Here is a 72,089-nt window from a genome sequence, read left to right as displayed (position 1 = left end):
CAGATGCAATCCTGTATTTACTTTACCGGTTCCTGCTGGAGCATAATCTGGAAAATTCTGACAGACCTTCTGGGAGAATAAGGCATCAGCTTCGTTAACTTCAAGGAGCCTAGAGATAGGATCTTTCACCATACCATTCCTATTCCTCTCGGCGGCTTGTAGTTCCTCTTTCATTCCAGTTGCAATACTTTTGAAGAAGCAACGACCAACCTCCCTGTGTATATTTCGGCATTCACAATATAGCCATTCTCACTGTAAGAAAGCAGGTACATGTATGTTTTGATGCCCCATTTTGAAAATATGCTGGGAAATGTGACCAGGTGTTGCTGCTTGTATTGAGTAGACTGCAGTGTGGAGATCAAGCATGTGTGCATATGATTTGGGCTCTAGAACATTAAAGGGCCCCTCAAATCCAAATGCATGTTGATTTGTGTTGATTTATGATACCCTCAACATCACTTTTGCAGTGAAACAAATATCAAGAAACATTCCATATATTTTAAACGATTATTTTTCTTCTATTTTTCTTCAGATTAATTGGGAACACCCACAAAAAATCCTTCCAAACCAATATTCCTCAGATGACCTCATCTGTCAATCATTGCTATATTACTGAAATGTTTAACGAAAGACATTGGAATGCACCTTCCCCTCGACTCGGTATAACTTGCATGTTCCCTCACCATGTCTTTTGTTAGTAACATTAATATCACAGAAACATGAAATGTTTCACTGCAAAAGTGATGTTGAGGGTATCATAAATCAACACAAATCAACATGCTTTTGGATTTCAGGGGCCCTTTAACAGTTGTTACACCTGTGAATGTACAGGTGTTCAGACCTACATGTATACCACTGATTCAAATGATGGAGGAGAGATGAGAGTTACATAACTTCCCTCAAGGTGTGGTCTCCATTTCTTCAGAGCTCACACTACAGCAAAACATTCTTTTTCGGTCCTTCTGTAATCTTGTTTTGCTTTGGAAAGAGCACAGCTGCTATAGGTGACGTTGTATGTATAGCAAAGGCAATGGTCCATGTCCCTGATGGCGTGTTCTGGGTGAGAATGGCGCCAGCCCCACCTCACGGGAATCTGTATGAACAGTATTGCAGTCTCATGAGGATAGCCTAGGATAAGCTCAGTCATGAGGGTATTCTTCAGGATGTAGAAGGCATGTGAACAATGGTCATCCCAGGTCCATTTCTCTCCTTTCTTTTATAGAGCAAAGAGAGGTGCAGCCACATCTGCATAATGTGGGATGAGCTTTGGATGCCATCCCATCATCCTCAGAAACCATTCTAGTTCTTCGAGGTTCTTTGGGGATGGGAAGCTTTGATGGTTGAGAGCTTCTCTGGATCAGACCACAGCCATTTTCTCTCATTCTGTCGCTGACCTTTCGGTATATCAAAGCGTTGTGTACAGTTCCATCCATTTGTCGCTGGATATTGTCATCTTTCCAAATGGCAAGCAAGCACATACATGTAGTGTCGTTGTCATCCCATAGTCAACCACGTGAAGACATGTTTTAGTCACTGATAAGTCATAGGTCGAGGTTCAATACAAAATACTGTACATACTCCTAGACTGCCTTTAATTATTTAGCATTGCCACTTCCCACCTTATCAGACAGTGAAAGCAGTGAATAAATGCTTACATGTACGCTAGAAAGATTTTTCTAGCATTATTTCATATCACGCGATGTGTAGAATCTACAAGGAAAATTACATGTAGTGAGTGGGCTACTGAAAACTACCGGGTATTGCGTGTATGGACATCACTGCTGACATGAAAATTATTAAAGTAATGCACTGAAAACATATATTAGCATTCACTTACAAAATCATAGATAAAATTTTGTAGTTGGCATCAACTCATTGCCAATGCGAATCTCAAAATGTTTCATAACAGTTATCACTCTCTATGGTCAACTTCACATCACTCGAAACACTGTAGCAAAACACATAGAATAGCCAAAGTTGAGTGATATTTAAGTCCTGATTACGCTTACCAAACACGTTTTTCATTATGTTTGAAATGGAAAGCATAGAAGTCCCTCTGACTTTCTTCAAATGTTTGTTCTCATGATTCACATGAAATCCCTCGATTCAGCCTTACAGTACTTCAGTGCTTTAAAGCACTGAAGTAAGGCTGAATGGAGGGATTTCAAGTAATCAACGTTGTTATGTAAATTCATTCTGCTAGTAAAAGTTGTTTCTTAGAATTCGTGCACCCTCGCTCTTTTTCCGAGCGGATCCCCCAACCTCGCTCGCTCGCTCGCTGGAAAAGTATCACCTGAAGAAGTGTGTCAATATCCCTTTTACCTGGGAGACGATTTAGGGAAATGTGGTCCTCGAAACCCCTCAGAACTATCCTCTTTTCATCCTTGCTCCAGGGGCGTCTTTTCTGCGTAGTTCTGCTCTTCGACTGTGAAGACTTGCACTCTGCATGCTTGGTCTTTGCAGGCTTAGAACTTCCAGCATCAAAGGAGTCTGAAGAGAAGGGAGAGTCAAAAAGCCTCACTGACATGAATCGCAATATAGGTTATAGCCAATTTTAATCAAACTGAAATGCAAATAATGGATGAGTTATCCACCAAAGATTCTGCTAACAGCCAAATGGAAGGATGAATGGAGAGATGGACTGATCGCAGATGACATGCACCATATCATAATAGGACCCTTCGTGCGTACCGGTATACTAAAATGCTATCGCAGCTGTCATTAAAATAAAAATGTATGAAAACTGTTGGGAAGTTAATATTCACTGGGGCAATCTTCAGGCATACTGACTCTCACCGTGTTGTGTTTATGTGGCACCGTGGTTCAGCAAAAATGCTTTGGTGGTTTGCCTGTTGTGGTGTCTACATTTTGAGTTTTATTGTTATGGACCTTTTGTTAAGTGCGATTATGACCTTCTGTCAGTCTGTAGCAGACACAATCATATGCCTTTTTATGCATTTGTTGTACTTCAGAACTTCTCCATTTCAAAGTCCCATCCTTCTTTGGCCTTTATTCTGTTGGCATGATAGTTTGTGTCAAGAACAACAAGTTTTACCAGTGCTACATATCCTAACTGGTTGAAATATGTCCTCTTGGGAGCATACATCAGCAGCTTGCCTGAAAATGCCTCTAAGCATCCAGTATGGCGGAAGTCCGCGTAACATGACAAGGCTTTCATGTCTCATTTGTCATGTAGTATGTCATACAACTTCTCATGCATGATGATCCTGGTTCCAGCCATGTTGTGTCCCTCTGTTCTTTGAGCTCCTCATATTTGTACTTCCCAGGCCTGTCATTTGTAATGAACAGCCACTCGTGCTCATTCACAATATGATGAAGCATGCCATTCAGGTTTAAACAGCGAGTTTGGGATCATTGTTCCTTGCATGTCTGAGTACCAGAAGTGGTTGGAAATCTTTGGGATCCATTGCTGGATCAAGCTATTCGCATCCCTTCTCAGTTCTGTTTTGATGCATCAAATGCTAAGTAACCTTTTTCACCAGGTTCTTGCTGCCATGCTATACGTCCCATTGATGAATGATTGCCTTATATATCGTTTTTATTTTGTCAACCATCTGTATCTATGGTGATTGCATTGACCTTACTCCTCACAAAATCCAGACTTTGCTCCAAACCAATACGTTTCATGTTGGAGGATTTCCCATCGTCCTCCTAGACCACTGTTTGAAGGTCTCCTTAGCTGTAACATTAGTCATCAAGGCGGCATTATCAGTATATATGTCACAGACTAGCAAACAATGTATAATTATGCAAGTGCACTAAATCTAATCTTTTATGGTCATTGCCGTTCCCCCTTGAATGCTGTGAAATTTCTGCTTCTGTGCTGAGTTGAAGCATGAGCTTTTACATGCAAGTGTACGAATCTTGTAATCGTTTATGGTCACTGCAGTTCCCCCTTGAACTGCCGTGAAACTTCTGCTTCTGCTCTGAGTTGAAGCATGAGCTTTTACATGCAAGTGTACTAATCTAGTAATCGTTTATGGTCACTGCAGTTCCCCCTTGAACTGCTGTGAAATTTCCGCTTCTGCTCTGAGTTGAAGCATGAACAGCTCCTCTGCTTCTTCCCAGTTCTTTCCTCTTGAGCCACTAGTCGTATCTTTATACCATGTTTATTAACAATCTACCAAATTAACAGTGAACAATATGAACCAAATAGGCATGGAATATGTGTCAAAGAGCTTGTTATTATGAGTAAAGTTAATGAGAAAAGTCTTGTGTACTATGTATATGTATTATTGCTTGCTGTGCAACGCGACATAGTGCATAATACACAACTGCGCACCAGGACAGTGCTGAGAGTTAGCTCACTTCAGGAAGGGAAATCCATCAAATTTCAACTATAGAAAAAGTGCACATTTCCTCAAATCGCACCTGACATTTACACTGTATTTTAAGGATAATATTACTCAACCTGCCTTCTGAAAGAGGCAAATTACGTGTCCTTTTATTATGAGATAGAAAATAAAATATGTTACATTTTCTTTACATTTTCTTAATATCATTATATACACACAACATCAAAAGCTGTAGTTCTGTTCACATCTAGCAACCGAGGAAATGAATTTTTAACAATTCATAAATTTTGAACCAATTGCCTGATTTTCCTCAAACTCTCAATAATGATTTCTGTATATTCTCAATCTCTCAATCCAAATGTTTATTAAGGTGAACTTAATGTTGAAAATAGAGAAATGTCAATAATCAGTTGCATTGAGTATGACTTTGTACACCTGTATGCAACCTACAGGCATTTTTCATTTACTTAGTGCATGCAAACAGAAATTCTCCTTCTTTTTTTTTTAATGTATCCAACACCTCCACCTCCTTAAGTTGCCGAGAAATTCTTTCCAGCACTTGGAGAATTTTCTCTGATGTTGTCTGCGATGCCTGTTGAGGACCAGTTGTTACTTGTGCCGTGGAGGTAGATGGAATAAATACGTCGACCGGCCCTTCGACTGCGGTACAGCTCATCGCTGTTGCAACAATATCCATTTCCTCTTCAGTCTAGTTTGTTTTGGAATTTAGATAAAAGAGAGAAAGAGGCTGATAAATAAATGTAAAAAAAAGAATTAATTTAATTGTGGAGAGTCATTACCGAACAGATGCAACTTACAAAAGTGGTACAAGAGAGGTTAAGAGGAGTGAATAATTCAACTTGAAAGCATGATGCCTAATTTCTTTTGAAGCTTTTAATAAGACATGTGACCATATATGGGGTGATGTAGCTGGAGGACTAAAAAGTATAAGATCTTCCCGCAATAATGTCAAACAATATTTGCTTAAATATGATGGAAATGAGTGAAAGTTTGAGGGGTTGACATTGACCTATGACCAATGACAATCAAATTTTCAAGATAATCACTACAGTCAGTAAATGTGTAAGTGCTATTAGTTCTATAAAGATACCTGAAACCATTTGTGAGATGTGGAGAAAAAAAAAATCTCAATCTTAATACCTCCAATTGACCTTTGCCCTTTGACCTCACAAAGCAAATGTCTCTTTGGAGAATCTTTATTTGATATTACAAGTATACACGAATTTTCAGGTGAATAACTGTAGGCATTACATAGATATGAGGTAATAGCTAAATTTAGAGCCTTTCATGTTGACCTTTGAACTTTGACCTTGAGCATGTGTACACAAAAGTATATAGGCACAACTTTGCCCACTCATGCATATATACGTGACAAGTTTCACTAGGGTACCTTTAGTGGGTTTTTTTAGCTGTGCTTTCCAGAAAATTGATTTCGGAAGGAGGGACGGAAGGTCGGATGAACGTACAACCCCAAATGCCTGTGGCGACACTTTGTTGCAGAGGCATTGACAAATGACAACTGAATTACTTATTTAGACTGGATTTTGAATAAATCACCAAATTTGAGTGTTTGTATGATTTGCGCTGATGTAAATACAAATCGTACACTTTTTTCAATTTTGCAAAATTTATAGAAATTAAAAAAAAAAAAAATCGACATAAACACTGAATTAACCTATACTATACATCAAGACCAGCCTCGGTATCAGAGCTGCATATCCCAGATGTTGAGTTTTGGGGAACCACTTTCAACACCCGTTCCAAGAAAGGATCAATGAATGGAGGTCCTCCAACTATTTTAATGAGTAAAACAGAAATAATCATTCAGTGAAATTTCAAAAACACCTACATACCACATCTAAGTTAACTACTTTAAAGAAAATATACCGATATTGCTGAGTAAACATGACTACTGCTAGCAATTCACTGACATTGAACTGGAGTTAGGGCAATGCTACTGTATGCAATAACCCTCTCCTTGCCCTCCTGCACTTGGATGAGCTCTGCTCCAATTGCATTGTTAGATGCATCTGTATCTAAAATGAACGGATCCTGCCAGTTGGGCATGGTCAGTACTGGGGCTTGCATCAGAAGATCTTTGATCTTCTTGAAAGCCTGATGTTGTTCTGGTCCCAAGTGGAACTGCTTCTTGCCAGTGATTTCATAGAGGGGAACAGCCACTGCTGCATAATCCGTGAGGAAAGAGCGGTGGTAATTTACCAAGCCTAGAAACTGCTCGACCTGCTTGGTCGTGGTGGGGACTGATCATGTTCGAACTGCTTCCACATGGTCAGCTTTAAGGGAGATCTCTAACACATGCGTGAGATTTCGCACATGATCCTCGAAGGAAGCGCCAAGCACAATCACGTCATCTAGGAAGGCCAACACTATCTCCCAATTTAGCCCCCTAAGGATCAGATCCATGGCCCTCAATAAAGTGGCCGGGGCATTGCATAGGCCGAAACTCATGCAGACAAATTCATAGAGGCCATACTCTGTTATGAAGGTGGTCTTCTGGCGGTCCTGATCCCGGATGCGCACCTGCCAATAGGCCGAGTTTGCATCCAGTTTCGAGAACCACCTGCTGCCGGAAAGAGTGTCCAAGCACTCCTCTATGTTTCGGGGTGGATAGGTGTCCTTCCTGGTGACAGCGTTAAGTGCCCGGTAGTCTATGCACCAGCGGACACCCCCTTCCCTTTTACGAACCAGCACCGGGGCTGACGCCCATGCAGACTGGGATGGCTGGATCACTCCAGCACACTCCATTTTGTCCAAATGGGCTCTCTCCTCTGCTGCAAAGCTAAGAGGAGTTCTCTGCATACCCTGCTTGATTGGGTTAGCGGCTCCAGTATCGATTGGGTGTGTAATGGCTGTGAAATTGCCAAGGTCGACTTCAGCCCTGGCAAACACATCGCTATATTCTATAAGCAAGCACTTAAGGTCCTTTTCCGCGTCCAAGGAGAGGGAACTCAAGGAACGTTGGAACTCGCTTGGTCAAGACGGTATGGGAATCATACTCTTAGCTATTGTGTGAGTATTTTACTTCAGTAGACCTTAGGTAGACTTCTATCACACTACAACTGTTCATGTCCTCGTACATTATGTAACATAGGATAATTGTAGACCATATGGAGGCCCTAGTACTAGTCTACACACAAAGGTGTCAAAGCTCACATTCACAGTCAATATTCTCATTACAAGTAATACGTACAACCAATTATTAACGGAGATCAAAATAAGACTTTCTTCATCTTTCATTGCACAAAATGCCAAGGTGACTTTGCGGATAGTTCTTGAAGCAGTTGGCAGGTGCACTCCATGAATACAGCTTGTGTCGTCCATGACGGCCTCAGTGGCATAGCATCGCAGTGCAATAAAAACTTGCAAGCTTTGTGGCAGTGACTCATTTCTTTGTGTTGCCTGTTGCAGTGGTCCTGTCAAATGGTCTATGATGTTCATACAACCATTTCTAGTGAACCTATAGAGCTTGAACATTTGACTGTCAGAAAAGACATCAAGAGGGTGTGTTCGGTCTCTAAAAACATGCTCTCTCCTCTTCGAGCAGCAATGTTCATTGCTTCCAAAATGGCTGCCATGGTTACACTAAGGTAGACTTAACCAGAAAAATTTAGATTCAACCTTTGGTCAGCGAGCTAAGGTTAAATAACCTGAGTTTCTTAAAGATTAACTGGAGAAAAACTACTGTAAATCTTTATGCAATGGAAAAACCTTTTCACTGAACATAAAGCGCTTGCCTGTTGAGATGAAATCCCTGGTTGCCATAGAAGATATGATATATACAAATTTACTACGCAGTGAGAATACAAGTCCAGTGCATATATAGGAATATCAAAATAAGTAGGTATTCAAATTTTGTTTGAAGTGATCCAGTGTTGATGATGATTTCAGAAGAAGAGGGAGCTTAAATTCCACTATATCATTCCATTTATATTACCCAATAAATGGACTCATCTACAGGGAAAGGAGTGAAGGTGATAATTAAAGAGAATAAAGGAGAGCTCAGTGAGAATATATGACAACCCAAAAACCTATACATACAAACTAAACTTAAATATGAAACTTAAAGTGGAAGGAAGTATAAACCACAAGAGAACTCTCAAATTATCCTCTTTTGTCTTCTTCATCATTTCATCAAGATTTTGTGCCAGGTATTCAGGGCCATCTTTTCAGACTTCAAAATGATTTTTATGCCTCCGCCACGAAGTGGTGCCGGAGGCATTATGTTTTCGGGTTGTCCGTCCGTCCGTACGTACGTCCGTACGTCCGTCCACTTTCGTTTACGCGATAACTTGAGTAATATTTACTGGAATTTTACCAAACTTGGTCCAAGTATGAAGTATGATGGGGCAACGATTTGATAAGATTTTGGGTGAAATCGGTCGAAGGTCAAGGTCAAATCATGAAATTGTATCCGTTTACGCGATAACTCAAGACTGTATAGAGCAAATTTCACCAAACTTTGTTGGAGGATGATATTTGATGGGACAATTACTTTATTAGTTTTTCAGTGAAATCGGACATAGGTCAAAGGTCAAAGATCAAGGTCAAATCCTAAAATTTATCTGTTTATGTGATAACTCAAAACTGGATGAAGCAGCTTTCACCAAACTTGGTCCAAGGATGATGTATGATGGGACAATTAGTTGAGTAGATTCTATTGACATTGACAAGAGGTCAAAGGTCAAAAGGTCAAGGTCAAATGCTAAAAATGTTGCTATTTCCCCCATATCTATGCAATGCCCGCAGTTATTTTTTTGAAACTTAGTGTAGACATGTACTACTGCGTAAGGATTCTCCAGAGGGAGTTTCATGTCATAAGGTCAAAGGTCAAAAGGTCAAAGGTTAGGTGAAAATGTTGCAATATCACTTTTCTCGCAAATGGTTCAATGTATATCTTCATGGAACTTGGTACATATGCATGTACTGACTGGCAGGGATTATCTAGGGAATTTAAGGGTCATGGGTCAATAGTCAGGGGGTTCAAAGGTCAAGGTCAACTCCTCAAAATGTTACTATTTCCCTCATATACTAGTATATGCAACGATTGCATTATTAGTTTTAAAATTCAATATATGTACATGTAATACTTGATGGAGATTCTCTTGGAAATTTCCAGCCAGAAGGTCAAAGGTCAAAGGTTAAGGGTCAAAGGTCAGGTTTGAATAAAAAATATATATATTTTGTACTGTAATTACACTCTTTCTTCATACCTTGAAAATTATACTCAATGCATAAACTTATAATAAGGTCGGTCAGAAGTCAAGTAAAAATTTTCAATTCCCCAAATATGTGTACCTGCACTCTTTAATAGACAATTATAGCAAACCCAGTTCGTGGAAAGTGAACATTCAAGATATTTTTGACAAACCTGTTATTTCGATATTTTGCCAGTTATGTGAAACTGTCATCACACATTGTGAAGACATCGTACTATACACCTATTGGGAGAATCCTGCATTATGGCGGAGGCATTAGTCGCCTTAGCGACATTTCTAGTTCTTTATACTTTTAAAATTTTCACTTCCTCTGCGACAAAGATAATAACTGAGTTCATTTAAGTCATACCATTGCTTGCATGGAAAGCAACTGGCAAGTCTTGATCACTAACTACTGGCACATGCAACAGGGGGAATAAAATTTTGTAAACTCAGATGTCTGATGTGGGTATGAAGTCATGGCAGCTGCAGCATTCCCATAGGCTTCCAATTTCTCCCTTGTTTGTGGCTACTGACTGGTGTTAAAGTGGTTGTGGCAGCAGACACCTTATCTTATCCCAAACTTTCAAAGTGCCTGGACAATATAGCATCGATCACAAGCATCGACTTAGATATCTTGTCGACCCTCAAAGAAGACTGTGAGTCTGACTTCACCCTTTCCATGCAGCTGAAGCCCCTCTTGCATGCTGCAGTTTAGAGGGGAAGGACAATTGGATATATCCACAGTGTGCAGCTAGTTTACAATACAGTAGGTATCTGTGCCCTTGTTCATCATTTTGGCCTACCACATGCTGTGCTGTTTTGTTGTGGGTAGACCAGTGATGTACAGTTTTGCTTCCTGCCACTCGTTCGTCACTTTTTCCAGTTGGCACTTGTGCTGCCACAAGACTGTGGTGAAATGTCTGCACATGAAGTCAACTGCAGTGTTCACATAAGTTTCCAATTTTGCACAGTTTGTGGCCACTGACTGGTGTTCAAGATGGTTGTGGCACCAGACACCTCGTCTCATCGCAAACTTTCAAAGTGCCTTGACAATTTAGTGTCATAGCTCGTCGACCCTCAATGAAAACCGCCAGTCTGACTTCACCCTCTTTGTAGCTTCTCAAACGTAAACAAGCTACAGGGCGGTTGATCCAAACGCACTCCTTCAATAGACAAACAGTCACAACTAAGTGCAGTTCCAATACGTTTAATCGTCGTTGGACGTAAATAATCATAAACATCATATACAAATTCCACGGAAGAGCTCAATGAATCTGCAAATTCATTGCATTGATCAGAACATTACTATGCATAAATGACCTACAACTTGGGAAAGTAAACATTGAATATCATACGGAGTGTGAAAGTGGAATACAACGTGCTAGTTGGGTGTCATATTGAGTGGAGTGTGGAGTGGATTGGTTCGCAATTTTTTGGCCTCTGTTATTCATTCGCTACATCAACGTCCAGTCGTTAATGTTAATAGTGAAACTGCATGTAGGCCTACAAAGTCTACATGGATTGTGATAATAGTTCATGACTATATATTCAGACAGTATATATATGTGTGGTATCTACCTGAAAAGCTTTTCACTACAAATTGCTTCACTTAATAATACAACAAATCCACTGAAACAAAAACATACAAAGGTAAGTCACTTTACTTCTTGCTAAGTTTCTTCCTGAGTCCCTTTTTCCCCTTCTGAGACTTGATTGTAGCCCTCTGTTTTTCAACAAAAAGTTTTATCATTGCCCGTAGGTGTATCTCAATCCAGTACCGAATAATTGTGTTGCGAAGTAGGTATTTGCTAGTTGAAACTTTCCCGGTGGCGGAAGCACTACCTTCGGTTTCATAGTCAGGAGGTGGTTTGGTGACAGGGGCTCAGGTGCATCAGGGGAGCATAAATTCATTCTCCCATTCCTGTACTCGATTTGGGCCTTCTCAGCGCAGTTGTCTATTACAGCGAGCAGGAGTTCCTGGTAGTCTGCCAGAAATTTGGGATTCTTTCGGAATCTGGCACTAAGCTGGTTGCACCTTTTCACTACCATCTTCTTCCGGTTATATGGTAACTTCACATCCTCTGATTTGAATGGAAGAGGCAATTCGTAGGCCTAGTTACCATCTACCCGCTTCTCGATTCCCTCCTCCATCCTTTGGAGAAATTGCTGATCTTCTACAGAGAAAGGCTCCTGACCTCCACTCATGTCCTTGAAGTCTGCTTCTAGGGTCTGGATTATCTTTTGGGGACAGAGAACTTCCTTTGTCTTGGCAGGGAAGGCAAAGTTTGAGAATGTCTCAACACCGATTTTGTTGCATGCAGCACTTCTTGGACTCTCACCTTGGGTTTTGCACACTCGTCCGATGATGTCCCATCCAAGAAGAGACCTCTGTGCATATGGATCATCTTCTGCCCCTGTGACTACTTCCCGAGGTCGAATTGCCTGTGTACAATCATTGCTAATGAGTAGGGAGACTTCGGCAGTGTCGCTGTGTGGCATCATTTTGTCTGTGATGGGTTGGAGATGCAGCAATCTTTTAGCCACTTCTGGTTTCAGTATCTGTGAGTGTGAGATTGGCAGTGTTTCCTTTGTGAAGGCTACTGGTACCTGAACCATGTTGTCCTTTTTGTAATCCAAGACCTCTAGTCCTGAAATTTTCTTCTCACCTTTTGTCTCCCTTTCAACATTTGGGAAAACAATTTGCTCATGGCGATCCTCATCCAACTCATCATCAAACTCCTTGACTACGGCCTGTTCAGCTTTGATAGTAGCTACACTGTAGTTCCTTTCTCCTTGCCAGAGCAAATTCCTCTTGCTCGAGAATCAGTTGATTTCTTTCAAATTCAGCCTTTTGCAGCTTTATTCTACATCTAGTTGCTTAGTTGCGGGTCCATGACATGACTTCAAGTCGCATTCAAGTACACAGGTTGTAATCTTCTTTCAACTAACAACTGTGTAGACAGATGTCTACGGGTCTCAATTTCAATTGCCCGGAACAATTTGTAATAAGAGTCGTGAACGTTGTACAATGTATAGTCCACTTGGTTATGGAGTGTTGTCCACACACAAGTATAGGCTAAAAAAGAGTAGGCATGGTTTGTGTCATCTTCCCAAACCTTCAGACCTTCAAGAAATGAGACATACTGTTTGGCACAGTGACCTGAAAATTTTCTGTATCTTTTGCACAGCGAAAATGGAAGGAATCCTGCCACATAACGAAGGATTTCCTCCTCGTACCTTGAAAAATGTGGCACACTAGTGTCTTCTCTTGTGTGTTCTTGCTTAGTTCTTGCGTTGACGATTGCCTTTAACAGGCATGACAATGTTTCTTGGAAGGGGTGGGGAAAATAAAGGCCTGGCCGTCAGACTCTCACTATAAATGCTATTAAAAGGGTTTACAGTACTGAAGAAGCTGAACTTGGCATGAAGTTTGATTTCTCTATTAAATGCAATGGTTCAGTTGCTGGTTGCTTGATATTAGCTTATACATTTTAACCCTTTCTCTGCCATAGACAGTGGAGAGTGTGTATAATGGCATTAGGTTTAATTTCTGTTATGTCAGAACACACAGGGGGTCGATAATTTTGTACAGAATGGGATACAAGTTTTTAGTAATTGGCAGTGACCAAAAATCATTTAAATCTGCACACTCCTCTCAATGATTCACTGCATCATTTCTTAGCATGGCTTACCATAATGATTTTCCTGCGGTCCTGTGTGTCGATTAACCCGAGATTTGTTGTATTTTTATTTTCATACTTTGTATTCAATACTAGTGATGTATTGTTTTCATCACTATTTTGTTAAAGAAACATACATTGTAGTATTCTTCAATTGAAGAGTTTAATCACAAAACGAGTTAAATCCATTCTTGTTAATTTGAGATACTTGCGATTAAAGCTACAAAAAAAAAAATAGCATATCATTAGAAAATATAGGATATTTCTACTCTCAGAGAAATGTTTTTATTTTGCCCTAAGTGATGATGGACTTCAACATGTTTGAAAATGGCATTTAACCCGTTTTACAATCAAACTCTTCAATTTCTTAATAGTGATCTCTCAGGGTTGAAACTGTCAATATGAGTCAGGTTCGCTACATGAATAATAGATACTTTGTCAAAGAAATGATTTCTTGCCTTTTCTAATGAGAGATGATTTGTACTTTAAACATGAAATACAGTAGCACACATTCATTTGAATAAGTAGAGTAACATGACAAATCATGTAATAACACACTGCAGAATTTGGTCTTGAAGGTCAAAGTTCTTGTTTTTTGTTTTTTTTTACATTTTGTTCCACCTTAGTGTGTGTCTTAACCAAAAATTCTTATGTGTTGCATTTTCACCATTAAGTTGAGTTTAATATATTAGGCATGAGGTGTATATTTACCAAAGATTCAAGCGTGAAATATTTTTTTGTGGTGATTTGTTGGCTGAATGATTACTTTTGTTTCCTCAATCACAAATTATGTAATACTGCAAAAGTTGTTGTTTTGTTCCAAGTGTATCAACATTCATGGTTTTATGAGTGGAAAGTTTTACAGTGAAGAAAACAAAATACTGGCAGTGAATGATAGCACAAAATTGCTTCAATGCTGCATACACAGCCAAGAATTTATTCACAAGGGTACAAGTTTATTACAATATACTTAATATCTCTACATTTTTCACATTGTATATGAGGTATGGAATGTCTTGTACAGAGATTTTACAAAAGTTTATTGTACATGTATCAACAGAGTGATTATGCAATAAATTATTGAACATTTTTCACACAATCCACAATGCTGGTGTATCTGTTTTATTTATTTCATAAATAAAGTACTGGTTTGGCAAGATGAGTACAAACTGATGGATGGACTTTTGCCCTAGATGCCATTATTCAATCTGGTTATTTCACACACCTAAACCAGAAAACAGGCAAATGATACCAACCTCTCGTGGCTCACCCCAGGTGCCTAGACAATAGTCAGCAAAGAGTATCGGCCAGGCACAATGTGCCATTGGAAGGAGAAGATTTCATCAAAACCTATGTTCAAGACAACCTCCGTAAGATTTCAGACTTTTCCATTTGAACGAGTATGAATAAGTTATACTGAGTACAGAGTTTCAGAATTTATAGTGACTGGAATGAGGAACAGTGAGGAATAATTATGTTTTCAAAGTTTATAACAACAATGAACAAGGATGATGACATGGCAACCTCACCATAACAATGCAAGAGTTTGGGCTCAAGGAAGCAGAACAAAAGAAGGAGGCATGTATACACAAAGATTCTACACAGGTGAATTTAAGCAGTATTGTAATGGAATTACACTGCTACATTTCTGAAATATGAGAGACTACTCCTATGTCATCAACACTGTTCAGTGTAATTTGTTTAAGATTTTCAGATCACTGGTTTCTCTGCTCACGGGCCACAATAAATTCCACAAGTCTATACATGCAGCTGTTGATTTATGTGCTACCTGACGTGAAATTACGAAAATTGTCTGGCATACCCCTTCAACACACATTCTATATAAGAAGAGAATCTGTTCCAAAAGGTACTGTATGTAGATAGTAGTGTCCCTGCTTCATGCAAAATAGCCCTAGACTTGTTCTTGAGTGCCATTCAAATCTCTGAACACCATAATCTGACTACGCAGATCATCAAAGCAATTTGTGTACAAACTCTCTGGATATCCATGCACCGCTGTGAGAATGAAAGTGACTCCAACTTGTATTTGCTAAGTTTTCTTATAAAGCAACTCTTTCAACTACGAGAAAGTCAAATGTCAAGTTTAGATAAAATAGCAGCATCAGAGTGCTTTTTCATATGGATCATGAACATTAGTGATAGGTATGACAAGAATGAAACATATTGATGGTCATCTCCGTATAATTGTATTCCAGTAAATTACTGAATCCACCTGGCCCAAAGATATGGCTTGACTTTCACATTACGTATATGCAACCTAGGTCAAGATATATAAACTTGCTTATTTATTGCAGTGCTGCAGAGGCAATGCTTTAGCATATTCACTTTTGTTTGCATTAACACTTCATACCTTTGTGGTCAACATATGCAGTACTAGTTGGCCATATTTCAACTCCAAGTGGAATAACTTTTAACAAAGCCAGCAGGATTTACTGTGAAATGGTGACTAGAATCTCTCGACAAAGTATGTTTGTACTTTAGCAGGGTTGTCCTCAAGGGGTTATAGTATGTTAAAGCATCAAAGCAAAATTTGTTCCGATATCCCGAAATTGATGACATGCTGAAAATAAGCCTTTTGCCAACAAGTGCAGAGTGTCCAAATGCACTGAAAACTGGTAAGAAAGATTTGTGTCCTTGGATTTCAGCTCAGTCACTGTGGTCAAATGGTCCAAAATGAGGCTAAGATGGCAGCTGAGAGCATCTAGAGTCCTATAGCTGCCAGAACCCTCAGGTACATTGTACATTGTAGGACATAAACCTTGGGACACGCCATACTCGGGGCATACATTTTGGGGCAATATGTGTATAGGGTGTACACACAACATTTTTTTTTCACTCTTCTATGCAAAATGCTAAGTTTCAAGTTCCAATTATGGACCACCCTGCTTTGGTTTACTTACTTCTGGCTCCCTGCCCTGTATCTTCTGTCCAAAATAATCTCCATGACTGTGAAGAGTTTGTTTGCAAAAACCGATAAGTCTATATTTGCCAAATGGAGATATTTGCGATTAAAGGTCAAGAAAAATACCGTTAAGAGAATAATAACAAAATTTTTGCTTCTTTTGACCATAACTTTAAAAATGTACCTTTATATGTAGTGACCAATGTATCATTTAAAAGGTATTATTTTGTACTTTATGACAGAGATCGTACTTCAAAATCTTCAAAAATGGACTTATCGGTTTTTGCAAACTAACTCTTCATGTGTTCTCAATTCAGCATTACAGACTTGAGAGAAAACAATGAGAGGGTGCATGTACCAGCAGGGGAGATTTCTCCCAAAGGGGTGTGCGATTAGAGATTGGTAACATGCTAAAGTGGGATTAAGGAACACACAGCAACAAAAAGAACTGGACATGATGTCAATAGAAAGCATCAATTGAATACAATATCTGATGGGATAGCATCCCATACAGTCACATGATATGGAAGAGGAATGCTTTTCCTTTAATTTTTCATGACAAGTTTCTTTATTTCTACAGAGCTAGAGTCACTATAAACATCATTACTCCTCAAATTGGCTACTACACACCAGTCTAACTGTCATGTAACAAGGCATATGAAGTGTCCCACATTTTAGCAAATTGTAGATCAACACAAGCCAGTCTGTGGTAGAACTGCTGATGTACTGTAGACCTCCACCCTCCCGAGGGCGGGCTACAGATCACCTCCGCTTAGTGACGGATGCCAGGTAGATCCAGACAGACAAGACGTGGTTTGGGTAAGGATGGATATGCACAGCCAGGGCAAATTCCACGTCGTTGGACTCGTTCTTGTGGACCCCCGTACTCTGGACCTTGTCCACAATCGTCTTGATCTCAGTGTAGGACATGTGCAGCGGAAAACCACACATCTGGGGAATTACACAGAAAAGAGGCAAATTTGTTAGCAATTTCAATCACCTGAAATTTCATATTTTTGTTTGTTGTTTAGAAGTGCATGCAGCTGGCAAAGAAACCTGCCTTGTACCGCAACTCCCATTATAACGAAGTCCCCAAGACTGCCGTTATTATTCTTTTGTGATATTAAAATGTTGTCATAGTTGAACAAACAAGGCAAGTGCCAAATTGTGTCTCGCCCATTCGCTTACAAGGAATTAATATTTTTTATAACTCCCAGAAGTTAATTGACCTGCTTATGACCTTTGACCTTGTGGGTACCTTCAACACCCCAAGGGACATTTACCATCCAAGTTTGGTCACAAACAGACAAAGGGATCAAAAGTAATGAGCCATAAACCAAACGCGCCATAAAAACTTAACATTGGGCCCTAAAAATTTGTTGACCCCTTTCTGTGACCTTTGACCTTGTGATGACCTTAAACTCCCCAAGGGACATCTAAACGTCCAACTTTGGTCACAAACGGACATACGGATCAAAAGTTATGAGCCACAATCAAAACGCGCCCTAAAAACAAAAAATTGGGCCCCAAGTTTTTTTACCCCTGTCTGTGACCTTTGACCTTGTGACGACCTTTACCTTCCCACGGGACATCTTCCATCCAAGTTTAGTCACAAACGGACAAAGGGATCAAAAGTTATGAGCCATAAATGAAATGGGCCCTAAAAACTTAACATTGGGCCCTAAGAGTTCGTTGACCCCTGTCTGTGACCTTTGACCTCGTGGTTACCTTCAACTTCCCAAGAGACATCTACCATCACCCAAGTTTGATTGCCATTGTAGCAACATGTGCTGAGTTACGTGTGATAAGAGAGTCTTGCAAGTAAACTTTAACATATGACCTCAAATGGCCTTTGACCTTATCATGTGACCTCTTACAGCACCATAACATGAAGGTACCCCAAGTGCATCCATCACCCAAGTTTGATTGCCATTGTAGCAACATGTGTCGAGTTACGTGTGATAAGAGAGTCTTGCAAGTAAACTTTAACGTATGACCTCAAATGACCTTTGACCTTATCCTGTGACCTCCAACGGCACCATAACATGAAGGTACCCCCAGTGCATCTATGACCCAAGTTAGGTTGTAATCCAAGCAACTTATGAGAAGTTATTTGTCAAAAGAGAGTCTTGCAGGTAAACTTTAACATAGAAAAGAGAGTCTTGCACCTACTCTTTAATATATGACCTCAAATGACCTTTGACATCATCACATGACCGTCGACAACACCATAACATGGAGATACCCCTAGTGCTTCTATCACCCAAGTGTGGCTGCCATTGCTGTAATAGTTGCCAAGTTATGCATCATAAGAGAGTCTTGCAGGTAAACTTTAACATTTGTGACAGACGACGGACGGACATCGGACGGACGACGGACGGACGCCATTTGGATCCCTTAGTCTCGCCTTCACCTCCGGTGGGCGAGACAATAAAGAAGGACTCACCACTAACTTGTTTTGGCCACTAAAATCTCTGTATGTGAAATTTTGGTGGTAAAAGAAATGGATTAGCCCGAAACAAAAGAAAACATCACAATTTATTTTTAAACTTAGTTGCCCCATCAGGCCCCCAAAATATAACCTTTTTGGAATTTGGTGGCCCAATATCAATTTTTAACGGCCCTGGGCATTTTACAATGTACCTAGACTGCACCTGTACAGTACATGCATGCTAATAATCCAACCACTGCAATACTATTCAGCTCCTACCATGAACTAGCAATTTCAACCCTAGACATTTGATTAGCACACTCACATTGTACGAGTCTGTGATACTCTTCAGAGTGGGGTTGTCGCTAGCGAGGAGGTCAGGGGCGTTCTCCAGCTTCTTCAGGATGTCACGGAAGGTGTGGATCACGTGACGATTCCAGCGTGTGATGTGGCGAGGGCGCCAATCCATGACGCAGTTGCGAAGCTTCTTCTCAATTCTGTGTAAGTGATGTACATTACATCCATGCTGTTAACACTTAATGTATGGTGCGTCGCCACATTATTAATATAAAGTCAAAAGTTATAAAGGAAAGAAAAATGCCTGTAAATGTGCATACCGTAATACAGCTTTTGCAGTGTTCTAACTTTGATTTCTTTTATTGTACATTTTCCTTGCAAGGGTTAGGTGTACATGTAGGTTAATTAAATCTTGTTTTAAAACTTTGCATCAGATGAATTAATATCTGTCAAAAACCAAAAAATTATTTTCCCATAACATATGGCTTCTTTGAAGACACATCACATTTAATCAATTGCATGTCATTAATTAAAGGCCATAGGTCCTTCAAAGCAATGTTACAACTCAAAAGGCTGGTAAACTGAACCAACTATTTCAAAGAAGCCAATTTTGAGTATTTTGGCTGTTAATAAATATGAACTCAACGCAAACACTGGAATGATTCATGTCTGAAATTTCTTTATTCTCATGGTGTTTGATAAGATGAAACAAACCTTACCGTTCATGGAAAATTTTCATGAAAGCTAAATGCGCTAACTTGTAATCTAAGGAACCTTTTCACCTCTGTATAAGTCACACTTGATTAACATAATCCGATCCCATGAACTTATTTCAGATTTTTTTCTTTTTTCTCCCTGATAGTGTTGTATTTTATTCAAAATTTTGAAATGCAAACTTTGCAGGAAGAGGTCTGACTCAAGAGAAAATTGTAATATATAAGAATTGCACTTAACCCATTGAGGATGAGTCACGAGTATACTCGGGCAGGTGTCTATGGCAACAAGTAGGCAAGAAAGGCAAAATGCTTACTTGTTCTGCAGGTCGATGACGTTATCTCGGTTGGTTTCTGGATAATCTATCGAACTTGGCTGTAGGAGGAAGAAAAAGATGTATTAGTATTTAAGTTAATATTTATTACAAAATACCAGATTTAAGTGAATCTTACTTTGTGGGCCTGCACATTTATTGTTGCACCTGCTTCATTCAAGCTAGTGTCCCACAGGTGTGAAATAAGTATGGTTTGGATGTTGTATCATTACACAGAATAAATGGCATGTATCCTTCACATCAAATTACTTAATAACCTCGTAATATCATGTAAATAAGAAATGGCATATCTTCATATAACCTTGAAGTAAACCAAGCAAGCAAACAAACAAACAAAATCGTGACACGAGACGGCATCATTGGTATCATGCATCTGAAAATCCACCATAACACAAGGTGAGATTCCATGCTATTTGTAGTTTTCTTTGCAGTATAGGTAGTCTTCTGGCATGATAGAATTTGCTGTTATAATGTAAACTATTTTTACTGTTTACCATTTAATTATGCATTACCAAAGCCCTTAACCACCATGTTAGCAGTGAGCTTTTTGAAATGCTCCCTCATATAATCATAGCGACATAACCACAAAATTAAAAAACACAAAATTCATTTTACCCCGCCAATCACGAAAAAAAATCACTTGCACAAAATTTCCACTGTTACAGTATAAAGTTAATCTAGGGATTTGAATATTGACAACCATAGAAGTCCAGCCTGTCACTTGCATAAATGCTTCGAGAATATCATCCCATTTGATGTTTCTAGTGAAACTGAACGACAACAGTTCCTGATGAAATTCAATGACCCTTCCTGGATATCCTTACTTGTATGCTGGAGAGACCAGGGATGGGGAAGTCTTTAGTAAAGAGAGGCTTCCAGTGGGCTGCCTGGCTGAGGTCAAAGGACATACGACTTGTCTCTTCCTGGAGCTGGATATTGGCCCAGATCTACAACGTTGGGCGGGAGACAACATGGAGAGCATAATGTGCACAGTCCTCAATCATCTTGAAATCTTTTCACTCTCTCTGCAACCTCCTCCTTTCATCCACATACACATGTACCTAAATGTATTCATCTAAATTTATTGACATTTTCTTTTTCTCTGTAATGTAACTTGCTGCGCTCATTGCCTACAAAAACAAAGCCTACAATGAACTAATCTCTGTGAGGAATATCCCTGTCTCAGATGCTACAGGTAACAGAATACGTTGTAGCATTCAGAATTAGCATCGAAGGATTCACTCCATGTTTCTAGAAAACAAATAATGCCTCTGGCGACACTTCGCGGTGGAGGCATAAAAATAAAACAAAAGAGTCTAATACAAACTGGTCAAACCATGCACAAAGAACTCACATGCTTCACTTCCAATATTTCGTGCTACTGTGTTCAGAGATTTCTATTACACTGCACACTGTTAGTCTGTTCAATCAAACCTTTCATACCGAAGTTTAATGGCCATCGGTGCAAGATGTCTAAGCATTACCTATCAAGTTTGATATAATATCATCCTTGCATCCATATTTTACTCTATCACCCTTCCTTTTGTCTAGGGCAGTGGCATTGCTGCGGGCTAGTGGGTTTGCCCATCTTATACTGCAGCCACTGTGTGAGGGAATTATTACTCTAAGGAAATACGTTTGGAAGTGTATGGTCATACACTCGCTTCAGTTGTATCTTAATGTCCATACCCTTGCTATCTTAATGCCTTGTAGTCAATTCCCCATAGAGAGTAAAAAAGGAGCTCACGTTTTCCTCGTTGACTAAGCAGTCGATGGCCTTGAGGGGGCAGAAGCTGTCGGAGGTCTGGTAGTGCTCCCCAGTGGACGGATTCCAGATCCAGAACTGATCCTCGCTCTCCTTGGACAGGACGTAGGCCGTGGGGCCCTCGGGAATTGCCCGGCCGAGGATCAACCACGCCTTCTTGTTCATATGCAGGAAGTAGTTGATGAGGAGGACCGCATGCTCCTCCTCGTCACCCTGCAACATCCGCAGGAATTGCTGTTGTCATTGGGGGAAAGAAGTTGCCATGGCAACATATGAAAAGTGCATCATTACAAAAGCCCAAGCTGCCACAGATATGTGTGAGCATGACATATGTGAAATCATTCTCATATCATAAACATCCCCAATGAAATCAGAACTGTTATGCTATAATGATGTCTTTGAATGAGACTTTCAGTATCATTCTTTGAATGACATCGATATGAATTATTCATCTTTTACTTTATCAAGACAGTCTTGACTGAACAGGAGGTAGAACAATCGATAGTAGAGCTCTTAAGCACAACATTTCTTCTTTTCTGGTATCTTCTACAATATAATCGTATGGGCTAAATTGTCAAGTGTAATAAGTCCACCATCAACAGAATTCAATAGTAATACTCTAAAATTTGACTATAAATATTCCATGCATTCTGCAGTCTTTAGAAGATTGCAGCTGCCAATTTCATCGTAAATGCATATTGTTTGTTACCATAGAAAGCATACGTTAATGGCTCAAACATCTGAACAGACAGAAGTCATGTGAGGCTGAGATTATTTTACCCGTTAGGCAGAAATATGACGAGTTGAAATGAAGAGACTACAACATAAAATTGTCCCCTGTGATCTCCACTCAGTTAATTTCAGTGCACTTACATCACACGTTGCCCAGATATTGCACACGCCTGGAAACATGACACTGTCCGAAACAGAAGGCACGAGGGAGACAAACCGAGCCACTCTCTCCTGCAAAAATACAATTTATCACAAAGGAAAACAAAAAGAAAGAAATATGGAATCAATCACATTAAATCATTGACTCTACTTACTGTGTGTAGAGGACACTAGATTATTCTCTACAATTATAATGTGATATGCAAAAATTAGCAGTTATCTCAAGATATAGTAATCTTTATATTGGAGAAAACATATCACTAAATTAAGTCCTGACAATTGTCAGGAACTTTGGAAAGATCATTTAAAAAAAATCTACATTGCAAGGATGTTAAAACAGAGAGTGATATGTTGCTGTTACAAAGTTAGTCTCCACTAAAAGCTTTTTAATTCATTAAAAAAAATGCACCTCATGACATGGGTCTAGGGCAATTACCCCCTGAGCAATTATCCCGGACCCTTCCTCCGACTCTTCCCCTGACCTTAAACCCTAATCCTAATCCTAATCCTAATCCTGAACCTAAATCTTACCCCAACCCAAACCCTAACCCTAAACCTAACCCTAATCATTACTCTAACTTATTACTAACCAGTATTTAGCTGGGGGTAATTGCCCTCTGGGTAATTACCCTAATACGCATGACATATCAAAATAAGGGCATCTTTCAAGCACTTTAAATAAGGAGTATATGAAAAGAAATATGACAATCATTGATGTATAGATTTGGACTCAGGAAATACATGTCAATGTGTAGTTTTCCAAGTATATCACAAGTGTGTATCGGTCAGGAAATGTTTGGGATTCTTTAGCTTTTTCACTACCAACAGGTTCACCGATATTCAAGCATACTGGGAGGAGACTAACCGATATTTTCCTCTGGCTGTCTCCTTCAAGGAGAACAGCTGGGGGAGCTAGAGCCTTGAAGTAGCGGGTGATGAAGACCGAGTTGCCATTCATGTCGATGACGGTGGACGTGATCTGCCTCTTTGGGAACTTCTTGGAGACCTGGAGCTGAAGCAGCTCGGCCTGGTTCAGAAGGGCGTCATCTTCAAGTGTCTCAAACTGAGGCAGAAATGGGGGGAAAGAAGGCAAGCAAGAGACAGACAGACAGACAGACAAACAAACAAACAGACAGACAGAGCAAGAAAGATGAGTTAAGAATATGATGACTTTTCTGGCGTGGTAGAATATCGGTAATATATTGTAGGTCTAAACATTTAAATCATGTTATATCATCAAGTGTACTGGGAGGCATCACCTCACCTTTCATTTTTCCATACATTTTCATAATTAGCGTTATCACCTGACTGGTGGACTGATGAATCTAAACAGTGACATGGACTCTCACAAACCACAGGATTAAAACCACGGTCTCTGCATCCCATAAAGAGGTTCACATGGTGTACTCTGCCAAGTTTGGGATTGCAACTGGAGTTGCCATCAAAGTGGGGACAGACACCTATACTTAGTTCATTTGGTACCAGGAGGGCAATATTGAGTGTAATTACATTCCAAAAGAGTCTTTTGTTGCTGGGGTGACATGATCTTGTATCTCAAATTTTGGTGAAAATCACTTTTTTTTACTACAGAATTGTCAGGTAATTTGTCTAGAGATGTCCTGTCCACAACTTAAAGGACACGTTCACCTTCATATACATGTGGATTGAGTGAAGGCAACAATGTTAGTAGAACACATCAGTGAAAGTTTGGGGAAAATCCGACAATCCGTTCAAAAGTTATGAATTTTTAAAATATCTGTGCAATTACTGCTGGAGGAGAAGACTACTACAGTGTATGATGTCACATGCGTACAACGATATAAGGAAAATAAAAAGAGAATTTCACAAAACTTGACTTTTTGAATAAAGTGAACATTTCCTCGACTTGTTACTGACTTATGTTAGGGGTAATATCATTCCCCCTGACTTCTGAAAGAGAGAAGTCGAGTTTTCTTTTATTATGTGAGAAAAGTGAGAATATCTTGAATTTTCTTTATACTTTCTTTATATAGTTGTACTCATATGACATCACAAGCTATAGTAGTCTTCTCATCCAGCCCTGACTGAGCAGAAACTTTAAGAATTCATAACTTTTGAACGGATTGTCCGATTTTCCTCAAACTCTCATTGATGTGTTCTACTAATATTGCTGCACTCACTTAACCTACATGTCTATGAAGGTGAACTTGTCCTTTAACTGTCTTACCCTGAAAAATGGAGCCATCACAGCATGTCAAAGGAAAGCTAATCCTATTTGATTTCAGCGTTGCTTTGGCTACCATGTTTTTCACTCTCCTGAACATTTGACACATTCGACATACAAGGTTTTCTCGGCCCCACAACACCTTTTACTTTTTTATCTGATAATTTGCAAATCACAGTTAGGAATAAATGCTATGACATGATACGACCAGACTCACTTTCTCTCTGAAGAACTCAGGGGCTGCAAGAGGAGGCTCTACAGTAATGAAGACTGACAGGAAGGTGGCATTGGCTGCGCCTCGACCAGCGCTCTCTCTGCTGCGCTCGTAGCCGAGGAGGGTTGAGGGCGCTTCAACGCGAATGGCACCGGACACCTGAAATGTGAAAATCAATCAATGTACTTTCCTGAGCATGTTTTGAACTGGATCTAATTTTAACCAATGGAAATCTGCAGTCATGTTGAGATGTGCCCATTTGATGAGGTGTTAAGGCAACATTACAGCAAGCAGATGTACAGTTTGTGTTCAGGAAGGCCCCTATGAATTCAATTTTTGATAGAAAATAGAATAAACCAAAAAATTTGACTTCCGAGTGGATAGGTTATTACAATGTGATTTATGAAGTCACAGGGTTTCTCAAGCAAAAACACACTCATTGAAGACTAGTATGATTGGATGCGTGGTGGACAGAACTAACCAGTATTCAAGTCACAAGGCTACCAAAGTGACATTTCTTCTTTTGATAAAGTACGTGTACATGTATGTCCATCCATCCTATGGCCAAAGAACCATTCAAATAGATAAAAAGGCAATGTACAGTGCACTTTCATTTGCGGAGCAAAATTGCAAGGAGCATTTGCTAACACTTGCTGTTATGTTCAATACCATAATCCACATCAGACACATTGCAAGGCTTGCAGAAGAAGGGTAGTTACTTTAACACACAGACCCAATGTTCCCTTTAAGCACTTTGGAGTCTACTGACCTTGCCCTGGAAGTAGATGGTGGAGAAAGGGATGCTGAGGCTGCCCAGCCAGCGCTTCTCCAGCCGCTGGTGGACATTGGTGCCGCGGTCACGGTCATCCTGCAGCATGTCGATCACCACCTCGTCAAAGAGGTTCATGTAGATCTGATCTCGCACCGTCTGCAGGTTGCTGGATGAGTAGTCGTTGTTTGGCGCCCTGAGGTGACAAAGAGATTTCAACGAAGAACTCTTACACAAACTGTATATCTCACAAAGCACCCAAAGAAGATAACGGATACTGTACCGCAAGAAGGTGAAATTAAAGAGAGTTTTGAGAACAGAAGGGATACAAAAATACTTAGTGGCTTGGACATACACAAACAGAAACTTTATAATTGTAGACCAGACAAGAAAGTAATTAACCAAACAGAAAATGACAAGCTGCTTTAATGTTATATCTTGAGTGACTTCACCGAAATAGTCACACATCTTTTCATATCATATCTTTCACAATAATCATTACGACTCCATAGCCGTATGTCATTGCACAATTGAATTCTACTTCACTGACAATGGCTGTGTATCTATCAAGACATAAGGTTTCCAGAGAGTTATGTCAGACTTACTTAAATGGAAGAGCGAGTTCCTCATTCCAGTTCGGATTAGCGCCCTCTGCGACACACGTCTGCTTCGTGGTTTGCTGGAATACGACCTCCACAAAGGGACGCACCTGGAAGATACAGACATACATTTGTAGATGTAGACCCGATGGACAAGTGAAAGCGTGAGAACAGGACCTTGTGTCATATCATAGGCATTTTGACAGAGACAAAAACAACATTCATGATCGATATCAAATGGGAACAGATGTGAAAGCAAGCTGCAAGTATGGTATGGGGGGATATGGACTGATATGCATCATAATGTCACTGTTGTGGTATAGATGCCATGTATATGTCAGGAGGTCAAAGTGTGGAATTATAGAACATCAGTGCTGCAAATTAATGAAGACAGAACATAGATTCCCTTGATTATTTGGGGTCATTCCATGATATTTGTTCCTTTCAGAACAGGTACTGACGCCCTCAACAAACCCTTCATGAAAACCTTATTGAGACAACAACAGCAAGATAAATTCAGTGAAACCCCGTTATAACGAGTTAGGTTATAACGAGGAACCCCGTTATAACGAGTTAGGTTATAACGAGGAACCTCTTATAACGAGATGATCGCGTCAGTCCTGTTTTCCTTTGCGTGTACACCTACGGCAGAACGAGTCGGTTATAACGAGTTTGGTTATAATGAGATTCCGGTTATAACGAGGACAATTTTGGTAAATCATGATAAAGAAAAACATAAGCAATTTGATCGGATATAACAAGGTCCCATTTCTTGACCAAATTGCCGTTTTCAAACACGCGACAAACGAAACATTGAAAACCGAATTCACGCTATCCACGTCTTTTCCCGTTTTGCAGAGAACCGTTCCTTCCAAGTTTTCTTCTTAATCACGCGATAAGACACAGGAATACCTTCAGATGTTCCTACTAAACATAATCATTCAATTTTCTTTTTCGCGAGAAACGCGTGCGTGATATGAGATCAGACCACAGCGCAACTAGAAAAAAAAAATAGATAAAACGCATTCAAAAACTTTTCATGTAGCGACAATTGTGACCAAAAATGGACAATTGGAATGCGTGCACCCTTTTCAATTTTAGTTCCGACTTCCAATTCTTTTGCTGGTTTTGAGCAAATATGAGTTTGGATGATTAAAGCCGAAATAATAAAATCATCGCCCCAATCCCGCCGGGTGACAGTAGCGTTAAAATAGTTGAGTAACGCATGTATGATGTTAACCTATCCTTAATCGATGTTCAGAAAAAGAAACAAACGCATTTATTAGTTTGAATAGATCTGGATTTGTTCATTATCATTTAACAAATGATAATTTGAATATGAGAGTGCCGCTAGGTATGATCAAAGCAGAAATAATTAGTGAAATCATCGCGATCCCGCCGGGTGACAGTAGAGTAAAAATAGTTGAAATTAATAACGCATTTTCAGCTACAATGTACTTAATCGATGTTCAGAAAAAGAAACAAACGCATGTATTAGTTTGAATAGATCTGGATTTGTTCATTATCATTTAACGAATGATAATTTAAATATGAGTGTGTATGATTAAAGCCGAAATAATTAATGAAATCATCGCGATCTCGCCAGGTGACAGTAGCATAAAAATAGTTGAATAACGCATGTTAACCTACTTAATCGGTGCTCGGAAAAAGAAACAAACGCATTCCAGTTCAAGAACGGATGTACAAAACGCGAAGAGATTTTCGGAAGAAAATAAAGATCGAACGCATTTTTAATCCCTTCGAGTGCAACGATCATACATTGTATAAAATTACAGCCAAATGATTCATGAAATTATCGAATTCCCGCTGGGCACCAACAGCGTAAAATACCTGGCAAGTTAGCGGTAAACAATGTGTAACGCACGTTTGTTTCTCTGAAATCATCGCGATCTCGCCAGGTGACAGTAGCGTAAAAAAAAAGTTGAATGACGCATGTTAACCTAAATCAGAAAAAGAAACAAACGCATTTATTAGTTTGAATAGATCTGGGTTTGTTCATTATCACAATTTTAACACTGCATTTCACAATGGTGAAATTTTTTTCTTTCTTTCAGAATGGTCTACCAGGTACAGATTTGCGTAAAAAGGATGACAACCTCCCACATTCAATCGTGTCGCATATTTTTCAAGAACGGTCGTACAAAACGCGAAGAGATTTTCGGAAGAAAATAAAGAACGCATTTTTAATCCATTTGGGCGCAACGATCATACATTGTACAAGATTACTGCCGAAATGATTCATGAAATCCTCGCATTCCCGCTGGGCACCAACAGCGTAAAAATACCTAGCAAGTTACGTTAAACAAGGCCTGTATGTTACTCTATATATTTGCGCTGGTGTTTAGAAAAAAAAGCTTAACAAACAAGAATTACAATAAAGAATTAACTTGTCATTTCAGCCCCTATTGTTTCGTCTAATCACAAATAATTTCCCTTCATTCTCTTAATAATAACGCTCAATAATTGGTGTAATAACAACGCAAAGGATATGTTCTTAAGTTTCATTGATGAGTATATGATGTCATGCTTACGTTTTTCTTTGTTTTTGATGCATACGGTTATAACGAGGTACCGGTTATAACGAGGTAATATCGCCGGTCCCACGGACCTCGTTATAACGGGGTTTCACTGTATCTGTGTTTCTATTTTCACCTCAATGGACCATCAGCCAATAGAGTGAGAAGCAGATGAATAAATTGTTCATGTAAACAGAATGGGACATTTAGAATGACCATGAAGTAGCTGGTCTTGTCATTCAAAAGGTATTTGATCAGATTTGCTAGTGCACAATACCCACACACACAAATGCCATACTGTAGTAGCAACATACAGATAAAGCAAATGTCTTGATATCAGAAGCCATTCTCTGTGACTAACCTCTGCAGACTGCTGCTCCCGACTGGTAGACCTGGAGAGAACAGTAAACACAAAAAGAGATTTTTCTGATTATATCCTGTATTAGATAAGCAGTTAATCACATCAAAGGGTTCATATTACAGTATATGAGCGAAGTAATTTCTCAATAATTCAGTAATTCGTTTCCATGGCTACACCATGAATATAGATCACAGGGATATGCTGAATGAAGATATAAATGAAAGGAAAGGATAGGGGTACAGAAGGTGAAGGAGAACCATCGAAGGACATCATGTGACCTTGGATGAAGTTCAGGATGATAAGGGGTGACACTCTAGTCTAAATCACAAACAGAAACCAATTCAAAGGAAGATTGTACCTTAGCATAAAATCTTACGAGAGAGTGAATTGTTGATTACAATGAATCTTTTCATACAATCTCTTTTAAATTACTTTTTTTTTTCTTCTTTGAATTTTTTATGATACATTTTGTCGCACACATGGTAGAATGTTGTTAACCCTATGCACACTCCCACGGCCTAGCAACAATCTGTCATGCACAGGGAAGCGTGTTAATGACAATCTGCCATGTGCACAATGATTTATGGTTCTTCCTAGGAATAGAAATGACAGATCTCTTTTTGATCAGAATCAGTAATGCTCTACACCGGGCTACTTGCTGTCATTTCACTTTCGTGATTACCAGAGGACTGTCCAAGGTGAGAACAGAGAGAGTGAGCTGACTTACTTTGAGTCTGTCACCCTCGTTGGAACCTCAAATGCCCTCTCGATGTTGATGAGGAGGTTGATGGACTGACCAGTCAGGTTCTGCGCTGTGACCGTTTTACGCTCTTTACGTTGGGGCTTGAGGGGGCGACGCGGCTCGGTCAGTTTGACCAATGTGGCTCCCAGAAGACTAGCAACAAGGAAAAGAATGGGGGGAAAGATTAAATATTTTACAGGGACACCAAACCCTACAGCGTCAAGTACATGTAGGTATCACTAAGCTCGCACTATTGATCACATTGTGCATGCAGCACTATCCAATCTTTACTCCTGGTCCTAGCCTTTGTGATTGATTCTATTCTGTTCAACAGAATGAAATGCTTCAATTCATTGAATCTGCACAAAATCAGATAAAAGAAATTACAAAAACTGCACTGTCAATTAAAGAATCATGTACAAAATTAGCAATTAAGAGGCTTGTTAAAAGTCTAAAATTGAAACAATTATACTTTGTACATAAACTACTGTACAAGAGGTTTGAGAATGTTTTGTTATTCCAACTTATGAATTATAATGAATTCTGAATATTGAAATATGAAATATCACTTTACTTCCCTCAAATATTTCCACAATCTGATTAAAGAAAGGATATAAAAAGCAAATCCTGAAACGTAAGTTTACAACATTAACGACAACAAAAACAGCACCAAAACACAGTAATGTGGTTTCTGGGGCTACAAAATGTAAATCAGTTAAGTGTTGATTCCCATGACATCATGCACTTTTCATATTTCTTTGTCTCACCTGACATCAGGCACCAAGCTTTCATTCACGACATCCTGGAGAGTGTAGCGATGCTGGGCTGCCCGGTACCTCTGGATCACTCTCTTCCGTACCTATGACGATGACGAAAGAGATATATTAAAACTCATGAAGCAATGCTTTAATAGTCTCCACTACTTTTTAACCTCTAATCCTATCTGGATGATCATCATAGAATGCTAGTGGCACTGTATCTAAAAAGGTCACCATGATAATGAACGACTTGACTTTGTATCTAATATGTTCATGCTCTTTCATGACATTTAAAGTTTAGTCTATTGGACTTTTTTTCTAATGTCTCTGTTTCCACATGATCAGGTGAAATTTACAAATTAATTGAAGTCCTTATGCCCATCCTTTTCAAATGGCACAATATGCTGAGTGGAATTTGATTAGTGACTGTTGCCAGCTGTCTGGGATGAATCATAAAGGGTTGGCATCATTTGCCCATTTTCTGGTGCGAGTCCGTGTGTGTGTGTGTGTGGGGGGGGGGGGGGGGGGGGGGTCAGACCACTTCACGAAGGTTGCTACCCTGCTCTAATAGTGGTGAAGTTAAGTGGGATCTTGTGTGTCTATGTGTTGTGACTGTCTCATGCACAGAACCTCTTCCTTTTCTCCTATTTGAGGCCAGAGAATTTTGTCTTTACTAGTGTGGAAGGCTCAGAGACACACAACACTGCTATAAAAGCCAGACCCACTGGCATTTACATTCAAGCCACTCAATTGCAAGGCAGATTAGTTCCTGACTGAGCCACTTTGCCAACCTAAATTACAAGAGAAAGTGCTGAGTGGGACAGAAACACTTGTGAGTTCAGATTCATCTATAAACAAAATGCAACATCTCTGCAGTGTCTGCAACAGCAACTTTTTGTAGCATCAGTCAATCAGGAAGAGGCACTATTGTAATTTCTATGACCCTTGCCATTACAGCAAGAGTTGGCATCAGAGCAACTTTCTATGAAATGGAACCCTGAAGAGAGTGGTCCCTCCTGACCACCTTGAGTCACCAACCACAACAAACCAGACTAATCACAGTTAATTTATATCTCACTTTAAAGGGTGTGTACAGTTCTGGTTGAGGTGAGGATTGAGCTTTTAACGTTTTGCGAGATATTCAGAAACCACTCTATGAGATGTCAAAGAGCATACAATTCTAAGGGGTATCAAAAATTTATTTGATGAAAATCACTTTTGAAATGGCCGAGATATCCAAAAACATTATGAAACAAAGAGATCCTAATAAAAGGTGTGGCCTGTCATCTTTTATTATTATCACTTTGGGGGATATCTCAGCCATTTGAAAACCAATTTCCATCAAATAAACGCTAAATCCTTCTTAAAATTACATGCTCTTTCACATTTCATAAGTGGTTTCTCATTATCTCACTTTAATAGGAATGTTCAAAACATGAATCCCCACCTCAACCAGTACTGTACAGTCCCTTTAATCCCTGGCTTCAGCTAGAACCAAACCCATCATTTGTAGACCCGCCAGTGCCTGCTTGTACCCAAATCAACTGATGCATTAACAATGACAATGATTGTGAGAAAGAGGTTTGCTGTGATATCATATGTAAGGACTGAATGCACATAGGCCTGAATTCACAAAGTTAGTTTAAATTAAGACCATGAACTAAAATAAGTGAGAAATAGGTGTAACTTTGACATGCCCGTATCAACGTTACTGAGGGTCTGTTGGCATACACAATCTGTCAATCGTATTTACCCACAAGAAATTTGCATAGACCATATAAATTGTAAATCAAAACCACTTTGTGAACTTGGGCCATATAGTTCCTGCAAACCTCTCTTCCTCATTTACATCACCATACAAGACTTTGATTGTTGTTTCATCTTGCATTATTTTCTCACCTGTGCCAGGAATTTGGCCACCTCAATCCTCCTCTTGTCCATGTCTTCTCCCACAATGCCTTGGTCCTCTTCTTTCAGCTTCTTCTCGTAAGCCTGCATCGAGAATTTTGCAGGATAGAATCAGATGTTTGTTACAGACCTTCACTGAAAAAATTACCTGGTAAAAACATTTTGATATCAGGGGATGAGAACTCAACCTTAGATTTCATAGAGGGATATTCCGTTCATAAGGGACCATATACCCAACTGAAGGCAGCATACGTATATGGATAACACCTCATCATATTGGTCAGAGGTACGTGCATAATAAAGAAAAAAATCTTTTCCTGCCTGACATGCCTCTTCAACTCTTCAAGAATGCATTCATCAAAGATGCACTCACTTCATACAGACTTCCAGTGAGCACATCTTGGGATGATAGTGGTAAATTAAGCTCTAGATTTGCGATGCAAATGGTAAGCTTTAGATTTGCGATGCAAATGCTAAGAGGATGCAAACGCTATTCGAAGATGACGCAGCCTTCCAGGATGGAGAATGAAAACGGCTGTCTCACGTACGTGCAGACCACCATTTTTTGTTTAATATCGTAGTCTCGGAATTCATGTCGCAGATCCTATACTCGCTGTTCTTGCCAAGCAGAGAGACATCAGCTAATCACCTTATTGTGCATTAAGAGACTTGACAAGGCAGTATGGTTATTAGAAGCTACATGTACATGTGCTGTAATTAACCAACACAAACTGCGTACTGCTGCCTAAAACACATCAGGACTGAAACGGTTGGAACAAAACAAAGGGGATTCAAAGCTTTAGGGCATATGGCAAGAGCTTGAACATAAAGTGGACAAAAAAAAACCAACAAGCATAAATGAGCAGGATGACACTGAGGTGAGGCTGAAATAAAAAGTGTCAGAAGAGACAAGAGACTAGAAAAGGTGACAACACATTAAAGGACAAGTTCACCTTCATAGACATGTGGATGGAGTGAATGCAACAATGATAGTAGAACTCATCAGTGAAAGTTTGGGGGAAATCGGGCAATCTGTTCAAAAATTATAAATATTTAAAGTATTTGCACAGTCACTGCTGGATGAGAAGGCTACTACAGCATATGATGTCACATGCGTACAACGATATAAGGAAAATATAAAAAGAATTTCACAAAATTTTACTTTTTGAAAAAAGTGCATGTTTCCTTGACTTGTCACCGACATATGTTAAGGGAAATATGAATCCCCCTGACTTCTGAAAGAGGCAAGTCAAGCTTTTTTTTATTATGCGAGAAAAGTGATAATATGATGAATTTTCTTTGTTTTCTTTTTATCGTTGTAAACATACAGTGTAGGACATCACAAGCTGTAGTAGCCTTCTCATCCAGCAGTGATTGATCAGAAACTTCACAAATTCATAACTTTTGAATGGATTGTCCCATTTTCCTCAAACTCTCACTGATGTCTTCTAATAATATTGCTGCATTCACTCAATCCACACGTTTATAAAGGTGGACTTGTCCTTTAACATGAAACACACACACAAATTAGAACAAAACCAGAATGAAAGTAAGAGAAAAAGCAAGTGACCTGGAAGAATGTCTCGGGGATCTCCTTCTCGACGGCAGGAACCATCTTGTAGTTGCGGAATTCGTCCACCTCCTTCTCCCTCAGCTGTAGGAGGCGGAACCGGCGGTTGGTCTCCAGCTCCTCGTCAGCCACAAAGTCAAACTCCTTCTGCAGCTGCTCCAGCCGGAAGTACTCCTTAATGCTCTCCTCCCCCTTGTCACTCTGGGGGGTGGGGGACAAGAAAGGGGTCAGAACAGTCCTCTCACCTTCCAGAATGAAAACACCTATTAACATTCAGCGGGATTCGGTTATTGCAGCTGTTTCGTCTCCACAATACAGCAATTTACGATGCATGCACACACATCCCCTTTATAATTATGACAAGGGTGAATTTTGAAAAAAAAATAATCCAGCAGGGCGTGCTGTTTTGGGCAATGAGATTTGGCTGCTGTAATTCAAAACTAGATTGCTTCTGCTACAATTAAGATAAAAGACATTCAGACAAATTCACTCTTTACAATGCTGACAAATGAGGCAACATGATGATAATATGGCTGTTTACATCACTGTCCACTATAATGTTTATCAAATCAGTGAAAATAAATCTGATCTTCTCAGTCCACATTTGTTGCCAGTATTTCACATTACACTTGTACCTGATTTATGCAGAACTCTACAAGCCAGTATCCATAGGTGAAATATGAGGGAGAGAATAGGACATTTATTTCCATTTTGTGAGTTTTCTTTTTTCTATTAAACCATCGCGGAGGTCTTGAATATGTAACAACTATTGAAATTTTATGTCATTTATGGTAATGACACAACATATGCAAAAGAAATATAAAGTATTGAGCAACTAAGACCAGGAGTGGCAAGTATGGTGCATAATACAAAAGACAAAGCAAAACTACACCAATGACAGGAAAATAATTAAATCAATATTATCACAACCTCAAGGCCCTCTGGAATGGCTTGAAATATGTAATTAAGGATATGTAAAATTACATTCCTGTTGTAGAATCACAGTTCATTTCTTCAAAGCATGCTACATATAACAAAAGTGAGGGTAAAAGGTGAACAGGAGCAGCAGATCACACCTTTATCATCTGTATGAGGAAGGAGTTGGCAGGATCGTTGGGGTCCAGTCTCGCTTCGAGCAGCCACTTCACTAGCTTCTTATCGTCGATGATCCCCGTGGCTCCGATGGCTGCCAGGGCATCCACCTGTTTCATGGAGCTGGATGATGCGAGAGTGATAGAGGAGTGATGATAATGGTGGTGGTGAGAAAGAGGAGGAGGAGGAGGAGGAGAAAGAGGAAGATGATGGTGATGATGATGGTGAGGAGGAGGATGGCATTGGTGATGGTGATGATGATGGTAAAGATAAGATGATCATGGTGGTGATGGTGATGATGATGATGATTATGAGGGGGAGGAGGAGGATGGTGGTAGTGATGATGATGTGATGATAACAAGGAGGAGGAAGAGGATAATAGTGGTGACGATGATAATGAGCAATAAAGAGATAGTGATAGTAAAATGCATGACATAGATGAGACATGAGACAGTCGCTTCTCATCACAAGATGTGAGGGCCATTTACGAGAGTACATTTTCCCGATGCCATGATGCTAAAAGTGCTTTACACCATTCCCCCCCCCCCCCCCCAATTACTGGAGTAAAAGCCTCATGCAAAGTGCATCTAGTCCATTCCCTGGGAAGCATTCTAGTGGAGCTGCCACTTTTGGGCTCACATGCTGACTCTAATCGCATTAAGCTTTCTATGTACCAGGTACACATTTTAATGAAACTGGATTAAGTCCAAAATAGTGGATAAAGTGTCACGCCCATGTACGAAATTACTGTGACAGGGTTTGAACCATAACCTCTTTGAGCAATAAAAAAATTCTTGGAAGTATTGCTGGCTATGCATCCACAAATTAATGTGATACACTGCATCAGTTTCTCATCTCATTTTTCTAAGATAAAGGTTATAAATTATTATGCAGTCAACACCTACAACTTTTTTTACAACTACAATAATATTTTTGTCACTGAACAGAGTTGCAACATCTCTTTTTAGCAGGGTATAACAATGTTTAACTCCACTTGAAGACATTGTTTAGTAATGAAAGATGACCCCTGAAATTCTGCTTTGATAGCTACTTGTTGTATGTTCTGAAACCAATGAATATGGATTATTAAATTTTAAATACTTCTTGTATCACATTGTGTCACAATCCCCTCCTTGTTGGACTACAGTGGACTTTTTTGACTTACATAATAGCCAAGTTTGGGGAGGAAATAATTGCATGCTAAACATCAGTGGATCGGAAAGTCACAACACAATGCCTGAGAACACAGACGGCTATTATAATGTATACCTGAGGGCATTGTTGCCAGTGGGAAGGGCCGGTGGGATGAGGGGTGCCCCGTCCTCAGACAGGCCCCAGGCCACACTAGCGTAGAGACGGCCCGACGTCAACAGGTTGAAAGTCTGCATATCATCTCCCTCACCAATGACGACGGCATTACCTGCACAGTCAAGATTGAAGTGCTTTTTTTTTTAGTTTATAGTTAGCTCAGAATATCAAACCAGACATTTGCATAGCAAAGTTTCAAGGGCAAAGTTTCTATCATTCAAACAGACAGCTAGTTGCATTCTAGCATTTAAGGACGTTCCTCAGTTGAGTTTGTGCGCATCCCAGCTGCGGAGGTGTCAGTGACGTAACAAAGAGTGTAGAAGCGCACGCACGAGTGATGAGCTGAGCTAGCTGAGCTGAGCAGCTGCTAGTAGATCGAGCTAGAGTGTGGTATGTGTACATACGGATACCCGACAGCTCCCCACCGCGGCCGCGCCGGGCAGCCGCGCTGGGCGGCCTCGCTCGGCTCGCGTGCCGACTGTACACGTTACAATCTGTACATACCACGCAAAGTTCAGCGGTCCAAGCCGCATATACATGGTCATTGTAGCACAACACTGATTGACGGAATCGCGAAGCTTGGAAGTGGAACAGAGCTGTTTCCATTTTCAATCCATAGATCTGTTTTGTGACATGAAGTTCATTATCCGGTCATCAACATGATAAAGTCGAGTGCTAAGGTACCAAGGGCCTATAGGCCCTAGTCGGGGTCTAAGGCTCACTAGTCTATTGGACTAGGTGTTAAAACAACAACAACAACAACAACAACAAAACAAGCATATGACACATTAGGTCTAGCAGCTAAAACAATCTGAGTGTCTCTGTTAAAATCTAAATTAGATCTAAACTTGTCATTACTAGCAATACAAAATATTGGGGTTTTTTTAATTTTTGGTTACAAAATACAAGGTCACGAAAGTGTTATCAAACAAGACTATTCATCACTTTCACCATTCATATATTATTTTTTTATTACCAAATCTGGTGTAACAAAAGGAGAATCAATTTTTTTCGTGGGGGGGGGGGGGGGGGGGGGTTCTCCATAGCTTACAACACGCACTTTACCAACCACTGCAACAACCAACACATGCAATCTACAATCAACATCATTGTATTAAGATTTGTTTTTCATTTGGAGGACCGTCAGACTAATGCTAAAACTTCCATTTCCTTATATTTATTCTTCTTCCTCCATTATCACTTTTTGTACATGGTTACAGCAAGTGGGTAAAACAAACGAACAAACAAACAAACAAAGCAAACAAACAAGCGTGCATATCAATAATATGGAGTTTTCCACGCTTGCATCCACATAATATCATTATGGCTGTGGAAGGGAAATGATAACAAAAATGCACATGGACCTTTCTTTCTGAATATTTTTCACCATATCACTGCAATTGTGACATGTTTTTTTGTTTGTTTGTGTGTGTTTTTTTTTTAAAGAAAATGGGGTTTCGAGTGAACCGCATGAGATTCATGCATCCTAGCAGGGTATATCCCTGCATTGGTTCCTGACCAGATTTGGGGTCTTACGATGATTTCCGTCGCAAGGAGGCTCTCCTAGCACTAAAACGAGCACATGAACCCCCCATTTTTTATAATTCTTCTGCATTAAGTAACCCTTCTTCTACAATTTGATAAAGTTTCGTAAAATTGACATGGGTTTTGAATGTACAGCATGACATTCACGAACCCCACCTATAATCAGGACACCCACGAGAGGTTTATAACGAGATTTTGGGGTCCGGTGAGGTGATTTCTATCATCTGGGGATGCTGCCAGCACAAAAATAAGGACATGAACCCCCACTTTTTATTGTTTTTCTGGAATTAGTAAGCCTTCTTCTATAATTTGGCAAAGTTTCGTGAAAATGACATGGGTTTTGAATGAACAGCTAGCATAGGTTTTATGAACCCACTTGTCAGGGTATCCCTGCATAGGTTCTTGACCAGATTTACGATGATATATGTCGCATGGGGGCGCTGCTAGCACAAAAACGAGCACATGAACCCCAACTTTCAATTATTTTTCTGGAATTAGTAAGCCTTCGTCTACAATTTGGTCAAGTTTGGTGAAATTGACATGGGTTTTGAATGTACAGCATGAGATTTATGAACCCACCCTGTTATAGGGCGACTTTGGATAAGTTCCTAACCAGATGTTGGGGTCGTACTATAGTATATGTCGCATGAGGGCGCTGCTAGCACAAAAACGAGCACATGAACCCCCACTTTTAATTATTTTTCTGGAATAAGTAAGTCTTCTTCTACAATTTGGTGAAGTTTCGTGAAATTGACATGGGTTTTGAATGTACGGCATGAGATTTATGAACCCACCCTGTCAGGGCGACCCTCATGTTCCTGACCAGATTTGGGGGTCTTACGTTGGTATATGTCGCATGGGGGCGCTGCTAGCACAAAAACGAGCACATGAACCCCCACTTTTCATGGTTTTTCTGGAATAATTAAGCCTTTTTCTACAATTTGGTGCAGTTTCGTGAAATTGACATGGGTTTTGAATGTACAGCATGAGATTTATGAACCCACCCTGTTATAGGGCGACTTTGGATAAGTTCCTAACCAGATGTTGGGGTCGTACTATAGTATATGTCGCATGAGGGCGCTGCTAGCACAAAAACGAGCACATGAACCCCCACTTTTAATTATTTTTCTGGAATAAGTAAGTCTTCTTCTACAATTTGGTGAAGTTTCGTGAAATTGACATGGGTTTTGAATGTACGGCATGAGATTTATGAACCCACCCTGTCAGGGCGACCCTCATGTTCCTGACCAGATTTGGGGGTCTTACGTTGGTATATGTCGCATGGGGGCGCTGCTAGCACAAAAACGAGCACATGAACCCCCACTTTTCATGGTTTTTCTGGAATAATTAAGCCTTTTTCTACAATTTGGTGCAGTTTCGTGAAAATGACATGGGTTTTGAATGTACAGCATGAGATTTATGAACCCACCCTGCCAGGGCGTCCATGCATAGGTTCCTGACCAGATTTTGGGGTCGTACTATATATGTCGCATGGGGGTGCTGCTAGCACAAAAACGAGCACATGAACCCCCATTTTTGATTGTTTTTCTGGTATTAGTGAGCCTTTTTCTACAATTTGGTCAATTTTCATGAATTTGACATGGGTTTTGAATGTACAGCATAAGTTTTATGAACCCACCCTGTCAGGGCTTCCCTGCATAGGTTCCTGACCAGATTTTGGGGACTTACGATGATATATGTCGCATAGGGGCGCTGCTAGCACAAAAACGAGCACATGAACCCCCACTTTTGATTGTTTTTCTGGAATAAGTAAGCCTCTGTCTACAATTTGGCAGAGTTTCGTGAAATTGACATGGGTTTTGAATGTACAGCATAAGTTTTATGAACGTTGTCCTTTTGCTCACCCCTAACAGAAAACGTCGATGAGAAGGATTTGAGAGATTTCGGTGTTTTCTGCCGCGTGAGGGCGCTGCTTGCTGAAGAATGAGAGTGTAAACCCTAACTTTAAAACCTTTTCCTCGTTTTGGGTATACCCTGTTCTGCAATTCTTGCAAATTTGGAGAAAATAACGTGGATTTTGAAAGAATTATGGGGATTTACGTTTGTCATTGCAGATTTTGTTGCCAATCATGGTCTTGATCATGACTGTAACGCTATCATTTTGGTACAGGACGGCAGATTAGTCATATTCTTCAAAGTCCCGTAGAAGAAAAACAAGCAAATGAACCTATGGTTTTATTTACATATTTGGGCTTCGGATGGGTCAAAGTTACGGTATGGAAAGTTTCAAGAAAATGACATGGATTTCCTTTAACTGAGGAACGTCCTTAAGCAGAGTTCAATTGTGATTATCCAAGGGCCTTATGTCTTCCTAAATCTGGTTCTTTGCAAGTCAAGAGTCCCGCAACTAGTGGCATGCACACTATCTTTAAATATGATGATGCTTAGAACACATTAATTTTCCTGAAAGAGTATTTTATGCATATTTATAAAATGCTTTCTCTTATCTCCTCACCCCAGATTTCATGGGGAATGGCCAAATCAAGAGGAAATGTGTAAACAAAACAGACAGGTTTTGCATGAATAGCAAAAAAGAATAGCAAAAATGTATCTCCCATGAGAATTTAATGCACATTTATTTTTTCCATTCATCTCTTTTCAAATAAATTTCTTAGAGATGTACCAAGTAGTCAGCCACACAAACAGCTTTCACCAAACAGTTTGAGGTCACTCAACTCACCGCTGCCTACGGCGCTGTGGTCAAAGGTCACCTTCAGGTCACTGCTGAATTCGTACTGCTCTACGCTGACCTTGTCGGTGGTCATCTGGGTGTCCGGTGCATTCAGGTAGATGTTGGCCATGTGGGTGTTGTTCAGGACACCAGCCTCAAACAGCTGGGAGAAGATGTTAGAAGCAAACACGATCAGCATCCAGATGTGGTCATATCCATCTATGCCAGAAATCCTAAACACTGCCATTTACAATTGTACATGCAGCTCTTTTCTGAAAGGACACTGTACTACTAGACTTTTATCACTTGAACACTTTAACACCATTCTTCCATACAAATCCCATTCTCCCTTACGACTGTCCCTGTCTCCTATCCTCCTCCTTCCTTCAATTTCAAATTGTGTAAATGGCAACTTGTTGTTTACAACATACCATTACCACATCTTTGTTGTTACCTAATGTTTGTATGCCAAAAAAGTTTTTTATTTTCGCCTCTGTGCATATGTGTGCTTGCTTGTTTGTTTATCTGTCAGCATTATTACTCAAAAAGTTTTAAATGAAATTTGATTTTCATTTGATTTTTTTTTTTAACAGATAAATTAAGTCAAAAGGAACAGGGGATAATTATTTGGAGGTGATCATGAATCCGATCCAAATCCAGGTTGTTGTTTATTTCCAGGATGCATTTACAGCATGATTGACCGTACGGCCTCGGCACAGCTTCACACGCTCTAAGTGCCTTTGGTTTATTCTGTGACAATTGATATCAAATTTCTGTGAGTGAGTCATATCAGAAGCTCTGCATCAAGTTCTCATACCTGAATTTTGATGCTTTCTGGCCAGGTCACAATCTGGACGTTGAAGATGCTCCCAAAGTGAACGGTGAAATCAGATGACAATGACCTGGGAATAGTGAGAGGAAATGGGACCATGATGGACAAAGCTCAAAAGAAGAAGTTCTAGAACTAAGAGTACACGGAGCACTGTTTGCTGATACTGTTAAAGGGGAAACTTTCATGCAATTACTTATTACCTCCACCAAGGAAGGACGTTATGTTTTCATCGGTGTTGGTTTGTTTGTCTGTTTGCAAAATAACTCAAAAAATGTGCATGGATTTGAATGAAACTTGCAGGAAAAGTTGACAACAACACAAGGAACAGATAATCAAATTTTGGTAGTGATATTATTATCATTATTATTATTACCATTATCACCATCATCATCATCACTATTATCATCATTATCATTATTATTATCATTATTTTCTTGGGGGGAGGGGTGCTGTGCCAATTTCAGTGAATATTAGCTGATTGTGATTTCGCAAATGAGAGTATTTTTGTACATAATGTGAAAATATCTGTTTGTTATCACTTTCAAGATAGTCCTGTGGAAAGTGAATCAAACAATGACTTAGAAACATGACAAACACATAATTGTTTTGTGTAAGAGCTCATTTTCACATGTACGGTGCAAGTCCACTGTATGAAATAATTTACTTTGTGGTTGTCCTGGAAACCTCCTTCTCATTAATGAGAACTTTGACGAAGCAGCGATAGCGTTGCAAATCGTTGCGCCGTGCCTGCTCCGGCCGCGAGCAGTCCTTGGTTGGGGTGATGACGGCTGAGTTACTCATCTCTACATGTAGTTCTGGCTCTCCTGAAAAACAACAAAGAAACAATCACAGCATGATGGCCAATTTGCGATTTCATAGACTGCATGTTTTGTACACATGTCTGTTGGCTTGGTTACTTCTCTAGTAATAAAACTTTCATGTACATTAAGCGGAAAAACAGCGTATGACTGTGTTCTCAAATTTTTTACAGCTTTATACCATCATCTCTGCCATCACTTTTCACGTATTCATGAAGGAGACATACATATGTCAATATCAGTCTATCAAAATAATAAAATACCACTCCATAAACGTTGGAATTACATCCCTCATTTAATGCCACACAGACACAAAATTTGCAAGCAAGATCATAAACCCTTAGTATTCTGAACTCCGTAACAGATGCATCTCTTTTCATTATAAATACACATTATACAATATATATTATCAAAATAGCCATATCAATCACACTAGGTACTTTGTACGGTGACAATTCAGCATTTCAATCAGTTAAGTTCAGTCAATGTAGTTTGGAAAGTATTAATACAACATTTGCTTTTCGAATATCACATCATCACACCATACATAAAACTAATAAACAAATAAACAAACAAACAAACAAACAAACAAACAAACAAACAAACAAACAAAGAGACACTGGGATCCAGACCTGGTTTGCGTCTAATCTTCTTCAGCTTCTCGCTGATCTGCTGAGTGACCTCATCCTCCTGGAAGCCGTGGACCGGCTTGGTTGGTTTTGGCGTCTCCTCCATCAAGTCTTCCTCCTCATTCTCCCCGTCCTGGCCCGCATCGGTCAGGTTCTCCCTCGAACCGCTCTCAGACTTCTTCCTCTTTTTCTTCTTCAGCTTGGCCTGTCAGGCAAACAGTGGATTGTGGTAACCATCTTTGGGCCACATCTTTAATATAATGGGATGTACTAGGACAGCAGAGGTTTTACAGAATCTTGCATGCAAGAAGATTACCAATCCTAGCATTCTAAACTCTATTAAAAGATATGTACCTTTTTTGTGATAAAAACAAAAAGAGCCATCATAGATGCTAGGTAGATAAAATGTACTATGATGGATAGTGCTGCCTCAACATTGCCCATCTTCTGAACTGGTAGAAGGAAGGTTTGAAAACCTACCTGCCACAATTTGTGGCAAGCTTACACAATGTTAAAATTTCTTTGCACTTGTCCATTGTGGTTTCCAGAATCTAAAAGCGTGTATTATGACAATACCTTACACAATACGACACGAGAGTTACAGGAACCAATGGATCAACATTGTTTTATATCATATTCTCATTGTACTGTGATAGATCCCAACACCCTGCTTCGGGAAATGTTTAGACAGTGGGACAATGATTAGTAACTGTATTGCTGATAATCCTGTCTAGTCATGCATGACCTCATACATGAAAAAGAAATTAAGTATCCCAATGGTGTGCCTGTACATCAGATAGTATGTACTGGTCCCTCTTCATCTGAATACTGTATAAACTGGTTTCGTTTTGTGGATTTTTGTTTTGTTTTGTTTTTGCGAGGGTTTAATTTTTGCAAATTTCATGAATCACTCTTGGACTGCGAATTTAACCAAATGCAAAAATACAATGTATCTCAGACTGGCAGGCTTTAGCGCACTTATGATAGCCGAGGTGTCAAAATTGCAAAAACAACATCTAATGTCATTGACCTCCTCATTTGCGAAAATATCTATATGCGAAAATAACAGCTTATACAGTACATTCCTTCTCAATCCCACTTCCCCCCTCCCCAGAAAAAACACACACACACACACACACACACAAACCAATGACAATGATATCCATGCTGAACTTGTTAGTAGTACTAACTGATTTTTACTATTTCTCTTCACAGAGAAGGAATCATGTTCAGAATCTAATGTGAAGAAATGTCTGGTGTAATATGTGTTGCTCTAACCTTGTTTAGCTTCTTCTCTTCCTTCCAGTTCTGGAGAGCAGCTCTGTACTGCTCCACCTGTCTGCTGTACTCCTCCTCATAGTTCTCTCTCTCCTCCGCTAGCTCCTCCTTCAGCTCCCTGGCTATCACAGCCTCATCCTCAGCTGCATTGGTTTCCTCTCTGCATCAGGACAATTACACATTCATCATCAAAGGTAGCCTCCTTACTCCTTTTTCCTTCCCTCCCCTGCACCACCACCATCCCCCCCCCCACCACAAAAAAAAAAAAAAAATAGAAATGTCGCTCGCGACTGGTTTGCCTCCTCCATATCGCATAGTTTTTCCTAACATGTCTAGCATACATCTTGACAATGTCAGACGACAATTTCTGGAAAGACATGTATTCACTAAGTTTCAAAAAACACAACAACAACCCTTCAGGCACTGCATATATATGAGAGAAAAGGTAAAATTTTAAGAATTTGACCTTGAGCTTGTGCACCCAAATGTTCATAGGCACAACCTTGTCCACTCATACACACATGTGCCAAGCTTCGCATTGGGATATCTCTAATGGTTTCCAAGTTATGCTGTCCACAAGACTTATTTCAGATGGACGGACAACCTAAAAACATAATGCCTCAGCGACACTTCGTGGTAGAGGAATAAAACAATTTCTCAATTCGAAGATATTGAAAGACTTTCCGACACTCCCAAGGGCCCAATATACTCCAAGTCTGGTTTGGTTAGTTCTTTTCAATGGTGTTGCTGAAGTACAATAATACAGCAAAATTATTCCTTTAGAAGAGGCCAGAGTGACCTTCAATGTCCCCTGAATAATGAGAGGATTCATGCTGCTCACTGGTACCTGATGTATTCCCTTATTCTTTCTTAGAAATCATTCTTGATGTTTTTTTACCAGAGTGCTTGTACATCAGTATTGAGCCTTCTATACGGGTCAAAAGTGTATACTTATCTCCCTTTGCTGGGGGCAACAATCTCCTTCAGATACACAAAACTACATTCAGGGCCATTCTTTGGTGGAACAAGCAACTTTCTTCCTTTCTACAACTGTACATGTACCACCTAGGTCATCAGGTCTGAGCTAATACAATGCAGATTTTAGAATGTAAGAGAGACATAGTAGGTTGTTAGATCAATATGATTAGTTAAAAATGCATTAGCTCCTGAATTCTCTAAATGCTCCCACAGAATCTGTGCATCACACAAGCCCACAATGCTCAGGTGGCACACATGTGTTTCTCATAAACAGTAAGTGATGCACTGGAAACAACACTTCAATGATGAAGAGAACAAATCAATTGCTCAGAAGTCCATCTTTGCTACTCCGAGACATGGTGCAATCTGAGGTTCAAAAAGGGGGCCAAAATTTGATCCTACACCCCTCTTATGGTCAGGCATTATACACTCACTTCCTGATGGTCAGTTTGACCGGTGTGTTGATACAGTTGTCCGTCTCTCGAAGTTTCTTGATCTCCCTCCACGTCTTCAGCATTCCTCTCAGTAGCTGCCGATCGTGCTGCAATTCATAGTCCCTCAGTCGACGGGTTTGCCTTTGAAAATATGTGTAGAGTGCATTCCCGTTATAATGAACATGGTTAGAATGAAATTCCAGTCACAATAAATTAAAAACCTCGGGCCGTAGCATTATTCATTCTCTGTATTTCTATTGTTTATTTGTTTGGTATAAATAATGAAATGTCAATATAATGAAAGAAAACTACCGGTCCCAAGGACTTCGTCATAATGGGAGTCCATTGTATTGGTGAGAAAAATGGTTGGTGGTGATAAACTGAGAAGCAAACTATGTCTTGCAAGATATGCAGGATTTATTATTCCAGCAAAGTAACCAGGAGAAAGTTATAAGATTCCAATGATGCAGTGAATAGAGTTTGATAGAGGGCATACCAGGTCTATACTCATTCCATCTGAAAGCTTATGTTACTACAAGATTAAAGCATCTTCTTGGTAGTCTGGTGCCTCATTATGCCTGGGTCAGATTTAAAGGTATTGTTTACCATTGGGGGCAGTGATTTCAAACATGTTAAAGTTATCACATTTAATGTATATGTATAGGTCAGATGTATCACAAACCATCATGTCAGATAAAGATTTTGCAATACAGCCTACATCATAAGGAGATATCGCTATTTTTCTCAATAAGTCATAACTGTACATGGTTCATTCAAGAAACAATTTTATTGTAATTATTGTTCACATTCTGAATATTTAACAATACTTAACATGGATTATACTGATTTACATTTTTACATTGGTTCTTTCTATCCCTAACTCACATTTTAGAAATATATTGAAGCACTAAAGCTGGGTTTTTGTTTCATCTGCAAATGGTAAATAAATAAATGCTTTTGACTGCCTTTGTAGTGGAGTACGATGTTTCCAGGACACCTCATGCAACTAGGGCCTAACAAATGACCTACTGTGTGAATTGGATGCCGCCAAGAAAACTGCCAAGAGCATCAGTAGTGTTTCATCATCTTTAAATTTCCTAAAAGTCCCCTATCTTAGATACACTGGGCACTCCAAGCGTAGCCTGGTTTTGCTGTGTGATATGCTGCTTGACATGATGAGCTCCCCTAGCCCTTCACGTTTGCACAAAGCATACACAAGAAGACGGTCTACACTGGACAAAATATAACAAGCAACCTAAATGTTAGGTGGAAAATGACACAAAAGTCTACACTGAGCTGGGAAGAAAAAGGGTTATAGAAACTGTCCTGCCAAATGAAAGGATCTCTACTGAGCTGGGAATAAAAGGCTTATAGAAACTGTCCTGCCAAATGAAAGGATCTACACTGAGCTGGGAATAAAAGGGTTATAGAAACTGTCCTGCCAAATGAAAGGATCTACACTGAGCTGGGAATAAAAGGGTTATAGAAACTGTCCAGCAAAATGAAAGAATGGACACTGAGCTGGGAATAAAAGGGTTATAGAAACTGACCTGCCAAATAGAAGAGTCTACACTAAGCTGGGAATTAAAGGGTTACAGAAACTGTCCTGCCAAATGAAAGGGTCTACACTGAGCTGGGAATGAAAGGGTTATAGAAACTGCCCTGACAAATGAAAGGACTACACTGAGCTGAGAATAAAAAGGTTACAGAAACTGTAATACCAATTGAAAGCATTTACACAGAGCTGGGAATAAAAGAGTTATAGATATTGTCCTGCCAAATGAAAGGGTCTACAATGAGCTGGGAATAAAAGGGTTATAGAAACTATAATACCGAATGAAGTATTTACACAGAGCTGGGAATACAAGGGTTATATACTTACAGAAATTTTCCAACCAAACAAAAGGGTCTACACTGAGCTGGGAATAAAAGGGTTATAGAAACTGTCCTGCCAAATGAAAGAGTCTACACTAAGCTGGGAATTAAAGGGTTATAGAAACTGACCTGCCAAATGAAAGAGTCTACACTGAGCTGGGAATAAAAAGGTTATAGAAACTGTAATACCAAATTTAAGCATGTACACATGGCTGCGAATAAAAGGGTTATAGAAACTGTCCAGCCAAACGAAAGGGTCTACACTGAGCTGGGAATAAAAGGGTTATAGAAACTGTAATACCGAATGAAAGCTGGGAATAAAAGGAATATAGAAACTGTCCTGCCAAATTAAAGGGTCTACACTGAGGTGGGAATAAAAGGGTTATGGAAACTGTCTTGCTAAATGAGTCTACACTGAGCTGGGAATAAAAGGGTTATAGAAACTGCCCTGCCAAATGAAAGAGTCTACACTAAGCTGGGAATAAAGGGGTTATAGAAAGTGTACTACCAAATGAATACGTTTACACAGAGCTGGGAATAAAAGGGTTATTGAAACTGTCCTTCCAAATGAAAGGGTGTACAAAGTAACTGGGAATAAAAGGATAATAGAAACTGTCCTGCCAAATGAAAGGGTGTACAAAGTAACCGGGGGAAAAAAGGGTTATAGAAATTGTTCTGTCAAATGAAAGGGTCTGCACTGAGCTAGGAATAAAAGGGTTACAGAAACTGTACTACCTAATGAAAGGGTCTACACTGAGCTGGGATTAAAAGGGTTATAGAAACTGTACTACCAAATGAAAGCATTTACACAGGGACAAGGGAAGACAGGGGGAAAGAGACCAAACAGGTAGTGAGCAAGTGAGAGAATGATATAGATATATAGAGCATATGAACTCACTACCTTCCCAGGACAATTACCCTGCAGCTAAATACCAGTTAGTGATAGAGTAACAGTAAAGATTAAGGTTAGGTTTAGGGTTAGAACTTTGGTTAGGGCTAGGATTAGGTTCAGGATTGATATTTGGGTTAGGGTCAGGGGAAGGGTCTGGGTAGTTGTCCAGGGGGTAATGTTATCCAAGAACCTTAATAGAGAGATAAAAGCAAAGAGAATGAAAGACAGAAAGGAGAGAGATAGAGAAAGAGATCTGTTATCTCTCACCTGATCTCTGTCTTGTAGTCTTGGACCTGCCGAGACGTTTCCTCAGTAATGGTTTGATCCATGCCAATGTTGTACGCATTCATAATCTGCTCCTGTAGGCTGGTCACTGCAGACTTCAGGGCTTGGAGCTGGCCAGAGGAAAGAAAGAATCATTCATTCCTTGCATACAACTGGGACACCTGTGTCACTACTTCACATAAGAAACTGTTACGAAGCAGTCCATAGAGGGAAAAGCAATAAATCCACTTAACAGATCTTTTGACAGAAAATGTTAGTTGCTATAATGAGAACTATGGACTGTACTATGATATTCATATGTGACTCTGCATCACAAAACAAAAAGTTGCCAGATATGGATTTTTAGTGAAGGGTAGATTCTTAAAGAGCAGACCCTAAGTTTTAAAATGATTTATAACCCAGTTCAAATGGATTCCCCTAACCTATCTAAATACCAGAAAGAAAGCATACACTCTGGAATAGTGTGAACTGAGAAAGAGGCTCTGAAGTACAGGGTCTATTCAAGCATTTAATGTTTACCAAGTCATGCTCGCTGTGCAATGAAAGGGACAAAACACAGGGTGTAAACCACCGGAGCAACAACAATGAAGGAATTATCAGATTAAGCTGAAATTGAGCATGTTCTATCAACACATTCTGATTACTGCAAACTTTCAAAGTAGCTGAGTTATCCTTTGAAAAGTTATTAGACTTGAAAGTGAAGAGTGTGTAAATGATTTCAACAAATGAAAAGGGAACTCTAAGACATACCTGATCATTCTATTCTCCCCAAAAAGGGTAGTAGAAAAACTGCAGAAAACATACTTTCCCTTTCATGTAATGATCCCAAACTAAAGAATGATGTAGAGGAAAGATAGCTCTTTCAGAAAATATGAAAAACTCAAAATTGAGTCACTTGACCCATTTCACCTTTGTGAATAATTGTTGCTTCAATGAGAAGTATGGACTGCACTATGATATTCATTTGATAGCAAACATCCAGTGAATAATCATATTGTTGACAAGAATACTATGTATTATTTCACTACTGCAGAAAATAATCTGAAACAGAACAAAACAACCCATAACAAACCCCTAAACTTGTTATGATTGTTTACAAGAACTCATATCTACTGTATGTTAGTAAAATGCATGAGTATTAATATTGAGCACATTTTCGTAATTGCGCAAGGACTTTGCTGTCTAAAATGCAAAATTCATTGGAATCAGCATAGTAAACTTGGTTCAACAAATCTCACACAGGTTTACTTCAAAATGTTTCAGATCACTCATCACTCATCATCCACATACATAAAAAAACTAGTTCTTGTGTTGTGATTCAAATCACGACCCACGTAATCCCGACTATTGGTGGCTGTATGAATAGGCCTATACATAGAGGACGAGCCAATAGGCAGACAAAGCTTGGTATAAAGAGCTAAAGGGATAGTACAGTATTGGTGGAGATGAGAATTGGGCTTTTAACATTTTGCGAGATACCAAGAAAACACTTATGTAATAGTACAGAGCATAACATATTAAGAGGAATTCAAAGTTTATTTGATGAAAATCGGGTTTGGAATGACTGAAACATCCAAAAACAAAGTAAAACAAAGCGATCGCAATAAAAGGTGGGTCCCACACTTTATTAGAATCGCTCCATTTTGGATATCTCAGCCATTTCAAAACCAATTTTAATCAAACAAATGTTGAATTCCTCATGGAATTACATGCTCTTTCATATTTCATAAGAGGTTTCTCATTATCTCACCAAAAAATGTTAGCAACCTGAACTTAGGTCTCAACTAAAACTATATGATCCCTTTAAAGAGAGGATCTGAGGCAGTGATCCAGCACTCCCTCACCTTGTCTGTCAGGTACTGGGCCATGTCCCGCTGCTTGCGCCTCAGGTACTGGTCATACTGCTGCCGGAGTCTGGAGGCCAGGACGTGCTCCTTGCTGAAGAAAGGATGGTGGGTGAAGACCAAGGTGTTGATGTCGATGTCGATCTGGTGCACGCTCTCCGCCGCGTCCAGGTCGAGGCTGAAACCCTGGTGGATATCTGATGTCATGGCCTGAGGGTTACCAGAGTAAAACAAATTGCTTTAGAAGGCTGCGTTTCTATCTAATGTATAATGATTAACTTGGCATTTGTTGCTTTGATCAATGGCATCTTTACTTGTTTTAAAATATGTATAATAGGCTTAAAACTATCTCTTGTAAATTAAAAACACAAAATGCAAATCAAAACACAGAGATAACAAAGTATCATACTATAATATGGTATGATCATTTGCTATATATTATATAATATAAACGGAGAGAGAAGTCTTTGAACATGGAGCTGAGTTGGTGAAGTAGGAGTAACAAGAGACTTAACATCTGGGCAGCAGCAGCTTCTTAATAATGGTGACAAATAAGAAACAGTTTCATTCACATGGAGCATCCTCTTCAACGCCAGCACCATTCTCTCAGAGAGTTCTTCCTCTGTCATAAACCAAACATTGACAGGCATTGATTGACAGGCCTGGGAAATAAGGAACATGAGCTGAACATCTTGTACCTGTGTGTATCTTCTTTGATTTGTCCTCACAATCTCCACTTCACAGTTCAAAAACTGCAGAGTCTCATTCTAGGTGTCACAGAGCCTCATTAACTTGAAAGTACTTTGTATTTGGGTGCCTTAGCCATTCTACAACCGATTTTCATCAAATAAACTTTGAATAAAATTTCTCTTAGAATGGTATCCTCTGGACTATTTCATAAGTGGTATCTTGGTATCTCACAAAAAGTTAAAAGCCCAATTCTCATCACCACCAATACTATACCATTCCTTTAATTCAAGGTACCACAGAGCTTCACTTTGGGCAACACAAAGCCTCATTCAAGGTACCACGGTGCCCCCCTCCCCCAATATTACATATGCGGATCTTACCTTTCGAAAGATGGTCTGCAGTTCTGGCTCTCTTTCCTCGTTAGGTATAATCCTTGGTCTGGTTGGTGTTTGCTTCACTGGGTCTGGAAGGGCCAAAATACGCCCATCCTCCCCAAACCAGCCTTTACCCTGTGTGTGACAACATCAATAGTCATACAATTGTACTTTCAAGTGCGACAAAATTTACCATGAGCAGAAATTCAGTGTAAGAGATCATTTTTAAGGCATAAACTAAGATGTAGTCTGTAGCTGGACTTCTTTTCAAATCACAGAATAGCCTCCAAGACAATCTATTAAAGGGTAACACAGGATAAATCAGTAGTGTTTAACTGTGATAAACAGACTGGGACATTTCTGTTGTGCAAGCCTTCCCAATTCAAAACCAATCTTTTTTAAATGGATCACTTTCCCAGAAATTGAATTGATGCACAGATCAAAGTCATCTCATACGTCATCAATGAGACACAAAATCCTAATCATTATAACCATTTCAGGGCGTCCAGAAATGATGTGGGAAGACAGACCTTGTCTGGTCTCTGGAGGAGACGGTGCTCCATGATGTTCTGGTTCCTCTGAGATACGTCAGGCCTGACACCAACGTAGAAACCCTCGTCCTCAAGGTACCTGGGCTGCGTGTTCTCTGGCACCTTCTGCTCTGCAGGCACTGAGAGTAGCAATGACATAGTTAGAAAAAAAAAAAATCATTCATGCAAATTATCACTCATATGAAAACAATGATATGGTCCCAGACATCAGCAGAAGTCTCCTACGTGTAAGCACTTGTTTTGTTTTGTTTTGTTTTTTCCAAAGAGCATTGCCATTAATACCTTCTTATTACCCCATCATTATTGACTACCCATTCTATATACCCGGTTGCAGGACAACATTGGGTGAAGTGTGCTGGGATGTATGCATTACGCATGATTTGAACTAAGTATCTTTGGTTTGGGATTAGACAGCCAGTATAGAATTCAGGGCTGTTGCGTTTCAGTGTATAAAGCCAAAAACTATCAATCATCACAATGTTTCTGATTCAAGTCCCCTGGCTGCAGCGGTCGTGTCTCTGGGCAAGGCACTTTATCCTCACTGCCGACTTCTTCCAAGGGGGACCTAAGGCTGTTGGTCCCATGGTCACATGTTTATAAGCATTCAACGCTTCCTCAGTGGTCATACAAAAACAAATCAATTCCATCAATTCAATTCATATGACAATGGAAAACTACTTTCAGACAACACAATATTCTGCCAGCTTGGTGAGGAATTATGCCAACAGTATTTTCTCTATCAATTATAAAATGGATAGAACTCTCATATTATTTTCAAGCATCAAATAATGCAAATAAAACCAGAAATTGTACAAGTAGAAATTTTTGCTGTGTGGAAACATTCGCACATTTTGCGCAAACCAGAAGCTAGTGTGAAAATAAAAGCACACATATATTTCTGGAGGCAATTTGTTCCAACAATTTATGTCCTGATTCCACAGAATAAAAAAACAGGTGATATTTATCTTACCCAGCCAAGAGCACAAATTAGTCCCACAAAAGTATCCACTTTCACAGTAATGCCAAGAATACTTGTTTCTGCAAAGAATTTCTGTGACACTGGACTATGATACAGGAGGTGTTATGCTGGCTTTAGTGAGAAAATTACCTGTTTTGATGCTAGGTACAAAGAAGAATCCCTTTTCTCTGTCTTCCCTGAGGCCAAGGGGTACGTACTCCGCAGGCATCAGCTGCGACGGCTGCAACTTCCACGCCTCCTTGTCGACGAAGACTTCTGAGAGTAGCGGCTTGCTCTCCTCTGCCTCCTCCTCATCCTCTTTGACTGGCTTCAGCTTGCCTGCATCCCTACCGGTACTGGGGCCTGGCTGGTCCTCTGAGGGGGGTTCGGAGGCGATCTCCGCGGGTTCGGGTTCCGGGTCGTAGCTGCGGGTGAAGAAGTCAAATGCCTCCTCTTCAGTGGGGAGAGCTGCTTGCTGTCAGTGGGGAGAAGAAAGATACAAATATGCTTTTAATATCACATGCAGTAACGTTGTGCATGAGATGGTAACAAATGAAAGAGTTAAAACTGTGATCAGAGTCTACATGACCTGCAGAGTACTTGCATTTATTATAAATCTGCTGAACCTACTGTGCTTTGCTCGCTCGTGACAAGGAAGCTTTCTGGGCATGCTTCACTAGAGAACCCTTCTTTATTGAGATGTTGTTGGAATAAAGGAAGGTGTTTCCCACCACCCTCCTTGTATTGTGTGATATGACTGCCAATATCTTGATATCCTTCTCCTCAGTCAGTGTTAGTATCATCCCAGGCCACACACCCTGACAAGAGTTACACTTGAAGAATTACCAGCTACCACCAAAATCCATTCAAAGACGACAACCATTCTGGCTCTGATGCTCTAGTTGAGCTGTTTCAGTTAACGTATTGACATGTCATGTTGCACATGGAAACCCTGGATAAGTTTTGAGTATTACAAGCCATGATGAACACATGCAGCATGCATTACATACAAAATATACCATTAATCCTAATTGATCTTTGCTATTATCCATAGGCATGGTAGCAAACCAAAGTCATTTACATATATTACGAAGACAGCAAAAATACACAATATCAACACAACTGCCATCATTATCAGCCTTACCATCATCAGCAGCAGCTAATCATTGTGCTTTCTCTACTCCTTGGGGTTTTACATACCATCTTATTTGTAGAATTTCTGCACCCTTTTGATGAGTTTAAAGCCTCAGTTTCATAGACATTTCCACTGAAATGGAAAGAGATTTTTAACAGTAGATGGCAGATACCACATCAAAGGCCTGGATTCTATCAATGTCACTTCTCTACCTTGGCTTTGACTTGCTTGAAGGCTGCCCTCCACTTTGACTTGGCAACGATGGATTCATTCAGCATCTTGTCCTCCTCCAATTCCTCCTTTGTCAGCTGACACGAGAGCAAAAGAAAATCATTTCTATAAAACTATATATATTAAGCAAACTGCTCCTACTGTCAATGATAGTCATACTTTTTTCCCACGACTAACTCTAAATGGATCAGTACACATCTACGACTGACTTGCAACCTAATTTGACCTAATTAATCCGACTTGTCCTACTAGTCTAACTAGCTTGAGTCCCACTGGTTCCTTTTTTTCTGACATGTTTGTTAATTCACAGAGCAGCAGTTAATTTACAGAGCAGCAGTTGCAATCTTAACAAATTTAATTTGTAGAGGGAGACAAAGTGAAGAAACTCACACCTGAACCTTCACCCCTTTGAACAATATCTTTCTTTCATTTAAGAAACTAATGTTTATAAATGGAGATAGAGACGATAATGTGATTTCAGAAAATGACATCACAATGATGTTACAGTTGAGCGATCACATAGGGGAAAAAAAAGTCATGGCATCCTGAGCTCATGAGACATCAGTGATGCAGGTTTTCCGGAGCTAAGAGCTTGAGCTTTTAGAGATAATCAATTCACATGTTTTTCGTACAGAAAGAAATATAGAAAGAATTCATACAGAAATGTACAAATGGGTCAGAAATGAGGGGAACAGAAATTTTCTCGTCGTTGTTTCAATTATTCGTATTCTACTGGAACTACTACAGTGAATCTGTATGCTGCTTCTAAAAGCTAAATGATGCACTATTGAACAAAACCTCCACATAGCTTCAACCTAGGGAGAATATCACTGCAGAACTTAAGATAAAAAACATATATTTAATAAAAAAGAAAGTAGAAAACCTTAATAGTGCAAAGCAATAGGCCTACAGATCAGAAACAAGCACATAAAAAAATTTCCAACTACTAACAGAACCTTATAAACATGTAAACACACACTGATATCTTTTCCTCTACTTTTCCTTCTTGTGCTTTCATTTTCATTGTAGCAGGACTTCAAAGAAGAAGTAGAAGTAGCAGTATACAGTGAGTTAATAGACTAATCAGCTGTACCAGTGAGGGTTCGTCAAATCTTGTGGCCATATCCCTGGCCCTTAACCCTCTCAACCTCCTGGCAGGCAAGTCCTTGTCTGGATCCCGCGCCACTTCATCCTTCATACTTTCCTCAGCTTTCTCCTGCATTCAACATTCAGGGAGAGAAGGTAAACATGAGTGTACATATTCTGTATCAATGCACAGCACATTATCATTCCTAGGAAGTTTCATGGATTCCTTCTTCTATTGTAAACAAAGAGTTTGTGAATACACCAAATTGATGCAGAAGAATTGTCAGTGACGGCCAAGACCTCTATAATTTGATTAGAAAGCTAGAAGACAATATCTTGTTATTTGTCATAAGTTACATTTCATATCTTGATTATTTTAGAACACAAAAATTATACAGTCATGCGCACCATTTTTACTGGCAAGGGCAGTATCCTTTGCCTGCTCTCAAGGGCAAGATTCTCTTACTCAAAACTGCATTACTCTTACTTCATTACTCTGACTCATCTTTGATCCATTAATGTGTTTCATATTAGGGTATTAAATACATTTCTTTACCTTAGCCTCCGTTATTTTCCTGCGAATCCTCTCTCTGATGGTGGCATTAAGGCTAGTGGCAGCCTGGTCTGAGGGCACTCCGGCCTTTGCTGCCTCAACCGCTGCTGCCATGTTTAGTTGCTCTGAAATGGAATGGATACAAACACACTGGTTCCTTGAAATACTCAATAATACTCTAGACAAAGTATCGATGATGCTACATATTCTCTGGTATCCATAAACATACACAAAAGTACCTGTATGTCCATACAATGTAAATGTGACCCGCTACAACAAAAGGATCCAAAAGTCGGGGAGGACCATTTCTTGAAAATGACATGACAATATTCCCTTACTCTTCCACTTTAATTTCATGTATTACACGACTCATACAAGTACTCGGTAGCGGATATATCCATGATTTTGTTAGCGCATGTCGAGTGGTTTAGGAAATCAGCATTTCGAGAAAACCGCCTTCAAAGTATTCCTTCTGACGCTACCATGATCAAGGGGATGTAAGACAGCTTTCACCGCTTGACAACAGAAGGTATGCTCCTAGCAACCTCTGTGATGTTCATTCGAGCTTAGCGTCAGCGGTCTAGCAAGACCAATCAGTAACGAGGATGCCATGCAATGACCAATAAGATCACTCCCTCGTTGCTAGGGGCGGAGTCTAGCTGCAGCGCTAAATCCAAATCTTCGGACACGTTTCTGTTCCGTTGAAAGTCGGAAAAATCATGGCCCAGAAAATCGCTATTTTCTTGCCTTTCCTTTTATCATTTAGCTTCGAAATTTCAGCAGATGATAGACGATACACTAGACTACGAAATTATGCCAAAAACAAAAATAAAATCGTTTTGACCGATTTTGATGATCTGACTTCAAACTCGATTTTCTCGGCTCAGTCGTCAGCGACTTTAGGATCCTTTTGTTGTAGAGGGTCACAAATGATAAGATTGAGCAAGATGTATGCATAGAATGGTCACAAACAACCCCCAGACCAGGGACAGTAATGTCTCATAATTCATGTAAGGTTTTTGTACTCTTTTTTGTATTTTTGTGATAGCATTAGTGTTAATGTTTTGTGTCAGTGTTTGTGTTAGTGTCACAGTTTATGTTAGTGTCAGTGTCAGTGTATGTGTTAGTGTTTGTGTTAGTACTGGTATTTGTGTTAGTGTCAGTGATTGTTAGTGTTTTAATGGTTTTTTGTTTTTGTTTTTGTTATGCAGAAGAAAGCAACTATATATGCTTTCATATTTACAACTTGAATACAGTAACAACATTATATTATTGCTCTGGTTCAGCAAATGTGGTAGGAGCTCTTGCCTTTCTTCCCCTTGCCCGCTCTCTTTTTGGGTTTTGGCTTGTCCTCTTCCTCCGGTTCCTCAAAGCCCGTTTCAGGAATGGTGGGAATCTCAGCCTTGTCCCGAGGAGGAATTTTTCTGGGCCGGGCCTTTGGTGGCTCCTGAGACTCTGCCTCCTCAGCTGGTTCCAAGGATGCAAATAGCTACGCCATCGACAAAGTACAACAGAAGGGTGAAAGTCAAACTTGCTCTCTAGACCTATCAGAGTTTGCGATGTCACAATGGTATTATTGTAGTTGTTTCAAAAAGTGTGAAAAGAATTTTACATAACTTGTTTTCTTCTTTTTAATACAGAAAAAGTGTGCCCAATTAATATATTTGACTTCACACATCTCTGTGACCTGTTGAGGGAATGTGTACTCTTCATTATAAAAATGAAGATTGCGACATTCCCTTTAATTTTCTTCACACTCCTTCTACAAGTAGGACAGTTCTCAAAATCCACTCTTGAAAGGACAGTGTGCATGAAATTAGACAAAATGTAAACATTTTGAACAGATTGTGAAATTTTCTTCCCACTTCCACCAATCACTAAACATTCTGCATGCAATGAATTCACATGAATGTGTGCAATAGCTTCCCCATTAACTCTGTCATAACAATTACCGAGCACACTGAATGTGGAAGTCACTTGCATCTTACGTAAATCTAAAATGATAGAGAGCTGGAAGTTCACCTGTAAAAGCAACTGCAAATCTGCAGAAAATAAAAATGAAGGCTAATTTGTTTGTTTATTTATTTATTCACACATATTGAAAATGCACGGAACAATAAATAAATCATACTTGAATCAAAGAAAGATTAGAAAATGAATGGATTGCCCATTAAAGATTCATTATCACAGTGATTCTATACTTTCATGGGGCCCAATACACACAAACACTGAAAAATTATAGTACAAACAGTAAAATATATTCAAACATTGTATAAAAGCAAATACATACTTCATCCCACTCCCTCATAACTATTAACTGAATACAAAAAAAAAAAAAAAAATAGATAACCAAATTTGATATTTGTTGGTCATATAGAAGACCAGAAGGTCTGTAACTTTTTTCTTCATTACATCCTCACAATAATACAGTAGCCATCCATAGGTTAAGGGGGAAATCCAGTCCAAATATAAGTTAGTCTTATAAGAAAGAGTAAAATATGACGAGTTAAACGGTATAAGTTTGATCGAAATCAGGTGAAAAATAAGGAAGTTATGACATTGCGAGGTTTCGCTATTTTTTTTTTTTTTTTTTTTTTGGGGGGGGGGAACAGTTCTTGAACAGTTAATATGAATACGCAAATGGCAAAGTGAGCATGTCATTCCCTCACAACTTACAGTACCAGATAGTTTTAACATAAAATTGTGAAATTTCAAGTTTTTCATTCAAACACAATTATGCCCGAGGCTCAAATCCTCATATATCTAACAGATCACTATCCTGAAGTTATTCAACCAGGAATAACGTCATGTTTCAGACTTCAATAGCAGAAACATTGAATTTTCATCATTTTTTGTTTGTACACGATCAATGGAAAATTGTGAGGGTATGACATGGTTAGCTCACTCATTTGCATATACATACCCACTGTACAAGATCTGTTTTTGAGAAATTATCAAAACTTTCAAAATTTCATAACTTCCTTATTTTTCATCCGATTTCAGTAAAATTTTCTACCGTTAAACTCGTAAAATTTTACTTTTTCTTTATCAGATTGATTTATATTTGGACTGGATTTCGTGTGGATAATGGGAAGGCTGCATCTGTAAGCCTGACTAGATATGTTAGCAATGGATGAGGGCGCCCTCACCTCTTTTTTCTTGGACTCTCTGTCCTGGGTGAGTTTCTCCATCAGACTCTCTGCATGCTGGAGCTCTTCAAGGGGCTGTGGGAGATAGATAAATATGGTAATTAGATAAATAGATAGGTAGATTCACAGATAGATAGATAGATAGATAGGTAGATATACATACAGATATGGCAATTAGATATAGATGGATAGATAGACAGATACATAGATGGATAGATACATACATACATAAAAACATACATACTACATGGATAGATATATACAGCAATTAGATAGATAGATAGATAGATAGATAGATAGATAGATAGATAGATAGATAGATAGACAGATAGATAAATACCTACAGACAGAGGAAGAGAGAGAGGGAGTCAGGGAGACAGATTAAGAGGGACACTTTTAAATTCTGACTTGCCCACTTGGGCCACTACAAGAAAATCTAATTGTCCTCTTTGAGATGTGGAATAGGCCAAGGTGGCATATTGTTTGGTCCACATTGCCACACCCCCATCAGCCTTTCAAGCTGTGGAAGAATGACTGGCTTCAGTGTGTGTAGGAACTATTAAATTCAATTGAAATTTCTCATTCTTCAAGTTTGCAGCAGAAATGTCCATGAACACTGTGACTCAGATAATTATTGAAATTCATCGTTTCCTGAAACAGAAAAATTGTAATCATCTTCTAATGAATTCTATGGCAAATACATGAGAGGATATACATTTTCTGTATGTAATGTGAAAGGTGAAGAGTTAAAGGGAACAGATAACATGTGCAATGGTGGAAAAAAATTCAAGTCTAACAACCCACTCCATACGCCCATCCTAATCCTGTATCCTTACTTTAGATTATAGAATTCAAAAGTGACTGCACAGCTGTCCCACCTTTCCTTGCATGACTATCTGTTCTCTTCAAACACTAGTTTGCTCATTTACTCAGTACTCTGCAGTAACACTCTATCAAGCAGATAGGCTTTTAAGTCTAGTTACACTTTATATTTCAATATTTTACCTCAATATATATATATACTTCAATATTTTACCGTGTAAGTTGGTTGTAAACGACGTAGAATTGAACCAGGTGGAATATATAAAATTCCTTGGTCTCTATATTGATTGTAAGTTGACATGGAAAGTTCGTGTTGATTCTTTGCATAAATTATTATCAAAAAATGTAGGTGTTATGTATAAGTTAAAACAGTTTTTTCCTAAACATGTTCTGCATTCATTGTATTCTACTCTATTTTTGCCTTATATAGGTTATGGAATCCTGGCATGGGGAAACTGCTGTACAACTAGACTTAATTCTTTATTATTGATACAGAAAAGAGCTATACGGATAATTAACTTCGCCACATTTTTCGAACACACTAATGTCTTATTCTTTTCCAGTAGAACACTTAAGATCCAGGATTTATATCATTTTAATATCGGGTCATTTATGTATCAATTAAACTCAGGTGGTCTCCCTGATGTGTTTTCTTCGATGTTTGTCAAAAATACTGAAGTTCATTCTTACCCTACTAGACAAAAAGATTCTTTTCATCTTTCTCCTGTACGAACCGTATCTGCTTTAAAAACAATAACCACTACAGGACCTAAATTTTGGAATGAGTTGGAGAGAGAAATAATCCAATCTCAGTCTCTTTATTCATTTAAACATAAACTTAAACTAGTTTTTCTGAATTCATATCTATAGCTATTCTTCAATCCTCCTCGATATTCTCTGTTCATACTTCACATTACTGACATTATCGATTATGTAACATGTGCCTCGCTCGTGATTTCTGTATTATCTCCTGAACTTCCTCTGTACACATTTGGTATCTCTGCTATAGGACACTGCATCTGACTTGTACCTCGCTCGGGTGATCACGCAACACTCAAGAAGTCTGTGCCGCGGACATTGTTTTCATTGTTTTCTTTTTTCTTTTTCTTTTTACTTTTTGGCGTTTATATTTCTCCAATTCAGAAATTGTCATTCCTTTAATTACATACCCAAGTAAGAAATAATCTCACATCCGCATCTGGGAATCTACACCCTACAAGCAATGCTTCTATGTAGATTCCTCATATTTCACATGTTTTATTGTCTTATAAGCTGTACGTGACAATTCATCCAGGCTTTTGTATTGTGATGTTTATGTTTTATGTATTTGTTGAAATGTGGAATATGGAACAATAAAAAAAAAAAAAAAACTTTAGATTCAAGATATTCCAGAGCAACTCACATCAGCAGGCATGTCCTCATCCACTCCACCGTCTGCTGCTGATAAATTCTGCAAATAAAATATAACAAAAATCTTGTTAAGTATTTAGCAATGACTCAATGGAAAAATAATTTTTAAGTCATGATACATGCAGATGAATAAAGATACCATTCTCAATATTCTCAATAACAAAAGAATGTAAACAGAATAGCATTAAACAGTAATTCAGTCACAGAAACTACATACACATTTCTCCGATGATATCTCATCCATCTGTCCAGGTATAAATACTTGTGAAGAGTGATTCTGAATTTGAAATTTACTTTATCGCTACAATGACACATCACAACCTACTCTGGCAAGCTACTTCATTTCGCAACCCTACAAGTCATGAAGAAATTCAAATGATTATTGCTGAAATTTAATGTTTGATGAGTGGATATTTACCTCAACCTCCTGCCTGCTGCTTTTGTGGAGAAGAGGCCGCCTCTGCAAGGAGAGTGGAGTCCATCGTGTTCTCCCGCATGTTACGCCGTCTCTGGCGAATCTTTTCTCTGAACGTTCTGTCAACAAGTAACAGACAAATGCAATCGGTGTTCAACATACCTAGGAAAACAAATTTTGGCTTGTACATTTATGAGATGTGGACTGTATCTGACTAGCATGGATGTCTATTTAGTATGTGATTGTTCTTTCTTCAATATTTTTCTGACATACAATTGTAAGACTGACTTTGTGTGGTTACAATATTCCAAAGTTGCCGATGGATGGCACATTTGAGAAATCATTGACATTTTAAGGTACAAAGTGTGTGATTATGCTCATATTGGAAGGGTTGGGGGCAAAACATAGAATACTATCTGGCTTCTGGCTATGAAAAATTTTAGTTTGATGGCTACTGCACTCACTCTGACATGATGACTTCTTGTTTTGTCTTCCCCTCAGAGAGAACTTGGGCTTTACTCTGGTTTTTCCACTCAGTAGGATGTATGCATTGTCTTGTCCTCATTCATGCATCATATTCTTTAACACTGTAAACAGATGAAATTAAATAAAAACAAAATAAAAATGCCCAGATCATGCCATGCATCAATGGACTTATGTATCACTGACCGGGTTTTCTAGATTTATTATGAACCCATTTTTTGCCTCCACTGATACTTCAACAGAGTTCTAATCAATCCTACTCAAAGACAAAGAGTATCTTGGATAGTCTAGACCTATCAATCATATGAATTCCATTTTGATTAAATGACAAGTGATTGAAGGGAGTTGTTGTTGAACCGTAGCAACAAAAAAAAGTAGGCCCTAGCTATGCCCCTTAAGGTCTACAAGTTTAATTTGTAAATTAAACTTAGTTACAAAGTTAGATCGTTAAATCAGACATAGAAATACAATTCCTACTGATCACTGCTAAATAAATGGTGGAACAACCTGAACTGAAGACACACAGGCTTGTTTTCTAGAGAGCAGTTTATCAAACTCAAAGTCAGGAAGTAGACACTGTTAACAAACTAGTGTCTAGTTAGGTCTAGCAATGGCTCTAACCATTTATAGTCACGCGAAAATTGTACGAATGTCAGTTGCATAATCGGATCACGCGCGAGTAACGTGTGATCCTTGTACTCACATAGATGTCTCCGTATGGGACTGTGTAATAAAATTGTTTTACATCGTAGTTAGGCATTTATGTTCGGACAGTTAAGTCCCCGTTTGCGCAGTTTTTAACACGGCACAAACAGAATCATAATCACTTATTATGCAATCTATTTCTTTTATGAGTTAAGCAAGGATTAACTCAAATCATAACGCTACGTGTTACCCCAGATTTTACCGTTTTCACGCAGCTCGGATGCCAGACATTCCGCCATCGCAATCCAAGAATGTTGATAGTATGGTGGCGCTTAATTCATAAAAAGGATTCGTACTAAACTCGTGTTTATCACGGAACATAGATGGTATTTTATTTATTTATCAAACTCGAACATGCGATCCTAAATCAACGCTGCTTAAAACAGTGAAAATGATTTTAAAAATCTGATGTTCTAACTTCGTATGTCAAAACCTCAAAAATATTCCTTACAATCGTGTAAAAAATTAGTGAGGTATTGCTGAAAAAAAAAGTTTACATAGATTGTCTACTACTATAAATGATGGACCATGTAGGCCCCAACTAAATGAAATAGAAAAAATTACCCGTTTGGGATCAAACTCTTCACATGTACTACTAGTACTTTAAAGTACATAGAACACCAGCTATAATGCAACTGTAATTGACTATTGGTTATCCAGCCATCTTCTCAGACGGGGAAAAAATAAATAGGCCTAAACGTAGGCCCCTATTTAATCAAGGGCGCCGGGGGGGGCGCAAAACAAGTTTCAAAGTGCCCCCTGTAACAAATAATTAATCAATTGTTTAAAGACCAAATGAACAATAAGGAACTTTTCTTGTCCAGAAAGTTGTCAATTTCATAACTGAAAATGCAAAAATGCAAAATGCAAAAATCATAATTCATTATAAACATACATTATAATATCCATACACTGATATTTACTTATGAGTAAATTTAGTGTATAGATGGTAGCCTCGCATCCTCGAGTGTGCCCCGTAACATGCCTGTGGCTTACATTTTCCCTTTCTTCTATGCATTTTAGCAATATAAAAATAATTTTTATGGCTCGAACAATGCGATCATGAATACATTTCAGGCAAGTGGCAAAGTAAAAGTGGCTCGCTCGCTCTGCCCGTACATACAGTAAAATGAAAAGTTTTCATATGTTATGATGATAGTCCTTTGCGGTGATTTTTGTTTTACTACGCTTAATTCCCTAGAAATTTGCTTTTAAATGCCCTATAAACGCGATTTTTGTACTCTGTTTTTACAAAAAGTCCTTGCCGTGGGAGGAGGGTATTCCCCCTCCCACACCCTCCCCCTGCTCGGTCGCTTCGCTCCCTCGCCGAGGATCTCACACCGTTCGGTCACATGTAAAATGTACCTCCATGTGATGATCATAGTCCTTCGCACTAATTTTTTCACTATGTTTAATTTCCTAGAAATGTGCTTTTAAATGCTCTATAAACGCGACTTTTGTACTCTGTTTTCACAAAAAGTCCCTACCATGGGAGGGGGGATACCCCCTCCCACCCCCACCCCCGTTAGGTCTCTTCGCTCCCTGACATTTAGTGTAAAATTCTCGTAATTGTTTTTGATATGTGTGTTCGTCTCAGCCATACGACTTGCTTCTACAAGACACCCGATTTAGATCACATGGTTTCTGTGCTCTCTGCAGGCTTCCTACAAAAAAAAAGATAAATATTTATTACTATATTGTTATCATGATTATTATACAATGGCAAATATAGGACTAACATTCTCTTGTGTAGTTCACGGCAAAAATGAAAATGTAATAGCTTTAATGATCTGAATATGGTTGTATGCGGCTGTGTTATGAAAGAGTTGTGAAACTACTTATTCCGCAATAAATTATTTCCTTCTTTTCCTTCCTTCTTTGGTGAAACCCTTACAATTCCTTTTACTTGTCTTTACTCTATTCTTAACGGGGGCATCCCACGAGACCGACACCCACGAGTCATACGGTCCACGAGACCGACATCAATAATAGGTCCATGAGTCATACAGCCCACGAGTTATACGGCTCAGGAGTCATACAGCCCATGAGTTCGACACTACACACAAAAGGCTCATGAGACCGACACTAAGCAAACATAGCCCACGAGACCGACACTAAGCAATAAAGGCTCATGAGACCGACACTAAGCAAAGAAAGCCCACGAGACCGACAGTAGGCAGAAAAGGCCCACGAGACCGACACTAAGCTAAAAAGGCTCACGAGACCGACACTAAGCAAAGAAAGCTCACGAGACCGACAGTAGGCAAAGAAGGCCCACGAGACCGACAGGATAAACAGCGCCATCTACATGTCAATCACCTGTACAGGGTGTTCCATGAACGGAAAAATTACATACTGGCGGTTGTAATTTGTAAATTTTAATGAACGATATCAAACATGTATTTCTACATATACTTCTGGTGGGGGGGGGGGGAGGGGGGCAAGTGTGGGAGCGACATTGTTATCACGTAGAAAAATAGAATTGTATTCTTCATGCCCCCCCCAAAAAAAATAGAAGAATTAGTTTTCTTCATCCCCCCCCAAAAAAAAAATAGACAAAAACAAAAACCCCACAAATGAATTAAAAAGAGGGCAAGAACGATGTACGGATTAATTTTAAAGTTTTGATAATGCCATCGTGCTATTTTAATAGGCTTTCCCAGTTTTGTAGCTAGAAGATGGACAGGATATAATTTTTACCTTTTCTCTCTCCCGATTCACTAGTTACTTATTCTATTTTAGATTTGCTACCCTCCTGCATGGAAGTTTTGCAGTAAGATCTATTTGTAATTTTCTCTGTAACTGTAATGTAATGCTACTGATTAAAACGTTTTATATCGCAGGGATTCACCTCAATTTGTGGCTTGTGTTATTCTCCTCCAAACAGTACATTTTTCGTGAAATACAATAGCTGTTTTCATGGTTGCATCTAATTTTTTCCGAATCCCTTACGCTACTTTAATAGGCGATTACGTTATTTTTATTTCTAATTAATACTAATTCAACACCCTCGCAGGTTTACTGTGGAAAGATCTGTTATACACTTTTACTGTACTTTGTTCATTTTTTCACAAACAAACACCCATGCAAACACAATTAAAGATCCTGATCATTTCAGGGGGGGGGGGGGGGGAGGGGGGAGGGGGGAGGGGGGGGGGGGGCAACTGATGAGGTTACACCCTGCCGGAGATGGCAACTCTTCTTTTCCAACTCTCATATCTTCCTATGCTAAGTATCAGGACACCCTATACAATTTATTGGTCTATAGGTGGCGCTGTTCATCCTGTCGGTGCGGAAAATCTCTTTGGTCCAGTGCCGTATATTATTAGGGAGCTTTAGATTTTGACGCGCGGACGTTTGAGCTGACGCTGGCGCTGGACGTTCTCCTCTCCCTGCGTCGTGTGGAAAAGTAGCTTTAGATTACGCTGGGACGCAACGTATAAAAAATGAAATCGCGCCCCCATATGATCAGTGCATGAAGAAGCTCTCTACGTCGCAAACTGTGCGGACGTGAAAATAACCCAGTACGCGTAGTAAACAACTCAGGCGACGCAAGCTAAAAATAGATTGGCTTTACGCGCGCTACTGCGCAAGCTCAGAACATGTTTTTTTCCTTTGAACGTCCGCGCGTCGAAAATCTAAAGCTCCCTCTCTCGTGGGCCTTCTTTGCTTAGTGTCGGTCTCGTGAACCTCGTTTGTGTAATGTCGGTCTCGTGAGCCTTGTATGCGTAGCGTCGGTCTCGTGGACCTTTTAAGTGTAGTGTCGGTCTCGTGGGCTTTGTTTGCTTACTGTCGGTCTCGTGAGCCTTTTGTGCGTAGTGTCGGTCTCGTGAGCCGTATAACTCGTGGGCTTATTTTACTTGATGTCGAACTCGTGGGCTTTATTCACTCAGTGTCGAACTCGTGGGCTGTATAACTGGTGGGCTGTATGACTTGTGAGATGTATGACTCGTGGGCTGTATGACTTGTGAGCTGTATAACTTGTGGGCTGTATGACTCGTGGGTGTCTGTCTCGTGACGTGCACCCTTCTTAACGCCAACAACGTGAACATAATAGGGATACATGGTGTAGAAGTGCGTTTTGAAAATAATTATTCAATACTGGGGAGCTGTCTGGTATAGGTCCTACTTTTTGTGGGGGTGAGGTGGGTGGAGTTGGGGTGAGCTGCAGGTCGGGGAAGTCATATACTCAGTAGACAAGGGTGGTGCTCGTTGTAAGGTCAGGGATCAAAAATTACAGAATTCCCCTCTTCATCTTTCATTCGTTTTCATTTTCACAGGCCATAGCAAAACATTAAATTATCTCCAACATAACCTTCCTCCAATCGCAGGAAATATACATTTATTAATTCTGTACTCTTCGGCAAAATTTCGTTTGTTGCAGAACAACAATCGACGCCATGCATTAGTAATGTACGTGTCTTATATCGAGCCGATTATATTTCGTTGTTGATTAAAAAATAAACCAAATAAACAGTGGTTTTGCAAACATGTATGTGCAGGCAACATCATGGCTGAGTAGACTACAACAGCCAAACAATAATATATCTTTTTACATTTAGCAATAGAAAGATGTGCAGGCAACATTGTGGCTGAGTAGTCTACAACAGCCAGACAATAATATACCTTTTTACATTAACCAATAGAAAGATGTGCAGGCAACATCATAGCCGAGTAGTCTACAACAGCCAGACAATAATATACCTTTTTACATTTACCAATAGAAAGATGTGCAGGCAACATCATGGATGAGTAGACTACAACAGCCAGACAATAATATATCTTTTTACATTAAATTAGCAACAGAAAGATCGATGTGCAGGCAACATCATGGCTGAGTAGACTACAACAGCCAGACAACAGGGGCGTCACCAGCTTTTTTTTCAAGGGGGGTGCGTTTTGACATTAAATGTAACGAGTTTTTTTTTTTTTTTTGACAGACATTTGAAATTTAGGAAGCTCTCAATCCCCAGACTCTTAGTGTTTTTTAAGGGAAATCAAGCGGGGAAAGGGCACCGGCGTAGCTAGGATTTCTTCTTTTTTGGGGGGTGGGGGTTAGTATGCGAGGGGAAGCGACCAAGCCCGAGTGAGCGGAGCGAGCAAGGCGGGGGGGGGGGGGGGGGGGGCGGAGGGTGTGGGAGGGGGTGGGAGGGGGTGTCCCCCTCACGGTGAGAACTTTTTGCATTTTGATGTTGTAAATGGTGCAATTTGGTGCATGTTTTTGCTTGTTTAAATCGACTTGAAACAGTCCCACTTGTTTAAGGTAGCAGTATACTTTGATGTAATTATTGAACAATTTGCCTATAAAATAGTATCATTCAAATAAACTTCCTGTTTTTAATATTTACACTGAATATCATAAACGCGACCAAGCAAGAGCGAGCGGAGTGAGGAAAGAGTGTGGGAGGGGGTGTCCCCCTCCCATGGTGAGAACTCTTTGCATTTTGATGTTGTAAATGGTGCAACAGTCCCACTCGTTTAAGGTATAGCAGTATATTTTGATGTAGATTATTATTGAACAATTTTTCTGTAAAATAGTATCATTCCCCCCAACTACATGTTTTGATATTTTACCTGAATATCATGAACGCGACGAAGCAAGAGCGAGCGGAGTGAGCGAGGGGGGAGGGTGTGGGAGGGGGTGTCCCTCTCCCACGGAGAGAACTTTTTGCATTTTGATGTTTTAAATGGTGCGATTTGATGCATGTTTTTGCTTGTTTTATCGACTTGAAACAGTCCAATTTTGATGTAGATTATTATTGAACAATTTGTCTATAAAATAGTATCATTTCAAATAAACTTCCTGTTTCAATATTTATGCTGAATATCATGAACGCAACCAAGCAGGAGCGAGCGGAGTGAGCGAGGGGGAGGGTGTGGGAGGGGGTGTCCCCCTCCCATGGTGAGATTTTTTGCATTTTGATGTTGTAAATGGTGCAATTTGATGCATGTTTTTGATTGTTTTATCGACTTGAAACAGCCCCACTTATTTAAGGTAACAGTGCATTTTGATGTAAATATATATAGTATTGAACAATTTGCCTATAAAATGGTATAATTTAAATAAACTTCTTGTATTGATTCTTACAATGAACATTATGAATGCTGTCTGTTAAGCAATCAAACAGAAAAAGCATACACACGAGGGTGTACATAAGGGGCATTTCTCCTCTCATACGAAGGTGATTTTGTATTTTCAGACCTGAAATTCAGCGATCTTGTGCAAACTTTTGGTGCTTTACTTGAATTTTTTCCAGCCCCTCCCAAAAATAATAATTCAAACAAATAGGTTTGTTTTTTTTTTTTCATTGAGGTGTTAATGGCTCTTATTCCGAGTGTGCATCATCTCTGTGTATGTACAAAGTATAGTGAGGTAGAGTTTAGGGGGAGGATGTGGGAGGGGGATACCCCCTCCCACATCCTCGACGGAGCTTTTGAGTTTTTAGAATTGAAATAAATCGATCTGAAGCACACTTTTTGTGGAAAATTCGGAAATTGTCATTCCCCATTATATAGTGTACTAAGTCTATAGAAGGGACAAGGTAATGGGAGGGTGGCAAGACACCTCTCCCACATTCGATTATATTTTTTTTCACCTTCCAAATCCCCGGTCAAAATCTTTGGGGGCGGGGGGGGGGGGGGGCGACTGCCCCATCGCCCTCCTCTTTGCTATGCCAGTGAGAAAGGAGATAATATCCCTTCCCCCACGACGGAACTTTTGAATTTTTATAAAGTTAAGTGACAGATCTGGTGCACACTTTCGACGAAACATTTGTAAATCTGTCAATCTATAGGTGTATTAAGTCCATGGAAAACAGGCCGAACGGGGGAAGGTGTGGAAAGGGGTATCCCCTCCCACACGAGAGAGACTTTGCTTTTTTAGAATTGAAATTCAGCAACCTGCCACCTGTATGGTGCACACTTTGGATGAAATAATTGGACAGATTTCTAACAAAAAAGCAAGAAAATCTTTTCATCTCTGGAATTATGATTATGTGGGGTGGGGCAAATGGAGCGCTTGCCCCTCCAACATTATAGGGGCAACTTTTTTTTCTGTCAAAAAGCAAGAAAAATCTTTTCATCTTGGGAATTATTAATTATGGGGGAGGAGCAAAATCATAATATGCTTACCCCTCCAATTCTTTTATGGGGTTCTAAGCTATTTCGAGGGTGCTGAATCCGAATCTGACTGATGCGACTCTTGCATCCTTGAGGATTTTGAGATATTCAAGATGGCAGCCAAAATGGCCGCCAAAACCGGAAATTCCCCTGTAATCCCTTCTAAATGGTGAGAAATTGAAAAACTGTTGATGGTTTTACTAGTTCGAGGGTGCTGGATCAGAATCTTAAAACTTTTGTATTCTTAAGGGTTTTGAAATAATAAAGATGGCCATCAAAATGACCGCCAAAAATGGAAACTCACATGTAGACCCCCTTTTCCCTTCTAAATGGTGTAAAATTGAAAACAATTATTGATGGTTTTACCCTATTTTGAGTTTGCTGAATTTGAAGCTGCAGGATACAGCTCTTGCATCCTTGATGATTTTGAGATGATAAAGATCATGGCCGCCAAAATGGCCCCCAAATCATGCCGTCAAAAACGGAAATTCCCATGAGGCCCCCTAATTCGTTCTAAATGGTGTAGAATTGAAAACAATTGGTGGTTTTGCCCTATTTTGAGGGTGCTGAATCCAAACCTGGTTGATGCAACTCTTGTGTTTTGGGGCTTTTGAGGATTCCAAGATGACCGCCAAAATAACTGTCAATATTGAAATTTTTGGGACCCTATTCAGCATCCTCGGCATTTTGTTGTTGCCATTTTTGCATTACTTCGGGTTTTCAGATGTCCAAGATGACCGCCAAAATAATTGGCAGAAATAGAAATTCCAATGTTGATATTTTTGTTCTAAATTGTGCTTGAATTTGAACATAAATTGATGGTCTCACCCCATTTCGAGGGTGCTGAAGGTTTTAAGATATTTACAATTTTTTTGTTCGTTTGTTCATTTTTCCATCTGGGAAGATGGCTGGATAGCCCATATTCAGCTACTTTAAGCTGGTCTTCCATGGGGTCCAGTTGGATGTGAGGTGGGACCACTTCACCGGGTAAACACCCTGCTCGATCTTTGCAATGATGAATGAATGAAGCGGGATCTTTTACGTGCATGACTCTCTCATATACACGGGACCTCCATTTTATGTCCTATCCGAGGGACAGATATGTCCTGTATAAACGGAAATTCCTTGATATTTTCTTATAAATTGTGAAATATTGTGCTATAACGTGAAGCGAGGGATTAAAAGTAATAATCCGTATTCTTGACTTCAACTCGGTTGAGCAAATTTGTCAAATCAGCCAACAATTAATGGCATCCAAAATGACTGTCACAATGGTATTCAGTACATATACTGAGATATTCCGATATGTCTCAAACGGAACTTTAACACGTAATGGAAAGAAAAATGATAGTGACATCATACTGAAACGTAAAAACACAAAGATAAGAATGAAAAAAAAAATATGCACAATTGTTATAAAGTAATGCCTGTTAGCCATGCAATAATGGCTCCGCAGACTGATGTGAAGTTAATGCTTTTGACTATATTATTTAGAGTAATATTAAATCATGGCCTGCTGGTATTTGGTGTTGAAATTTGTCTTGTATTTTTATGATCTTCCTATGGAGGTGAAAAGCTTCCTATTAGTGTTACACTCTATTACAAACGGTGTTGGAGCTGCTCCAAAAGGCGCCTCATGAGGCACCCCTTACAC

The 72,089-nt window shown here is 39.5% G+C and overlaps 1 protein-coding gene across 1 annotated transcript; it reads right to left on the bottom strand.

Moving 5' to 3' along the window:
- Positions 1-16,921: 16,921 nt before the first annotated feature.
- LOC139732413 (coiled-coil and C2 domain-containing protein 2A-like) lies at positions 16,922-62,288 on the bottom strand. The gene is made up of 36 exons (XM_071643280.1): positions 62,149-62,288; positions 62,008-62,014; positions 61,706-61,753; positions 59,482-59,556; positions 57,641-57,821; positions 56,336-56,457; positions 55,787-55,909; positions 54,675-54,770; positions 53,478-53,802; positions 52,349-52,488; positions 51,825-51,953; positions 50,755-50,964; positions 48,893-49,020; positions 45,859-45,999; positions 44,447-44,606; positions 43,172-43,361; positions 42,386-42,545; positions 41,707-41,791; positions 40,899-41,052; positions 36,614-36,764; positions 35,329-35,467; positions 34,253-34,453; positions 32,674-32,766; positions 30,784-30,875; positions 30,002-30,169; positions 29,275-29,305; positions 26,383-26,486; positions 25,778-25,973; positions 25,012-25,167; positions 23,457-23,654; positions 22,574-22,663; positions 21,683-21,934; positions 20,760-20,882; positions 19,918-19,976; positions 18,916-19,087; positions 16,922-17,110 (listed from the first exon to the last, which is right to left on the bottom strand). Exons 1-36 carry the CDS (start codon positions 62,286-62,288, stop codon positions 16,922-16,924), a joined length of 5,028 nt encoding a protein of 1,675 aa, XP_071499381.1.
- Between the last annotated feature and the right edge of the window lie 9,801 nt (positions 62,289-72,089).

This window comes from Diadema antillarum, unplaced genomic scaffold, assembly GCF_040938485.1.
Source record: "Diadema antillarum isolate AM-2024a unplaced genomic scaffold, OU_Dant_1.0 scf00000024, whole genome shotgun sequence".
NCBI classification, from domain to species: Eukaryota; Metazoa; Echinodermata; class Echinoidea; order Diadematoida; family Diadematidae; genus Diadema; species Diadema antillarum.
The sequence above is the reverse complement of the archived record's forward strand: the minus strand, read 5'-3'. Positions and strand labels throughout refer to the sequence as shown.

What these genes read in the sequence shown, in the direction of transcription:
- LOC139732413 (XM_071643280.1), bottom strand. Translation starts at nt 62,288, where the DNA reads ATGTTGAACACCGATTGCATTTGTCTGTTACTTGTTGACAGAACGTTC. An exon ending in GTTTCCAGGACAACCACAAA is followed by an intron (nt 41,792 to 42,385) that starts GTAAATTATTTC and finishes CACTATTCCCAG; the next exon opens with GTCATTGTCATCTGATTTCA. An exon ending in TCCTCATACAGATGATAAAG is followed by an intron (nt 34,454 to 35,328) that starts GTGTGATCTGCT and finishes CCCACCCCCCAG; the next exon opens with AGTGACAAGGGGGAGGAGAG.